Consider the following 72089-nt stretch of genomic DNA (forward strand, 5'->3'; position numbering starts at 1 on the left):
TATAAATATTGAGTTATTATTTGACCTGAAATGCACAATGTCCACCAGTTAATCCACACATAAACTGGTCAACCAAATCATTTATAGTCATCTCTCCTCCTTCCAGTCCTTTTCTTCTCTTGACTTTATTTTGCAATTGGCAACTTTCATAAATTATATTGTCTTTCAGTCACTTTCAGTCACCATTTTTGTATTTCAGTCACCTATTTTGTCTTTCAGTCACCCAAGTGGGTATAACCAATGAGGAGATGGCACGTGGGTACCTGCTTCTATAAACCAATGAGGAGATAGGAGAGGCAGGACTTGCAGTGAGATCTGCGTCAGAAATAGAACTGACTTCTATTTTAGCCCTTGGCAACGTAGATGCTCATTGGCGTGCGCGAGCAGTGTGGGTGAAATAATTGATGATATAGATTTCTACATTTATTTTGCAACGCTCGCGCACGCGACGTGAGCGGTGTAGTCAGCCTGTAAGTCATACAATTAATGGCAGCATCCAAAGAGCTTGATGTAAAATGCTTTTGAACTTGTCTCTACTCCTCTCATTGGCTTGTCACCAGGTCTTCCTAATGAGCCCTAGACATGATGATTTGATTAGATTTATATGATTCCAGAAGAGGAATAGATAGGTTTGAGTCGTATCCAAGAGTGTATCAAACGTGTGTGTGTGTGTGTGTGTGTGTGGACGTATTTTACACCAGAGCTTCCACCACATCTTTACAAACAGTTCCTCCATTAGACAGAATAAGTCATGAGCTGTGCTACAGGGCTGTGTGTGTGTTTGTGTGTGTGTGTGTGTGTGAGAGAGAGAGAGATAAAGTGTGTAAATGTCTGTGAGAGAGAGGTACATTGTGTGCGACAACTCAAAGGGAATTCTCTGTTACTTCACACAGGGAGGAAACTTCAGTGAGAACAAATTGAGAACCTCAAGGCCTGGGGCTCAGCCTCCAGTCTTCTCCACAATGTAAAGAGAGAGCTGGAGAGGGAGAGAGAGAGAGAGATAGAGAAGAAGGAGAAATCTCACATGCCACTGTCTCCTGTCTGGGAGTTCAATCTGAGGATTGTGACAACAAACATATTAGTCATGTTGGGAGTCACTAATCCAGAGGACTAGATAGTGTATACAGGACATGAAAGAAACATGAAAGACTTTGAATTTGTCTTTAATGCAGTACTAAACCGAATAGGGTGCAACTTCAGATTAGCCCCAAGCCTTATTGAGATAATGATACAGGCTCATGTGGTAAAGGGATGTGACATCATGAGGTGACATGACATCACAACCATCTCAGGCTCGTCACCTGGAGACAGATCATATTTCTCAAAAGAGCTTGTTCCGACACTTACACTAACACTCATGTTGATGATAATGACATAATGGCATTATTTATAATGAATAATGGCATGTATATCCAATGTCATTCCATTGTGTTAGTCCATTAGGTGCATGCATAGGCGTGAGTGATACCACTGTGATGTTAGCCTGAAGGGTATGTAGTAAAGAGCAGTGGAGTCCAATGTTTATCAGTATTTCCCAAACACCAGCATTACATTGAGACCAACACATGCACACACCATCAGACACACTCACCACCCACCATCTCTGCGTTTAATTGTCCTGACGGAAAGGAGCGACCTTGGGTTTCCCAGTCCTCTGTGATGAGTTCATGATCCAGGGGTGGAGGGGAGAACAAACACACAGTCTGTCTCTATTTCACACTCCAACTAAGGTTCATGAAATGAATGAGCCAACTGGATCAGGAGTCAGACAGGGTCAGGGCATGGGAGGAGGTCTTGTATTCAGACCAGGTCAGGTGTGTCAGTGTACTTTATGGTCTGGTTTGGCATCACAGTAGGCTGTCGAGTGTGTTTGTGTGTGAGTGTGTACGTGTGTGTGTGTGTGTGTGTTTGGCAGGCTGTCAGATGTGTGTGTGGTTGACCAGTAGAGTGTTTCATCTGGGGATCTGGAGAGAGGCATCAATCAATAACCATTACTGCTGTCAAACCTGCCAACACACACACACACACACACACACACACACACACACACACACACACACACACACACACACACACACACACACACACACACACACAGTATATTGGCATATCAGCAGAGAAATCAGATTGAGGTATGTCTGTCTTTTCACTGTTCACTCAAAGGGTGGGTTTGATGCCCTGAGCGGAGATCACCGAGGTAGGGAACTTATTTTAAACAATAACTCACTGGAGCTGAATAGATAGCTTAGAGAGAAAAGGGAAGACCATGGGGCATCAAATTGTTAGTCTCGCTTACCGCGTTGCGCTACTCAGAGCTATTGAAACAGCCAGTCAGTACTCTTTATACTAGCTGTGTACAGATAAAGCTCTCACGACACTGATTATATAGTGCATTCGGAAAGTATTCAGACCCATTGAGTTTTTTCCACATTTTGTTATGTTATATCCTTATTCTAAAATTGATTAAGTAAAAATGTCCCTCAACAATCTACACACAATACACCATAATGACAAAGCGAAAACAGGTATTCAGACCCTTTGCTATGAGACTCGAAATTGAGCTCAGGTGCATCCTGTTTCCATAGATCATCCTTGAGACGTCTCTACAACTTGATTGGAGTCCACCTGTGTTAAATTAAATCGATTGGACATGATTTGGAAAAGCACACACCTGTCTATATAAGGTCCCACAGTTGACAGTGCATATCAGAGCAAAAACCAAGCCATGAGGTTGAAGGAGTTGTCCGCAGAGCTCTGAGACAGGATTGTGTCGAGGCACAGATCTGGGGAACGGTACCAAAACATTTCTGGAACATTGAAGGTCCCCAAGAACACAGTGGTCACTCTGAAAGAGCTCCAGAGAACCTTCCAGTAGGACAAGCATCTCTGCAGTACTTTACCAATCAGGCCTTTATGGTAGAGTGGCCTGACGGAAGCCACTCCTCAGTAAGAGGCACATGACAGCCCGCTTGAAGTTAGCCAAAAGGCAACTAAAGGACTTTCCGACCATGAGAAACAAGATTCTCTGGTCTGATGAAACCAAGATTAAACTCTTTGGCCTGAATCCCAAGAGTCACATCTGGAGCAAGCATGGTGGTGGCAGCACCATGCTGTGGGGGTGTTTTTCAGCGACAGGAACTGAGAGTCTTGTCAGGATCGAGGAAAAGATGAACGGAGAAAATTACAGAGAGATCTTTGATGAAAACCTGCTCCAGAGCGCTCAGGACCTCAGACTGGGGCGAAGTTTCACCTTCCAACAGGACAACACCCTAACAACAGCCAAGATAACGCAGGAGTGGCTTTGGGACAAGTCTCTGAATACCCCCGAGTGGCCCAGCCAGAGCCTGGACTTGAACCCGATCGAACATCTCTGGAGAGACCTGAAAATAGCTATTCAGCGACGCTCCCCATCCAACTTGACAGAGCTTGAGAGGATCAGCAGAGAAGAATGGGAGAAACTTCCCAAATACAGGTGTGCCAAGCTTGTAGCGTCACACCCAAAAAGACTTGAGGCTGTAATCACTGCCAACGGTGCTTCAACAAATTACTGAATATAGGGTCTGAATACTTATGTAAATGTAATATTTATGTTTTGTTTTTGCTTTGTCATTATAGGGTATTGTGTAGATTGAAAATAAATATTTGATCCATTTTAGAATAACGCTGTAATGTAACAAAATGTGGAAAAAGACAAGGGGTCTGAATACTTTCCAAATGCACTGTATGTAATATATAACACGAATGAAAGACAAATGATCAATATGCTAAATAATATAATTTATTTACCTCACATATTCATCACCATTTTTATGGACACTGCATAAGTAATAAATTAATTCTTAGCGTTTATTTCTCCTCACCAAAATGATGAATCATTTCTAACGTTGCATTAAAAAGTATGATCCATTTGTTCATATGCTGACTTTGTTGATATATACATGTATCACACAAAAATATACATTTCCATTTACAACATCGAAGCACATTTAGTATAGCCAGCCGAGCAACTGACATGATTATGTTTCTTATTCTTTAGTTTAAACAATGATATATTTTCCAGTGATAGAAGATAAAACAGCACAGAGTCCGTCTCCTTGGTGAAGGAAAGGAGACTTTACATTCACATTTTGTACAGATTGTCTGGACACACAATTCCACTCTGACACTTAGAACATAGCATCAGACCAGCATCAGACCAGCTCCCAATACTCCCAATACCCCAATACTCCCAATACTACCCATATTAAGGGCATAATTCAACAGATTCAAACAGATTCAAACTATAACTTAAGACTGTAAACACCAGCAGACCTTACCAGCAAATACAGTAGGAGGAGTCAACCAGAGAACAGAGGTACCCAACAACATCAAATAACAACTGCAATTTCCATCACAATCTCAAATCTGTTCTCTGACCAATGTGTTGGTCAACAGACCTTCCTCAGTGTTCACCCATCAAACTGTAATAACTGTGATAACAGATAGGTAGCTAATTCACTCAGCATAGGACCAGCTCTGCTTCCAATCACTACAACCACTGACACCAAAACAACCAATGCTGTTATTTTCCTGTCTCAGCTCATAACCAGCTAAAAAAAATACTAATCAAATGTCCTCAGGGCAGATGGACAGAGTGGATAGAGCAGAATTGAATTGATCGTGCCAACGGGTTATTGATACGGTCCCTGGAGGGGAAATCACAACTCAGCCTCCTCAAGCCCCCCTGTCACTCTGCTGCCACTCTGCAGTCAATGACAGTTTAGAGGGGAATAAGCCATCATGGGGCCACTCTCAAATGGCACCTTATTCCCTATATACACTACACTACCCAACCTTATGTGGCTCTGGCCAAAAGTAGTGCACTACATAGGTAATAGGGTGTAATTTTGGGAAGCAGATGGACTACCTAAAGCCACAGCTAGATCCAATTTCAACCAGTACACCCATTAATAAAGCATTAAAGGCTTGTTCACCTATATTACTAACACATACTGAGTAAAACCTGGCCCTTATAATCTGATATAGGACTGTGAAATAAAGCAAGCGTTCCTCTCCAACACAACAGCACAGTATTGTACTTCTACACCTGCAGAGAGGAGGATTTTGGCACATGCACAACATGGAACAGCATTTGGGTTTGGCTTTTCAACCCTTTTCAAATCCAGTTACTATGAAAATAATGTTAGTACTGAATATTTTAACCTGTACCTGGTGATTGTGTGTAAATTGGATTAAGTGCGCACAATTTAAAAAGAGCTTGAAATCTATTTGTTCTCAATAATTAAAAAACAATCAATGGTTTTGAATGACTGGTAATCATATCTAGATCTATGTACAGCATGGACTCTAAAATCATTATTGCTCTATTAGTAAATTAATTACAAATACATTTTTACGAACACACAAACGCACAAACACACAAACACACACACACACATAAATATTGCACTATTCTCATCACCCTCTGGGCTGGTGTCCCTCTCAGACCTCCCTAGTGAGACAGACAGACAGACAGTTATCTGTAAACTCTTGTGGACAGATATCTGCTCGTAAACCATATCATATTTTGCGAAGGGATTGGATGCATTGGACAACAAGCAGCAGTAGTTCCAGTGTTTGGGTTTTCGTCACTGGTTATTTAAATGTATCAGGATTGGGAAAAGGCGGTGCTTAAACTGCTTCGCTTCTACTGCTGCGCATGTGTGCTTTGGCTTTGCAAACCGAAAGCTTTCCATTTCTAACACATATAGACCCCTTAACCACGCAGCTGAAATTAGGTAAGATTTCAATTCTGCGTTAACCAAGATCAGTTATACTTACCTTACCTTTACATTAACTCAATTTACTGTAGCAGCACTGAAAACAGATAACTAAAATGGCGGTGGTGTTCGCTTTACAGAGAGTCAGACAGTGGTTGATACGATGCAAACACGAGAGGGTTGGATGGCTAGATAAACCCTTTCTCTCTCTCACTCTGGACCTCAACAAACAGCTGTCGATTAACGATGACTTTGATGAAGAATCTTCAGATCAACCTAATTAGTTAGTCTTCCTTCAGATGTAATATTCACAGAAGTCACAGCTCCTAATGAATTCTTCTCTGTGCTGTATGACAGGAGCAGTCTGGTGTTGTTTATATCCCACTGTATCCTGCCTGTTGGTTTATACATCTGAGCTGAGTTACATTGTGGGAACAAACTAATAGAGAATGATGTGTTTTTGTATCATACTTTCCTTTAGTAAATAATGTGTGCATTCATTAACTCAATGAGGAAGTGTGTGTGTGTGTGTGTGTGTGTGTGTGTGTGTGTGTGTGTGTGTGTGTGTGTGTGTGTGTGTGTGTGTGTGTGTGTGTGTGTGTGTGTGTGTGTGTGTGTGTGTGTGTGTGTGTGTGTGTGTGTGTGTGTGTGTGTGTGTGTGCCTGCGTGTTCATGTGTGTGAATCTGTGGAGGCTCCTATAGCTCCTATGAGGACGGAGGGGACAGCCATGACCAGGCGCTGAAAACAGAAAACTGAAATGGCGGTGGTGTTTGATTTAGAGAGTCAGTCAGTGGTTGATATGATGAGAACACAAGGGGGTTGGATGCTAGACAGACCTTCTCTAGGTCTCAGTTAAAGGCTCCATATCAGGGCTGGCTAACCCTTCTGTTGGAGAGCTATTGGGTATGCAGGCTTTTTCTCCAGCCCTACCATAGCACACCTGGTTAAGCTGTTCAAGATCTTGTTGAGTAGCTGATTAATAGCATCAGGTATGTTAGAGCAGGAGCAAAGATCTGCAGGATGGTATCTCTCCAGGAGGGCTGGTCACCCCTGACCTTGGCTCTACTTGGTTCTGGGTCCAGGTCTGGCTCTGGGTCCTGGTCCTGGTCTCTACTCATGGTGGTTGTTTAAGGACTCAGGGCTGGACTCGTCATCGTCACTGAGAGCCTCTGTGTTCGTAAATGTCCCCGCCAGTGAGTTGCTGAGGTGTGTTTTGACCGGCGCCATCTCCGACAGGATGATGTTGTCACTACTAACCAGCGTGGTCTTGTCCATGATCTCCTTACTGTGTTTGGACACCACAGCATCCATGAAGTCATACTTATGAGACAGAGTCCCAGACTCAAACAGGTACTTGAGCAGGTAGGAGAAGGCCACGTTACCCAGGAAGGAGGCCAGCATGGAGACCGTTTTAAAGGGGAAGCGTTGCTGGATGAAGTACTCCACATCTCCAGTCAGGTGGTGGATCTTCTCCTGTTGCACCCAGCCGGGGTAGTAGATAAAGGGGGGAAGTTTGAGGTAGGGTTCCCCTCCCCCGATACGCAGCAGCAGACCAAAGACATAGCCGGCCACCGAGCCGTATGTGTTGGTTCCCTTGATGAAGAGCACGCTGAGCAGCTGGGGGAAGATGATAACATACACCAGGTCGGAGCTCAGGTACCACAGGCCATACACGGTCCCCGTTAGCAACGCCATGGCAGTGGCAAGAGCGCCGAACACAAAGATGGTGATACGCATCACCCACACAATCTCACGGTCTGTCGCCTATTGGGGAGGAAGGAGAAGGAGAGGAGAAGGAGGGAAAAGCCTGTTTCAGTTTTTATATTTTATGAACATTTCTATTTTCGTTAATCCCTCTTCTGTTTAATGTACAAATATCCTACATTAACATTTTTCATAAAACAGTGTAATTTCTGTTAGATATTAGTTTGTGACACAAACCTGCATATTGAATAATTAGGTTTGAATATCTGGCCGTGACTTATTCACAAAAGGCCCCAGCACTGGACAAAAACTTCCTGGAATCTTAATGACTGAATTATTTACTGAAAAAGCATTATATTCAGAAACAGAAACAACACTTTAGTGTTGATTTTTTTTGCATCTGTGTGTGGTGTGTGAACTCACAGACTGTCTGAAGGCCAGCTGGTAGATGTTTCTGGCGAACATGGAACTGGCCGATAGAATGGAGGAGTCAGCTGATGACATCACAGCGGCAGACACCGCTCCCAGACCAAAGAAGGAGATCCAGGGTGGGCACAAGTGCTGCAGCACGATGGGCAGGATCATATCTGATTGGTCTTTCTCTTTGGGAGGAATTGCCCCATATGTAGTCTGGTTCCAGTCTAGGGAAGACAACAGTCACAGCTAGTAGTTTACATACTTTTAGACCAAAATGTATATAGGCAGGCTTTCTAAAAGGTATATGTCCAGGGGTACTTAAATCCGTACAGCATATGTGTTTGAATCTGACTGTTAGGTAATATCTCTAGTTTAGAAGCCATATTAAGACACTATTGTAAACATTTAATCAGCGATGACAGGGACTGTGTGTCTCTCCACAGAGGAATAAATCATCAGTCCATGAGCACATAACTGAGTACCTTATCTCCCCCTCCATTCTTCCACTCTCCCCTTCCCCGTCTCCTCACTCGTCCGTGACACCTACTCTCAGTCATACCCTCAGTCCGCCTCTCACTCGCTCTCTATCTCTTTCACGCTCTCTCTTTCTCTCTCTCACTCTCTCCCCCTCCCCCTCCCCCTCTCTCACTCTCTCCCCCTTTCCCTCTCTCACTCTCTCCCCCCCCCTCTCTCACTCTCTCCCCCTCCCCCTCTCTCACTCTCTCCCCCTTTCTCACTCTCTCCCCCTCCCCCTTCTCACTCTCCTCCTCCCCCTCCCCCTCTCCCCCTCCCCCTTTCTCACTCTCTCCTCCTCCTCCCCTCCCCTCTCTCACTCTCTACCCCTCCCCCTTTCCCTCACTCTCTCCCCTCCACCTCTCTCACTCTCTCCCCTCCCCCCCCTTTCCCTCTCACTCTCTACCCCTCCCCCTCTCCCTCACTCTCTCCCCCTCCCCCTCTCCTCTCTCCCCTCCCCCTTTCCCTCTCTCCCCTCCCCCTCCTCTCTTCCCCTCCCCCTTTCCCTCTCACTCTCTCCCCCTCCCCCTTTCCCTCTCACACTCTCTCCCCCCCCCCTTTCCCTCTCACACTCTCTCCCCCTCCCCCTCTCTCACTCTCTCCCCCCCCCACTCTCTCCCCTCCCCCTCCCCTCTCTCCTCCCCCCCTCCCCTCTCTCCCCTCCCCCTCTCCCTCACTCTCCCCTCTCCCCCCCCCTCTCTCTCTCTCTCCCCCTCCCCTTTCCCTCTCTCCCCCCCCCTCCTCCCCCTCCCCCCCCTTTCCCTCTCACTCTCTCCCCCTCCCCTCTCACTCTCTCCCCCCTCCTTTCCCTCTCCCCTCTCTCTCCCCTCCCCCTTTCCCTCTCTCCCTCTCTTCCCCTCCCCCTTTCCCTCTCACTCTCTCCCCCTCCCCCTTTCCCTCTCACTCTCTCCCCCTCCCCCTCTCTCACTCTCTCCCCCCCCCCTCTCTCCTCTCTCTCCCCTCCCCCCCTTTCCCTCTCACTCTCTCCCCCTCTCTCACTCTCTCCCCTCTCTCTCCCCCCCCCCTCTCTCCCTCTCTCCCCTCCCCCTCTCTCTCTCTCACCCCCCCCTCTCACTCTCTCTCTCTCTCCCTCTCCCCCTCCCCCTCTCCCTCTCTCTCCCCTCCCCCTTTCCCTCTCACTCTCCCCCTCCCCCTCTCTCACTCTCCCCCCTCCCCCTTTCCCTCTCACTCTCTCCCTCCCCCTTTCCCTCTCACTCTCTCCCCCTCCCCCTTTCCCTCTCTCACTCTCTCCCCCTCCCCCTTTCCCTCTCTCACTCTCTCCCCCTCCCCCTTTCCCTCTCTCCTCTGGACCTCAACAAACAGCTGTCGATTAACGATGACTTTGATGAAGAATCTTCAGATCAATCTAATTAATTAGTCTTCCTTCTGATGTAATATTCACAGAAGTCACAGCTCCTAATGAATTCTTCTCTGTGCTGTATGACAGGAGCAGTCTGGTGTTGTTTATATCCCACTGTATCCTGCCTGTTGGTTTATACATCTGAGCTGAGTTACATTGTGGGAACAAACTAATAGAGAACGATGTGTTTTTGTATCATACTTTCCTTTCGTAAATAATGTGTGCATTCATTAACTCAATGAGGAAGTGTTTGTGTGTATTTGTGTGTGCATGACTGTGTGTGCATGACTGTGTGTGTGTGTGTACCTGTGGAGGCTCCTATAGCTCCAATGAGAACGGAGGGGACAGCCATGACCAGGCAGCCTGCGGCAGCGATAAAGGACAGTACCTGGGCGTAGGTAGCTGAAGAGGCAGAGAGAACCCGTTGAAAATACACCTGCCACGGAATCCCCCCCAACATCTAGGGACAGAAACACCACAGTCAATACACACAATACAAAGCAAACCAACACACAGCTTTAAAATGAATACATACTCCAAACCTAACCATAATTACATTATTGTCAATACAATTTGCTGATAATTATAATGACTGATGACATACCAGAAGACAGAAGTTGTCGATCCACATCCAGGTGTCTGCTGGGTCTATCTTACCCAGCCAGGGTGTCTGGTACACAGCCTCCTTAGCTGTCACACTGATGCTTGACACGGCTGGGTTGGACAGAGCAAACGGCACACTGACCCACTGAGAGAGAGAGACAGACAGACAGCAAGAGAAAGACAGAGATTAAATAAAAGTGAATTAATTGCCTTTCTTCCGGTTTGTGGAGCTTGGCAAATCAGGTACATTTTTCCAGGCAAATTCCAGTGCTGTTGGACTCACCAGTCCCAGGAAGATACAGAAGAGTTGGACCACGTCAGTGTAGGCTACAGAATACAGCCCTCCCACCAGGGTGTAGAAGATAGCTATTAGGGCTGAGATCACCACTGACATGTTGATGTCAATGTCCACGATCACACTCAGAGTAGCCCCTAGACAAAACACATGGACATACACACATGCACAGTCAGCTGCCATTTTCCATGAACATTTTTCATCTTAATTGATGATGTTGAAATTGAATTGTGCACAACCCTGACTCTCAGACTGTGGCCTACCCAGCGCTGACAAGATGGCAGCGGACCAGAAAATCTCCCCCATAAGCGCCGGAATGAAGAGCAGCCCCCCCATACGCTTCCCGTATATCTGCTGGAATGGGTCCAGCATGGTGACGTATCCCCGGGAGCGCATGGGCTTGGCGAAGAACAGGCCACCTGGAGCACGAGAGAGACACATCATTAAGGACCTTCGGTCACTAAAGTAGAAGACATAAAGTGTTGAACATTCATTTATCATGTTCTTACCTACTACCAGACTGAGGGCGTATCCGAAGGGAGCCTGTGCCCAGGCCAGGCCGAAGTCAGGCAGGTAGACATACTCCGCGGTCCCGTTGATGTAGCCGCCGCCCACCCATGTAGCTGAAGGAGAGGTTCATCACAGTTCAAGATACAAATATGCAACACACATTATTTAGCCTTGCACACACAAACTAAACATATGACATTGTTGAATTGTCTTTATAATGTTATGTTTTCCATAGACTTCATTTTAGAGCCACGACGTACGAACAATCAATGTCTTACAATCAAATATATTGATAACATTTGGTATATTGGTAACGTTTTATATTTAGTCAATGCATCACAGAGCGATAATAATCAACATGTTATGTCTTGATAATAGATCGAATTAATATAAAATGCTGAGTTAATATAAAAAAGTTCACGTAGATCAATTACAATTATTTTCATGAGCATTTCTCTAACTCGCGGAAAATAAATAATTGATTACTTTTCGCTCCTAAAAAAGCCCGTAACTGCAGGGTCTGTTATTAAAATAGCATCAAAGACATTAGAAAACGCTCTGGGTCTTTAATGAACTCTTCCGTCAATTAATGTTGCTCTCATCAAAAACAGGGCTTTAATTCTGCCAATGATGCTAGGGGGATTTAAAATAGCCTGTCAATATATTGTGTTCTCCAATTAGATAGAAACAGCTGCCGTCGTTGACGTGTAGGTATTTGATTTGTGCCAGTGCCTATTGTAACAATTGGTGGGAGCGTGGGTAAAACCAGTCCGGTGCTGATCTGACTGAGCCCTGGAAAAAAAGTCAGCGGCATCTGTCTTTATACGTCAGTTGTCATTCCGTCATGTGAGGAACATGACTGATTTAAATCCCCCCATCTAAAGTTTACAACGGAAATATTTGAGCAAACAAGGTACTATATGCCTCTCCAACAACAGGGCTGGGGTAAATTCAGTTTTTATTTCAGTCAACTTAGCAAGAAGAGTATTTTATACATGATTTCAAAACAACCTTATAGACAACAATGGGATATTTTCAATTCAAAGCTGAATTAGCCCAATGCCTCAACCCAGCCTCTCCAGGCAGTTGAACCAGGTCACAACTCACCGGTCATAGTGAATCCACCGACAAACAACCCAATGTCCCTCCCGCCCACCATGATGGTTTCACTGCGGTCCTGGCCCTCCGACACCCCTGAGTTCTTGTTCTTCCACGCGGCCCATATCCCCACGCCCAGAATCAGCAAGTAGAAGATCACTATAGCCACGATCCCCTCGGCGTGGACGGCCATCCTCTTCCACTGCCGTGATCAGTCTCTGTGCGAGTAACGGCTTTTCATTGAGACCTGTGCCAGGGATGGAGAGGAGAAGAACAGAAGACACCTAGCCACTCCCTGTGAAGAAGCCTAGTCATCAGACCCACAATCAATCGTGTATCTTAAAACAAACAGCTTTAAATGTGTTATTGCTTCATTGGCTGATTAATAATAATTTTAAATTGTATAGGCTTCCAATAATATTTGACATGTGGGCTCTCTCTCTTTTTATACTCCCTTGTTGAAGATTTTGTGAACTGTTTGATTTACAACAAGTTGACCATGTACATAATACACCCAATAATGATTATGGGTTAAACAATAAGGTTTGATATGTGCGTAAAATACGGATAACGCATCCCGGAGCGCGCGCCCAGACAGAATAATATAGTGCAGAGATCCCAGACATTCTAACTCTCTCTCTGTCACATCAACAAAATCAAACAAGCACTTTCAGGTATAATTCCTGCTGAATGCAGGGTTTTCCGGAGCTGCTAAAGCAGTAACATCGACTTCCTTTCAAAGATCCGCCACTCTTTCACATACACCTGCACTTCAGCTCATGGCTATTCTACTGTAACTTAATGAAATCTGAGTCGACATAGTTCGGCTACAGTTAATTAACAAACCATCTGAAACTAAATGCATGTAAAGACAACTGTTTGGAGAACGAGGTAGTGCCCCATCCAGGGCACAGAGGGGTTTTCTCCTACCTTTAGAGATGTCTCTTCAATGTACGTCGCCAGTGGTTCTAAAAGCGCATCCAACTGGCTTTCCAGAGAAGGAAAAATGTTACAACTCAACGTAATCCACGCCACCGTGCGTAATTCCCCGGTGTGGTTTATACACAGTTTGGGGGCTGAGAGAAAGAGGGGTGGGGGGGGTCCGAGTTTGTGAAATACTTGAAAGGGAAAGGGGGTGGGGGGGTTGTTTATCAATAAGGTTGACAGGTTGTGTAGACGAGGATAGGCAGCCAGTGAAGGTCTCTCAGGAAAGGACAGAAATAGCATATAATTGGGAATGGCATGACGCACACCCAGCGGATAGATGTCTTATAAAACACCCGGTTGGAATGGGCCCAGTTAACTCACCAGGTTTCATTTAGCGGTGATTGACGTTCACACAGGTGCCAATCGAGGCGAAATAGAAGCACTATACTTTTTACGCGTGAGAATATTGAGCCAGTGGGCGGTTAGAATGTCCGATAGACGGCCTCTGTCTTGCTACATCCAGTGTTGGCGTATAACAATTATATGATTTATTTATCTGGCGAAACATGGTCCATCCTATGCAGGATAACGTCTGACATTATAGCCATGGGCCCAACGGGAACGATAATCAGTCAGATTGTAACATGTTAAAAATGCATAAATTAGGAAATACACCTACACCAACATTGGGGTAATTTCGTGTGCAGTAAGTAGCACTGTGTGCGGTTCGTTATTGCTACAGTGAGCATACGGGATAGGCAGTAAAGGATTTGGACGAGAATGTTGCGATTGCTGTTGCTATCCATGGTGCTGGAATTTGGAAACAGGTGCGGGCGTTTGAGGGCGTTTCCATCCAATCTATCAGTTTTCTGTCTGTTCAAGCAGCTTACTTAATGCAAGTACAATAATACTATTAAAGTCCATATTTCATAAAGGCATTGTCTAATTTCAAAGAGCAATAGACCTCTTTATGCATCGATGATTGGAAAGGTATTTTCATTTCTATATTAAGACTGAACATGTTGACCAATTTAATAAATAGGCTAGCTGACTTCTCTGTTTTGCCGATAGCTCCGACTCATTGGCCGTGCTTTATGTTGACAGACTGCTAGAGAGAGAAACCATAGCTTCAGAATACATTAACAACTCATAAACATGTCCACGTGCCTGGCGCGGCTAATAGCGCAGGTAGAATAAATCACAATGATAGAACGAAACGCCGTGTGAACATTATGAAAGCCAGCCTTTACTGAAATCCAGAGTCAAAATTTAAAAAAATTAAATTTAAAGGGACTTTGACTTGGACTTATTGAGATGGGGATTGGACACACTTGTTGGAAATTCTAGGAACCTTTTCATTTATAGTCAATGTATAAATAAAACTACTTTCTAAGCTCACAGCTTTGACTACTTGTCTGTTTCATTCAGCACAAGTTTGGTATGAGCCAGACAATGAGAAGCCGAAGTCTTTCTTTCTTGAAGAGTCAACGCCACTCACTTTCTAGATAGGCTGCTGGCGCCACCATGTGGTCATCATATTCCTTGCACAGATCACATTTCCGATGCGTTTTTGTGCTTTGGCCAAGTAGGCGACTATACACTACCGGTCAAAAGTTTTAGAACAACACCTACTCATTCAAGGGTTTTTCTTTACTAGCAAAGACATCGAAACTATGAAATAACACATATGGAATCATGTGGTAACCAAAAAAGTGTTACATCAAAATATATTTAAATATGTGAGATTCTTCAAATAGCCACCCTTTGCCTTGATGACAGCTTTGCACACTCTTGGCATTCTCTCAACCAGCTTCATGAGGTAGTCACCTGGAATGCATTTCAATTAACAGGTGTGCCTTGTTAAAAGTTAATTTGTGGAATTTCTTTCCTTCTTAATGCATTTGAGCCAATCAGTTGTGTTGTGACAGGTTAGAAAATAGCCTATTTGGCAAAAGACCAAGTCCATATTTTTGCAAGAGCAGCTCAAATAAGCAAAGAGAAACGACAGTCCATCATTACTTTAAGACATTAAGGTCAGTCAATACGGAATAGAAGACCCAGAGTTTCCTTTGCTGCAGAGGATAAGTTCATTAGAGTTACCAGCCTCAGAAATTGTACCCCAAATAAATGCTTCACAGAGCTCAAGTAACAGACACATCTCAACATCAGCTGTTCAGATGAGACTGTGTGAATTAGGCCTTCATGGTCGAATTGCTGCAAAGAAACCACAACTAAAGGACACCAATGAGAAGAGACTTGCTTGGGCCAAGAAACACAAGCAATGGACATTAGGCCGGTGGAAATATGTAATTTGGTCTGGAGTCCAAATGGGAGATTTTTGGTTCCTACCGCTGTGATCTACGGCCCGGCCCTACTTTTTTAAAGGTATCTGTGACCAACAGATGCACATCTGTATTACCAGTCATGTGAAATCCATAGATTTTTATTTTTTATTTAACTATGCAAGTCAGTTAAGAACAAATTGTTATTTACAATGACAGCCTACCCCGGAAAATCCTAACGACGCTGGGCCAATTGTGTGCCCCCCTATGGGACTCCCAATCACGGCTGGTTGTGATACAGCCTGAAATTGAACCAGGGTCTGTAGTGACGCCTCTAGCACTGAGAGGCAGTGCCTTAGACGTCACTCGGGAGCCCAAGGGCCTAATTCATTTATTGAAAATGACTGATTTCCTTATGAACTGTAAAATCTTTTAAATGGTTTCATTTACATTTTTGTTCAGTTAGTAGTAACCTATCTTACCACCCTCAAGCTCAATTGTAGTCTGTTGCACTATGGTGACTTTGTATTTTAAGATAACAGGAGAAGTATAAAGCTGTTGACATATATTCAATAATAGAGAAGACAGGAAGTGCTTCACAACAATTGGAGCAGTTAGAAATCTATTTGTGTTCATCTAACAGCCATGAAGTTATGAGCTACGAAACTGGAACACATAATAATACACATGGAAGTACCCTATATGGCTTATCATTATGATGTATGCTGTCTTTGTCCTCATTATGGTGTATGCTGTCTTTGTCCTCATTATGGTGTATGCTGTCTTTGTCCTCATTATGGTGTATGCTGTCTTTGTCCTCATTATGGTGTATGCTGTCTTTGTCCTCATTATGGTGTATGCTGTCTTTGTCCTCATTATGGTGTATGCTGTCTTTGTCCTCATTATGGTGTATGCTGTCTTTGTCCTCATTATGGTGTATGCTGTCTTTGTCCTCATTATGGTGTATGCTGTCTTTGTCCTCATTATGGTGTATGCTGTCTTTGTCCTCATTATGGTGTATGCTGTCTTTGTCCTCATTATGGTGTATGCTGTCTTTGTCCTCATTATGGTGTATGCTGTCTTTGTCCTCATTATGGTGTATGCTGTCTTTGTCCTCATTATGGTGTATGCTGTCTTTGTCCTCATTATGGTGTATGCTGTCTTTGTCCTCATTATGGTGTATGCTGTATTTGTCCTCATTATGGTGTATGCTGTCTTTGTCCTCATTATGGTGTATGCTGTCTTTGTCCTCATTATGGTGTATGCTGTCTTTGTCCTCATTATGGTGTATGCTGTCTTTGTCCTCATTATGGTGTATGCTGTCTTTGTCCTCATTATGGTGTATGCTGTCTTTGTCCTCATTATGGTGTATGCTGTCTTTGTCCTCAGTATGGTACACGCTGTCTTTGTCCTCATTATGGTACACGCTGTCTTTGTCCTCATTATGGTATATGCTGTCTTTGTCCTCATTATGGTATATGCTCTCTTTGTCCTCATTATGGTATATGCTGTCTTTGTCCTAAAGGCCTTTTCGAAGGAAGCTCCTTTTGTATTAGGGAATAAGGCTGTAGATGTTCAAAAGTGTGTTTCTGGATTCTTATAGTAAACATACAAAGTCAACAGGATAAAGAGGACAGGATTACCTTGTGGACTTTACCTCAGAGAAGAAGGACACAACCTGAACAACATCAACACACTCATCCTCAGTTACTCTCTGGAGGTTGTCTGGAAAGTCATTGAGTGTGAACCTCCCTTAGACGTAGTCAATCAGTCTGTATTATATTCCACATTCAAACATAATAATTAAGTGTGTCCACTTCCACACTAGGAAGCAATAATTGAGTGTGTACTCCATCCCTCAGACATAGTCGTTGAGTCTGTAGCCACTGCTGGACACTGAGGTGCGTGAGGGAGCGCGGTTGCCATTCAGTGCGGTAGGGGGATAGTAGGGGGGTGCTGGGGTGTTTAAAGTGCTGAAGACAGGGGGAGGAGGAGGGTGGTGACGACGAGGTAGCTGGAGGGGGAGGGCGTTCCCGGGCCGCCCCTCACAGTTCCAACAGAGCACCGCCCCTCCCATCAGACTTAGACAGGCCGAGACATAGCCCAAATACACCGCCATGCCAATCTCATACTTCATACCTGCAACACATAGTAACATTTCTTGTTATTTATCTGAACAGACAATTATAAGCAAAATCTGAGTTCTAATACAATACAAGTAAATAAAGCAGGACTGATAGAATGAATAGTACCTTCAGGTAGGATGGGGTTGTAGAAGTCGAGGATGACATCATTGGTTGTCCAGCAGACAGTGATAAGGCAGAGCATGCCTGCAGACAGGAAGCAGACCCCTCCACTGATGGCCAGGACGTGCTTGGTGGGGGAGCGTCGGGCACAGCGGGTACACTTCATCCCTGTAGAGGACACCAGGACTGCCAGGGTGGAGGTCAGACAGGATAGCACCATCAACGCCCGCGCTGCCTAGAGGGAGGGAGCAGGGTTGAGGGTCGAGGGAGGAGGGAGGAGAAAGGAATTTAGTGAATGAATCAATGAATGAATCAATTAACAAATCAATCAACCAATCATTCCTACTTGTAGGTCAGGTGGCAGAGCCAGCATTGAGCGATGTACTTCACACTGGTAGATGCCCGTGCTGTGCCACACACACTCCATCCAGAGCCCCTTCATGTATGCAGTAGTTGTGATGATGTTAGAGCCCACATATAACGTCCGCCGCCAATGGGGGAGCACCGTAGCAACTACACTAACTACAAGCCCCAACAGACCCAGGAAGAAGCCCAAGAGCTGGACCACCATGCTGGCCATTTCTGCAACATCTGCTGATGGAGAACTACACACACAGAACTTAAAACAAAACTAGCTCACACACTGCACTGCTACACCCAAGACAACACACACAGAACCACACACACAGAGCAACACACACAACCACACAATAATCCCTTTGAGACGTGAGTTTAGTATCCTATTATTCTGGTCTTTAGCTCTGGTTCCCAGCTGTACAGTTGGAACTCCAGTGGGTCTAGAGTCAGTCACAGTGTTGAAGTCATCCCGCAGTGGTGGTCTCTTTGGGGCTCAGGGGTTGTGGATTCACTGGCTTCAGTGTTGTCTCCGAAGCTCTGTGCTGTGACTTCAGTCTCTGGGGCTAGGCTTCAGTTGTTGTCTCTGGCGTTGTTTTAAACAATGGCTGTGGCTTCCACATGCTCTCTAGTGCTCTCTCTGACAAGGCCTTCTACTGACGCTTCTGTCCTTGGTCTTGTTGGCTGAGCCTGCGACCAATAGCTTATTTGTTCAGCTCCACCTGTTGATTGTAGTCCCCTGGGCTCAGCTAGCTAGTCTCTCTTTGACTGTGACTGTCCCCCTGCCCCTGTGGAGAACACACATGATTAAACATTCACAGAAACCAACACTCAGCTGAGTTGAATGTTACATACCACTAACTTCTGAATGAGAATGAGAGACCTTTTTATAACCCCTTGTTTAGAAACACTGAAACGACTTAATGAGAAGCATTTAGCTGGTCCATAATAAATAATGGATTTAATAAAACTCATTTTATTATAGGCTAATCATACTGTTTGGAATTTTATCACTGTGAATATGTAACATGCCGTTGGAATATAGAAGTCTACAAAAGTGGTAACTGTGGTTCATTCACAGACAGATGTGTCATTTAGTCTCAAGCTTCATCAAATAATTTGCATGTAGCTCAGCTGGTAGAGCATGGTGCTTGTAATGCTAGGATAGTGAGTTTGATTCCTGGGACCACCAGGAATATGTCAAATGTATACATGCATGACTCTCAGTTGCATTGGATAAAATAGTTTGCTAAATGGCATATATATATATGTATATGGTACCTCCTAATTGTATTTAACCACAGGACAGAATTATTTTAATATGCTTTTGTATGAATGCTGCACGGCAAGTTTGATTAAATTGAGATTCTTGGAAGGGCCTCTGAGGTGCAGATACTGTAGTTTAGACGTTTAAGTATTGGGAACCCAAGGGTAGTTAAGCATTGACTTTCACTCACTCTGTTTTCCCGTCCTCTCCTTCATCTTATGTAACTTACTTTGGAAAACAAATTTTATTGTGATTTGAAAAATGCAGATAGGAGAGGGCCATGGATCTAGTAAACATTATAGCACACATTGCCACACCCACTATCGTTGTTTACAACAAATGCCAGTAATATTAAATATCACAGCAAAGTTGATTGTGTCATAAAGCATAAAGTAATAAAACATTATTATCTGAAGAAGTGGAGGAGAGAGGGGGTGTTGTCGGTACACTAAAGTTCTTCTACTATCCACATAGTAGAAACCTTTGAATAACTATTTTTGGTTCAAGGTAGAATCTTTTGGTTCCAGAAGCTTTTTGGATTCCAGGTAAAAACCTTTTTGGGTTCCATGTAGAATCCTGTCCTTTCTACATGGAACCCCAAAAGGGTGCTCCTTTGGGGATAGCTGAAGAACCCTTTTGGAACCTTTCTTTCAAAGAGTGTAGATAATGTGTGGAAGCTTTTGCATATGGGATCAGAGTCCTGATATGATTCTACTGCTGCCAGTGGGTCACACACACACACACACACACACACACACACACACACACACACACACACACACACACACACACACACACACACACACACACACACACACACACACACACACACACACACACACACACACACACACACACACACACACACACACACACACACACACACACACACACACACACACACACACACACACACACACACACACACACACACACACACACAAACTCTGGACAGTGACAGACAGGAGGCCTGCAGGCTCCAGACATGGCTGATCCAAAATAGAATTAACACCTCAGAACTAAACCACATGCCGTTGCTATTCTGCTTTATACACATATGCCTATCATTTAGACTACTACAGTTCTCCTTTGCCTCATTCAGAGAGATTAAAGTTGACGTCAATACTATGATGTTTCACTTTCTACTCAACTTTCCAGTTTTCCTTCATCTACCACCAATCTTGAAACAAAACCGTCACCATTATACTAGTTCTATACTCTATCAAAGCGCAACAGTTCCATTCCTCACTGGGACACTGGGAACAGAATGCTCTTTGTGTTTAATGATTGATTCTGTAAGGGAGGAGACACCCACACAATAGAACAACAGATGAACATGTTTTTGGCTACTGCTCACGTGAGTTCAAACTTAATTTTTCCGTGCACGTAGCACAGATAATACAAAGCTACAAAATAAGAACCCCAACAAAGTGATTTACTCAACACCTACACCCTCCTCTTTCCTTCTTACCTGTGACAAGTATATCCAGCCGGGTGCTGTCCAATGCTGCAGGAGGCGGGAAGCGGCTGGCAGTCTATGTTTATGTGTTCTTTGCAGATTCACAGACACATGTTATAAAGCATTTATATGACTCTCTATAGTTAACAGGCTTGTCAATGCTGCACGCCACAACCCAGACCAGACCAGCGCTCTGTCTGCTTGCTCTCTCTTACTCTCTCTTTCCCTCTATTACCAGTGTTGCCTCTGCTTCAGTGTCCAAGTGGGGGCAGTGTATGGGTATGTGTGTGTTCTTATTGTCCTGTTAGGGAGGTGACAACTGTCTGTCAGTAATGTTACGCAGTGTGGCTCGGTCTGGTGTAGCTTACTTCAGCTCTATCAGGGTTAGATCAAAACATAGTTCCTGCCCCAGGGGAAGAGGGAGGGCATGTTCCTCCTCCTCCTCACCAGTCAATATGGGGATCTGTCAACAACAAAAAGTAAGATGTAAACAACAGATCAAAATGAAAAATGTTTGATGACAGTGCAGTATCTAATCTTAGACTATTTAAGAAGACAATAGCAGATAATGACAGTATTATAAATGATCATGCCTTAGCTGGTCATTACTGAGACGTGCTTAAGGAAGAATGTTTGGAATACTGATGTTAACCTTTCTGGGTTTAAGCTTTTTCGGCAAAACATTTCTTCCAAAGGTGGTGGAGTGGCAATCTTTACCAAGGATCACAGTCAGTGCTCGGTTGTCTCCAAATCTGTCCCAAAACAATTTGATTTGCAGGTTTTAAGCATTACATTTTCAAATAGCTCTTCATTGACTGTTACATTTCCTCATCTCCCACCCCTTCTAATGTGACTATCACCGACGCTTCTCCCTCTATTTCCACCTGCCCCGCTACAAAGTTTCTCCCTGCAGGCAGTCACTGAGTCCGAGGTGCTAGGAGCTCCTTAAACTTGACCCCAAAAAAACATCTTGGTCATATTGTTTAGACCCTTTGTTCTTTAAGGTTGCTGCCCCTATCATCACCAAGCCTATCTACAACCTTTTTAACCTGTCTCTCCTTTGTTCTTTAAGGTTGCTGCCCCTATCATCACCAAGCCTATCTCCAACCTTTTTAACCTGTCTCTGCTTTCTTCTTTAAGGTTGCTGCCCCTATCATCACCAAGCCTATCTACAACCTTTTTAACCTGTCTCTCCTTTGTTCTTTAAGGTTGCTGCCCCTATCATCACCAAGCCTATCTCCAACCTTTTTAACCTGTCTCTGCTTTCTTCTTTAAGGTTGCTGCCCCTATCATCACCAAGCCTATCTCCAACCTTTTTAACCTGTCTCTGCTTTGTTCTTTAAGGTTGCTGCCCCTATCATCACCAAGCCTATCTCCAACCTTTTTAACCTGTCTCTGCTTTCTTCTTTAAGGTTGCTGCCCCTATCATCACCAAGCCTATCTACAACCTTTTTAACCTGTCTCTGCTTTGTTCTTTAAGGTTGCTGCCCCTATCATCACCAAGCCTATCTCCAACCTTTTTAACCTGTCTCTCCTTTGTTCTTTAAGGTTGCTGCCCCTATCATCACCAAGCCTATCTCTGACCTTTTTAACCTGTCTCTCCTTTGTTCTTTAAGGTTGCTGCCCCTATCATCACCAAGCCTATCTCCAACCTTTTTAACCTGTCTCTGCTTTGTTCTTTAAGGTTGCTGCCCCTATCATCACCAAGCCTATCTACAACCTTTTTAACCTGTCTCTGCTTTCTTCTTTAAGGTTGCTGCCCCTATCATCGCCAAGCCTATCTCCAACCTTTTTAACCTGTCTCTGCTTTCTTCTTTAAGGTTGCTGCCCCTATCATCACCAAGCCTATCTCCGACCTTTTTAACCTGTCTCTCCTTTGTTCTTTAAGGTTGCTGCCCCTATCATCACCAAGCCTATCTCCAACCTTTTTAACCTCAATGATGTCATCATTGCCCTTGATTCTAAGCAATATAGCCTTTGTGCACATTCCATGATCTAACGTTCTAAACAGTTTTTTACTAGGTGTCTTCAGGCCTCAAATGAATATTAATGATGTTCATCAAATTGTTAAATCCGCTTCAGAGACTCCAGCTAGCAAGAATGAAAAGTGGTTCAAGATGTATATAGGAAGCTACATAGACAACTATGAAGGTAAATACCAAGTCAGTGACAGATATAACGTTAGCTAGTTACTTCGTAAAATGATGTAACGTTGACATAATCTACCCGAGAACGTGTGTATTTTCGTTAGATTGGTTAAGTTACGCTTGCTAGCTATATTTGCTAGCTAAAAATAATTGTTATTCATGTCTTCTACACAGTATCTAACAAAGATACATTGACAGGGGAGATCACCGTGAGGGCTGCCTGCCACAGGTCCATGAGGAAGAGTGAAAAGCTGCACAGCATGAGAATAGGGAAAGGTTATAGATAGCTACTAGGGACCTTGTTAAACATCTCCTGTGAGACACTGTCATCATGGTCAAAATGTGTTGGAGACAGTGTCAGTGTTTAATCTTATCAGTAGATAGACATTAATGATGGGTCCCAATCCCAATTTAGAATTGCCCACTTTACCAAATAACCTGTTAAGATCTGTTGATGCAGTGTTTGGTAATTGTGTTATTGAGACACAATCTATTCCGGTATAGTTAAATGAGTCCCTAGTTAACAAGACTAGACACTACTATGTTTATTGTTATTTATGGGCCTCATCATTCTTGTTTCTCACTTCAGTCACTTCACTTATCTTCACAGATGGTGTTAAAGCACTCCGTACCAGTGAGAGTGGTCCAAAGCCACTGCTCCTGTGTTGCAGGAAGTGCGGGGTGCAATCATCTGGTAGCCCTTCTTTACCAGACAGCGCACTACTCTCAATGAAACATTCCTGCTGCACCACCAGTTCACAGCTGCACAGACACAGAACAGCGTTGGCACAAGCCAAGAACACTTGTGAGTCTGTCAATATCCATTAAAAAATAATTCTGTAAAGTATTCAGCCTATGTAACAGTAAATCCTTGTTAATTAGGGTGTGAAGCCAGGTCCGGTTGGTGGGATATAGTTCCGTAAACCAACTAACTCGTGTGCTGATGGAATAAGGTAAGTTGGAGGTTCCTAGAATGGAAACATTTTAGAAAACATTTTCTTGTATCCAGATGATAATGACAAATATTTGGGACAAAGACTGGGGGCAAATACATACATGTAATCTATAAATCTGTATATTTTAATTCATTTAAAAAAAACTTTCGGGCTTGTGCTGTTTCTGGAAAAGTCTTTGTCATAGTAATCTCTCCAACCTGATGGTAAGGTTTTAAAATGTTTTGCAGATGTTCTCTCTACAAAGCACTCAATGGATACATGCCTGACATGGACCTTCTCCGCGTCTCAGAAATGTATGCCAACTTTTCTCCACTTACTGCCCCTCTTGTGACAACAATGGAAATGTCAGCTGACGTGCTCCTGGTTGAGTCCGCCTTTGGGCCAGTGTAAGCCGGCAGTGTTCTGTCCTATCAGCTTCCACAGCCAAAGACCCGTGAAATTGTGAAGATTACCGATGGCCCTTCTCCACCAATACTTCCCTTAGATGGCTACAGGCTTCAGGCTTCCCAGTGTGCTTACGTCCTTAGCCATCAGGAGCAGTTCCACCTCAAGGCATTAGAGACAACCTACGAGATGTCACACAAAGTCAAAGTTGCTACAAGGGAGCAGAGCAGCAGCCCGGAATGGCATCAGCTCAGGAAAATGAGAACAACATAATCTCACTTCCAAGAGGTTTGCCATGTCCAGGGAGAGACCTCAGCTGACCACCTAGCTGAGCAGATGTTCAAGGGATCTGGTATGCAGAGCATGGAGATGAAGAGGGGGCTAGCCATGGAGCCAGTGGCTGTACAGGGATCTGGTATGCAGACCATGGAGATGAAGAGGGGGCTAGCCATGGAGCCAGTGGATATACAGGGATCTGGTATGCAGACCATGGAGATGAAGAGGGGGCTAGCCATGGAGCCAGTGGATATACAGGGATCTGGTATGCAGACCATGGAGATGAAGAGGGGGCTAGCCTTGGAGCCAGTGGCTGTACAGGGATCTGGTATGCAGACCATGGATATGAGGAGGGGGCTAGCCATGGAGCCAGTGGCTGTACAGGGATCTGGTATGCAGACCATGGAGATGAAGAGGGGGCTAGCCATGGAGCCAGTGGTTGTACAGGGATCTGGTATGCAGACCATGGAGATGAAGAGGGGGCTAGCCATGGAGCCAGTGGCTGTACAGGGATCTGGTATGCAGACCATGGATATGAAGAGGGGGCTAGCCATGGAGCCAGTGGCTGTACAGGGATCTGGTATGCAGACCATGGAGATGAAGAGGGGCTAGCCATGGAGCCAGTGGCTGTACAGGGATCTGGTATGCAGACCATGGAGATGAAGAGGGGGCTAGCCATGGAGCCAGTGGCTGTACAGGGATCTGGTATGCAGACCATGGAGATGAAGAGGGGGCTAGCCATGGAGCCAGTGGCTGTACAGGGATCTGGTATGCAGACCATGGAGATGAAGAGGGGGCTAGCCATGGAGCCAGTGGCTGTACAGGGATCTGGTATGCAGACCATGGAGATGAAGAGGGGGCTAGCCATGGAGCCAGTGGCTGTACAGGGATCTGGTATGCAGACCGTGGAGATGAAGAGGGGGCTAGCCATGGAGCCAGTGGCTGTACAGGGATCTGGTATGCAGACCGTGGAGATGAAGAGGGGGCTAGCCATGGAGCAAGTGGATATACAGGGATCTGGTATGCAGACCATGGAGATGAAGTTGGGGCTAGCCATGGAGCCAGTGGCTGTACAGGGATCTGGTATGCAGACCATGGAGATGAAGAGGGGGCTAGCCATGGAGCCAGTGGATATACAGGGATCTGGTATGCAGACCATGGATATGAAGAGGGGGCTAGCCATGGAGCCAGTGGCTGTACAGGGATCTGGTATGCAGACCATGGAGATGAAGAGGGGGCTAGCCATGGAGCCAGTGGATATACAGGGATCTGGTATGCAGACCATGGAGATGAAGAGGGGCTAGCCATGGAGCCAGTGGCTATACAGGGATCTGGTATGCAGACCATGGAGATGAAGAGGGGACTAGCCATGGAGCCAGTGGATATACAGGGATCTGGTATGCAGACCATGGAGATGAAGAGGGGGCTAGCCATGGAGCCAGTGGCTGTACAGCGATCTGGTATGCAGACCATGGAGATGAAGAGGGGGCTAGCCATGGAGTCAGTGGCTGCACAGGGATCTGGTATGCAGATCATGGAGATGAAGAGGGGGCTAGCCATGGAGCCAGTGGATATACAGGGATCTGGTATGCAGACCATGGAGATGAAGAGGGGGCTAGCCTTGGAGCCAGTGGCTGTACAGGGATCTGGTATGCAGACCATGGAGATGAAGAGGGGGCTAGCCATGGAGTCAGTGGCTGCACAGGGATCTGGTATGCAGACCATGGAGATGAAGAGGGGGCTAGCCATGGAGCCAGTGGCTGTACAGGGATCTGGTATGCAGACCATGGAGATGAAGAGGGGGCTAGCCATGGAGCCAGTGGATATACAGGGATCTGGTATGCAGACCATGGAGATGAAGAGGGGGCTAGCCATGGAGCCAGTAGCTGTAAAGGAGTACTGCACACTGAAGAATGTTAACTTCTTTCCGTGTGGCTTTGTAGTGCACCCAGATGCTCCGTGGTTAGGATCCTCTCCAGATGGAATCATATTTGATCCCAGTGTGAGACCACACTTTGGATTCTTAGAGGTCAAGTGCCCAAATGTACCAAGTTATGTTGACTGCCCTTATCTGAAGATACAGAATGGAGAGCTGAAGTTGAAGAGATCTCATGCTTACGCCTGCTCATGCAGGTGCAAGGTCAAATCCTTCTCACAGGTTGTAGCTGGTGTGACTTTGTCATCTGTACACAGGAGGACATCCTAGTTGACATCCTAGTTGACATCCTAGTTAAATGAAAGGATATATAAAGATCTACAGGTTTCAAAAACTATAAGAGAGAAGGTTGACCCCTTCTATTTTTACCACTACTTGCAGAAGTCTCTCGCACCTGAATGGATCCCCTGCATGGGTGCCCAGTTTAGTGGTTTTATGAAAAATAAGTATTGATGTTCTTGTGAAGAAATCTACAGTAGAATAGATTTGTTTCAAAAAAATGTATTTCAGCAAATGTTCAACAGTTCAGTTAATCAATTACACATCTCTAACATTGTATTCAGTCTTGCATTCTGGTTACTCATTGCCTAATTAAAGCCAATACAAGCTCCACACAAACTGATATTAACTACAACACAAATGATTGATACATGTCGTAGATAAACAAATTATTATTTTGCTGCTAGCAAATTAACACATGTACATTTACACTGGCTTGGTCCATGCTCTGGACCGGATTAGAGACGGCACAGTCCATAGGCAGCGCACCTTGTTCTTCATCCCCCTCAGTCGGAGCAGGAGGTTTCAGTCATCTTCCCCAAACACCAGGTCTCTTTTGAATGTGCCAGTTCCACACGAAGACAGTAGGAACAACACCTCTTTTTAGGTATTGTCGCCCCCCAATTTTCCCCCCAACAATGTCAATTTCGACTAAATGTGTACTACACACCTTTGTGTGTTTGGTGACAGCAAAGTTGTCATGACGTACTGCCACCAACCACCTTTTTCTGAGCTCTTCATCGACCGGGAAACGATGGAAGCTCACAATACCATTACATTTGGAAGAAACTAAACACAGAGGCACTGAACAATGTTCATTAGCACCTCCTTCGTGGGGCTGTAATTTAAACATATTCATTGCAAACTATTTCAGTCAGAAATGCATTGACGATAGCTAGTAAGCTAATGATAAAAACAATAGCAGAACTCGCTCCGGAAGTCATCAACCCAATCGGAAGTAAATTAGAACGTTGGAGGCTGTATAATGGATAGAGCCTATTGTGCTGCTATTTTTATTGACTTGGCCAAAGCTTTTGTTACGGTAGACCATTCCATTCTCGTGAGCCGGCTTAGGAGTATTGGTGTCATTGAGGGGTCTTTGGCCTGGTTTGCTAACTACCTCTCTCAAAGAGTGCAGTGTGTAAAGTCAGAAAATCTGCTGTCTCAGCCACTGCCTGTCACCAAGGAAGTACCCCAAGGCTCAATCCTAGGCTCCACGCTCTCTCAATTTACATCAACAACATAGCTCAGGCAGTAGGAAGCTCTCTCGCCCATTTATATGCCGATGATAAAGTCTTATACTCAGCTGGCTCCTCCCCGGATGTTGTGTTAAATACTCTACAACAAAGTTTTCTTAGTGTCCAACAAGCTTTCTCTGCCCTTAACCTTGTTCTGAACACAACAAAGGTCATGTGGTTTGGTAAGAAGAATGCCCCTCTTCCCACAGGTGTTGTTACTACCTCTGAGGGTTAAGAGCTTGAGGTAGTCACCTCATACAAGTACTTGGGAGTATGGCTAGACGGTACACTGTCCTTCTCTCAGCACATATCAAAGCTGCAGGCTAAGGTTAAATCTATACTTGGTTTCCTCTATCGTACTCGCTCCTCTTTCACCCCAGCTGTCAAACTAACCCTGATTCAGATTACCATCCTACCCATGCTGGATTACGGAGACATAAATGTATCGATTGGCAGGAAAGGGTGCTCTCAAGCAGATGTTTTTGATCCTTTCGTCCATCAGATTCGTCACCAATGCTCCTGACAGGACACATCACTGCACTCTATACTCCTCTGTAAACGGGTCATCTCTGTATACCCATCGCAAGACCCACTGGTTGATGCTTATTTATAAAACCCTCTTAGGCCTCACACCCCCCTATCTGAGATATCTACTGCAGCCCTCATTCTCCACATACAACACCCGTTCTGCCAGTCACATTCTGTTAAAGGTCCCCAAAGCACACATTTCAGTTCATCGCTCCTTATTTCAGTTCATTGCAGCTAACGACTGGAACGAGCTGCAACAAACACTCAAACTGGACATTTTCATCTCAATCGCTTCATTCAAAGACTCAATCATGGACACTCTTACTTACAGTTGTGGCTGCTTTGTGTGATGTATTGTTGTCTCTACCTTCTTGACCTTTGTGCTGTTGACTTTGCCCAATAATGTTTTGTACCATGTTTTTTTGCTGCCATGTTGTGTTGCTACCATGTTGTTGTCATGTTGTGTATCTACCATGCTGTGTCACATGTTGCTGCTTTGTTATGTTGTTGTCTTAGGTCTCTCTTTATGTAGTGTTGTGTCTCTCTTGTTGTGATGTGTGTTTTGTCCTATATTTATATTGTATTCATTTAAAAAAAAAATAATAATCCCAGGCCCTGTCCCCGTAGGAGGCCTTTTGCCTTTTCATTGTAAATAAGAATTTGTTCTTAAATAACTTGCCTAGTTAAATACATTTTAAATAAATAAACATAAAGCTCTTATCATGGGACAACAGAGTGACACATAAGTACAGTACCTGATATACAGGAGATCCCATGTGGTGTGAGCTCATCCAAATCTGCTGGTTGCTCTTGATCTGGTCAGTGATACACACTGCCACTCTATTCTTCGTCCCATTCACTAAATCTGTGTCTAAGGACGCTATAGAAGACAGGCACACAAGGCTATATTCCCAATCTGGCTGTCATTCCTCCATACAGTAGCCTAGCAGTGGCTTTTCTAGCAGCCTAGTGCAGCCCATCCTGCCCTGTGTCAGTCTCTTTTATAGGATTATGTGTCCTGTGTATCTCCTCCAGAGGGAGATGCCATATGAGTACCGAGGAGTTAATAGCCTTAGGGGAAGCACAGTAATCCTCCATGCATTAAGGAGCTGTGCTGGGCCCATTAGCTGTGCTGGGCCACAACTCAAGGAAAGGCTATAAACTATTGGGCCTCTGTCTGTAATAAGGTGTTTATTCTCTGCTTCTAGGACAGCAAATATGACATTTATATTTGATTGATCATTGTAAGCACCTGTTGAATTCAGATAAGGCCTAAACATTTCACATTCTAATCGCTTTATTCATAGGCTACTGTTACAGTAGATCTAGAAGCTCATGTCATGTCAGACTAATCATTAGACTAGCCTACATGAGAGGGATGGGGATTATAGGCAAATGTACATCGCACGTTTACATGACATTACAAAAGTAAAGTCAGCACAAAAACATTCAGAAAATGTTGATGGAAGGGAAGGTTATTTTTTTTCGCGCGAGATGAGTATTTCGCGGCAGAGCTGTTTCACTCGCGAGGGGTCGCCAAAAACAAGTCTGTCTGTAGTCCTACCTCAGCCTCAGGGAACGTTTCTTCTCAGCAGCTAGCTAGCCAAAATATTCACTTTATAGTCTATGATAAAAAAATAACAGTATAAGTCTGAAGACAGCTCACCTGTTTACTCAGTGTATGCTATTGTTGGATTCGTTTTCGCATCCAAAAGCTAAAGGTAAAGCCAGGCAAATGACAGCTAACGTTAGCTAGTTACAGTAGTTCACTCTTAAAGTTGACAGCTGTCTTTGATGTTGTTCTCTTTGGAAATGAATAAATTATTCTTGCCAAATGACCTTCAACCTTCAATTCCTAGTTTATCCTCGGGTCAATAGCGACCGGACAGTTTTGTGGCGATGGCGGCAGTCACCAGGAAATTCACCATGACCCAGAAGTTCCACCGCCGACGGTCCCGTCGCCAGCCCTATCCGGTGAGAACCATCACGACCCGGAGTCAGGGCATGGCCAGTGGCTGCTTCTTCGAGAGGCTGCCTGCAGAGGTGTTTGACATGGTCCTGGACAGACTCTCTGGTAGGTCTAACTAGCTAACTGGTTTAAATACAATGAATGGAGGAAGGGAGAGATAGAAGGAAAGGAAGGCTGGTAGGCCTGTCAATGTGTATGTTGATTGTCATTGACCTAATGACGGTCTTTCCAGTCATGTATTCTACTAGGCTAGCCAGCTGTGTGTGTGTGTGTGTGTGTGTGTGTGTGTGTGTGTGTGTGTGTGTGTGTGTGTGTGTGTGTGTGTGTGTGTGTGTGTGTGTGTGTGTGTGTGTGTGTGATATGACCCACATGCCTCTGTGTGTTGCAGTGCTTGAGATCAGTGTATTCAGCATGGTGTCCAAGGCCATCAGTCGCTACATTGTGAATCACATCTCTACTCAGACCTGGAGGAACAGAATGATCCTACAAAAGCTCCGGCACTGCTCCTCTCCCTCCTCTCCTCCCAAAGAGGACCCCGCCACCCTGGGACACTACAAAGCGCTGGGTAGGTAGTAGGTACAGCCTATAGGCGGGAATATGAAGTCAATCACAGCACTTTTCATAATACACTCTAGGCTACCTCAAAATAACTGTGTCTAGAAGTGCTTTTTAGTCATGTATGTGTTATGTCAATCTTTATTCATTCAGGGTTGACAAACAGATGTAGTCATGGTGTCACCTTGTTGTTTGTTTCTGCTTGTTGTCTCAGGGTTGTTGTTCAAGAGGTGTACCCTGTTGCTACCTACAAAGGACAGGTTGAAATTTATATATAGCAAGTTCTCCCAGGTAAGACAGAGAAAGGTGAGGGAGATAGATAAGGTTATGGAAATGAATGATAAGAATATTTAGCAATGTTGTTAAACTACTGTCGTAAAGCATGAGTTGTTACACATAAAAAATTTAAAAAGAACCAGTTAATCATTATAACACAGGTTGTGAAATCAAATATTTTACCTAGTTACAGTTCACATGAGGAAATCTATTAAATAAAATAAATGAAAATCAAATCAAATGTTATTTGTCACATGCGCCGAATACAACAGGTGTAGACCTTACAATGAAATGCTTACTTACAAACCCTTAACCAACAAGGCAGTTTTAAGAAAATACCCCCCAAAAAGTAAGAGATAAGAATAATAAACAATTAAAGAGCAGCAGTAAATAACAATAGCGGGGCTATATACAGGGGGCACCGGTGTTGAGGTAATTCAGGTAGTATGTACATGTAGGTAGAATTATTAAAGTGACTATGCATAGATAATAACAGAGAGTAGCAGCAGCGTAGAGGGGGGGGGGGGCAATGCAAATAGTCTGGGTAGCTATTTGATTAGCTGTTCAGGAGTCTTATGGCTTGGGGTAGAAGCTGTTTAGAAGCCTCTTTGACCTAGACTTGGTCCTCCAGTACTGCTTGCCATGTGATAGCAGAGAGAACAGTATATGAATAGGGTGGCTGGAGTCTTAGGGCCTTCCTCTGACACCGCCTGGTATATAGGTCCTGGATGGCAGGAAGTTTGACCATACACACTACCGTCTGTAGTGCCTTGTGGTCGGAGGCCGAGCAGTTGCAACCCGTCAGGGGGGAAAAGGTTATGTCGTGCCCTCTTCACGACTGTCTTGGTGCGCTTGGACAATGTTAGTTTGTTGGTGATGTGGACGCCAAGGAACTTGAAGCTCTTAACCTGCTCCGCTATAGCTCCGTCGATGAGAATGGGGGCGTGCTCGGTCCTTCTTTTCCTGTATTCCACAGTCATCTCTTTTGTCTTGTTCACGTTGAGGGAGAGGTTGTTCTCCTTGAACCACACGGTCAGTTCTCTGACCTCCCTATAGGCTGTCTCATCGTTGTCGGTGATCAGGCCTACCACTGTTTTGTCATGTGCAAACTTAATGATGGTGTTGGAGTTGTGCCTGGCCATGCAGTCATGAGTGAACATGGAGTACAGGAGGGAACTGAGCACGCATCCCTGAGGGGCCCCCCGTGTCGAGGATCACCGTGGCTGATGGGTTGTTACCTACACTTCCACCTGGGGGTGGCCCGTCAGAAAGTCCAGGAATAGGCCCTAATCTATGGAGTTCACATGATTGGGCAGTGGTGCAGCCATGGAGGGCATAGGCCCACTCACTTGGCAGGCAGGTCCACCCACTGGTGACCCAGGCCCAGCCAATTAGAATTAGTTTTCCCCCACAAAATGGCTTTATACAGAAATACTCCTCACATTATAAAGTAGCCTTTTATTGTCCCCAGCACAAGGCCTTTGAAACATTTCTGGGATTTTTTATTTCAGCTCATGAAACATGGCACCAACACTTTACATGTTGCGTTTATATTTTTGTTCAGTGTTGTAAGGCCTACATACTGTAGATTAGTGCTTCAACCCTGTTGCTGGAGAGCTATCCTCCTGTAGTAGGTTTTCAATCCAACCACAGGTGTAACTAACCTGATTCAGCTAATCATCCAGCTAGTTATTATAATCAGGTTTTCTAGATTATGGTTGGAACAAAAACCTACAGGACGGCAGCTCTCCAGGAACAGGGTTGGAGAGACCGGTTGTAGATGTCCATAGACTTACATAGACCGCTTGTCTCTCCCTGCCTCAGGTCCCGTGCTTCATGATGGAGCAGTGCACTGCCTCAACAGGCTGCCCTTTCTTCTCCAGCTACGGAGTTTTCTTGCAGGTGAGACCCTAAAGTTGTTTCAAAAGAAAAATACCTATGAAACACACAAGACAAATCTTTTCAGTCTCCTGAAAAAAAGATATGTAACAGATCATTGCTGTTTGACTGACAGACGTTGATTGCGGGCTGGGATGAGCTGGAGTGTCACCGGGTCTTCAACTTCCTGTGCGACTTCACAAACCTTCCCCGGAAGATCGAGTTGGTCGTCACTGGAAAGCCAGGTGGGTGTCTGTCCCTAATTCAGAGAGAGAGGGTGTGAGGAGGAAAGAGAGACAGTAATGTTTCTCCTCTGTGTCTAGGAGCATGTCAGCGGTTGGAGCTGCAGATCCGTGGGTTCTGTCGTCAGGTTCTGTTGGAGCCGTGGAGCAGCCGAAGAGACACTCTGTTCTGGCTCACCAGGATCCTCCAGTCCTGGCCCATGGTCTCACAGGCCAGGCTGCTGTTCATACTCTATGGACCACGGCTGCCTGACGGTTAGTATGCAGTGAGTTTGTGCATGGGTGTACATCCTCCAACCCTGGCCCTGGCCCATGGTAGAGTGTGTGTGTGTGTGTGTGTGTGTGTGTGTGTGTGTGTGTGTGTGTGTGTGTGTGTGTGTGTGTGTGTGTGTGTGTGTGTGTGTGTGTGTGTGTGTGTGTGTGTGTGTGTGTGTGTGTGTGTGTGTGTGTGTGTGTGTGTGTGTGTGTGTTAACAGTCTGTATTTTTTCCAGGTTCTCTGGGCTGGCAGGAGCAGCTGAGTGCAGGAGTAGCCCAGTGTTCTCTGTGGGACTTGGCCAAGGCTGTGATCCTGCTCCACAGTGACCTAGAGGCTAGAGACTGGACCACTGACACCGTACTGGCCATACTGGAGGAACTCACAGGTACACACACTTTAACCTTTTACTGTAGTGGGCTAAATCACGGTCACACGGAGTGATTCTTGCTAGCCTTTGAAACAAAGTATTTACCTCACACACATGGGCTTACAAAAAAGAAGACACCTGTACCATGTCAGATATAGAGCTGAGTTTGCATCCAAATATTACACTTTATATACATCACAGTAGACTGAAATATAACAAAACTGTTTGACATAGAAACACTGGACTTTCATTGTTTAAAAAAATAATCTTTATTAATTATGAAATAAATAATCTTTATTAATTATGAAATTATGAAAAATATTAATAACATTCCACCCGTGAGGCGAAAGAGGGCACTTTTCGTCGTTGACTGCACGAAAGGGCTACCATATCTTAACACACGCACACACACACCTTTATTCAGGTGCACACAGCGTCTTCGTTGTGCTCATCACATCTCTCTGGTCTCCCCAGTGCTCCCCCAGGCGTGGCATGTAGAGAGCGTGGCCAGGCTGTTGATCCTGTGTGGGAACAGTCTGTGTTACAGTATTCTGGCTAGCAAGGCTCTCAACGGTCGCCTCTTTGAGATCTCACGACTCCTCGTCTACCTCATACTGGTCAGTACACATCTGTGTGTGTGAGAAGGATGGCTATTCAAATCAAATCAAATATACACATATTTACCAGATGTTGGTGTAGCGAAATGCTTGTGTGTGTTATAGGTATGTTTCATATGTGTGTATTGTAGGTGTGTGAGAAGGACGGCTACTGTATGAACTGGTCGGTGAGGATGGTGCAGCAGGTGTGCCAGGTGTTCTTGTCGCCGTCAGACAGGTGGTCATTCATCCAGAGCGTTGAGAACATGTTCTCAGAGGTTACCATGGAGATGTACGAGGTTGTCATGGCAGGTGAGGACATGGCAGGGCAGGTGGTTCACTATGTTTGGTCCCAGATAGCCATATGGCCTTTGTCTGTACTGTCAGTAATCTCCCTCTCTTTCAGGTAACCGTCATGAGGATATGGAGACCTTCCAGAGCCTCCTGAATGCCAGCGCTCACTTCCACACTGAGATAGTCTACATGTTCCTCAAGAAGGGTTGAGGACAGAGAAAGGAAAGTGAGGGGCTGAAGAGATAAAGGGGTGAGGGGATAAGAGATAGAAGAAAAGGAGAGAGTAGGGACACTGTCAGGGAAATGATGATCTGAAGGTTTGTGTTTGAGCAGATAGAGGGATATAAAAGGAGTGAAGGTAGCCCAAGACGATAGGGAAAATTAAGGGTTTCTTCTCCCTTTGTCAACAGTATTCACATCATTACACTTTTATACTTTTGTTATACAGCTTATTTATACTTTTGTAAATCAACTGCTTTAAAATATTGGTATCCTGTAAAGGGAGTATTTAATTATATTTATAGATTTATTAACACAAGTTTGCAACTATTTATTGGCATTTCATAAAGGTGTTCAACTTGTACAGTATAATGGTTATGATGCATTGATTGTACTTGATGCTTCTGTGTTGATGGAAGCTGAAACTCGATCTGTTTTTGCATAAATTATTAAAATGGACTTTGGGGTCTACAGTGTTCGATTCACTATTATCTCCTCTCACTATGTGAGATCAATGAACATAAAGATCCAGCAAATAGAAAGATAAATTGTCACCCCCTTTGATGAAAAGGAAGAGACTACAAATCAAGAAAATACCAAGCCGTTTGTTTTCATTAAAACATCCCAATATATTGGTATATATTTAGCACTGACTGGTGTAATAAACTCAGCAACAACATTCGTAAAAATCCAAATAACTTCACAGATCTTCATTGTAAAGGGTCATTGTAAACACTGTTTTCCGTGCTTGTTCAATGACACATGAACAATTAATGAACATGCACCTGTGGAAAGGTCGTTAAAACTAACAGCTTACAGACGGAAGGTAATTAAGGTCACAGTTATGAAAACTTAGGACACTAAAGAGGCCTTTCTACTGACTCTGAAAAACACCAAAAGAAAGATGCCCAGGGTCCCTGCTCATCTGCGTGAACGTGTCTTTAGGCATGCTGCAAGGAGGCATGAGGTCTGCAGATGTGGCCAGGGCAATAAATTGCAATGTCTGTACTGTGAGACGCCTAAGACAGCGCTGCAGGGAGGCAGGACGGACAGCTGATTATCCTCGCAGTGACAGACCACGTGTTACAACACCTGCACAGGATCTGTACACCCGAACATCACAGCTGCAGGACAGGTACAGGATGGCAACAACTGCCTGAGTTACACCAGGAACGCACATTCCCTCCATCAGTGCTCAGACTGTCCGCAACAGGCTGAGAGGCTGGACTAAGGAAGGTCCTCACCAGACATCACCGGCAACAACGTCACCTATGGGCACAAACCCACCGTCGCTGGACCAGACAGGACTGGCAAAAAGTGCTCTTCACTGACGAGTCACGGTTCTGTCTCACCAGGGGTGATGGTCGGATTCACGTTTATCGTCGGAAGTAATGAGCGTTACACTGGCGCCTGTACTCTCCAGTGGGATTGATTTGGAGGTGGAGGGTCCGTCATGGTCTGGGGCGGTGTGTCACAGCATCATCGGACTGAGCTTGTTGTCATTGCAGGCAATCTCAATACTGCGTTACAGGGAAGACATTCTCCTCCCTCATGTGGTATCCTTCCTGCAGGCTCATCCTGACATGACCGTCCAGCATGAGAATGCTGATTGTCTGCAAGACAGGAATGTCAGTGTTCTGCCATGGCCAGCGAAGAGCCCGGATCTCAATCCCATTGAGCGTGTCTGGGACCTGTTGGATCGGAGGGTGAGGGCTAATGCCATTCCCCCCAGAAATGTCCGGGAACTTGCAGGTGCCTTGGTGGAAGAGTGGGGTAACATCTCACAGCAATAACTGCCAAATGTGGTGCAGTCCATGAGGAGGAGATGCACTGCACTATTTAATGCATCTGGTGGCTACACCAGATACTGACTGTTACTTTTGATTTTGACCCCCTTTGTTCAGGGACACATTATTCCATTTCTGTTAGTCACATGTCTGTGGAACCTGTTCAGTTTATGTCTCAGTTGTTGAATATTATGTATTTACACATGTTAAGTTTGCTGAAAATAAACGCAGTTGACAGTGAGAGGACATTTATTTTTTTGCTGAGTTTATGTCTGAAAAACAGTCACAGCACATTAAATGGCATAAAAAAACAAGCATTAAGTACAGCTCAGAAATGTAAGGGGTAAAAATGTTACAACAGAATACATTAATCATATCTTTCCACATTCAGACAGCACATTTACACACCACGTGCTGTAACACTGAATAACACAAACAATCTCGGAGGGTAGTTTCTACACTGCAAAAAGCTGTTCAGCAACACTTCACATCAACACGTTACAACAGTATCATACAGCAGGCATCATGACAGAGTAACAAATAGAAAGAGGAAACAAGTGATTCCCTTGCACCGTATAAATAGTGACATCAGATAACCAAAGACACACCCAGTTGGAGGAGCCATGTTGTAGTCACAGAGGCCTCTCTCTTCTCCCCATCACGATCCTTCGTCATAAGCATTTCATCCATTTTATTTCATCAAGTCTTCATTGTTTTGATATGATCTGTTTATAAAGATATGGACATTTCATGAGATTAAAGTTAAAACGAACAGCCTGAACAATAAGACCTGAAGTTCCACAAAACACCTAGAACAGTACGGCACTAGAGAGTTAAGAATAGGGGAGTTTAATTATCATTACCCATATGTCAACATTATAGCATAATTGCAGTGTTTAAGACTAAATACAGTCTCCCCTGTTCCTAACTCATCAACATCCATCTGCACTTCACCAAGTCCACCACAGTGACATAAACTAATGTGAGTTCACATGATACTTACTGTGCAATTTGCTCTATGGGTAAGGTGGAACAAAACAGAATAATTCACTATTGGTGTCAAAATTACATTACAAAAAAGTAATTTACACACACACACACACACACACACACACACACACACACACACACACACACACACACACACACACACACACACACACACACACACACACACACACACACACACACACACACACACACACACAGAGAGAGAGTACTGTACCTTGTAACCAGTCCACCCCCTCCAGTAGACCCTCTCCTTTTACAGCATTACTGGCACTAAAAAAGATGGACAGAAGCTAGTAACCTATCCCAATATCACTGTATGTGTCTGTACCTTATTTTGTGTGTGTGTGTGTGTGTGTGTGTGTGTGTGTGTGTGTGTGTGTGTGTGTGTGTGTGTGTGTGTGTGTGTGTGTGTGTGTGTGTGTGTGTGTGTGTGTGTGTGTGTGTGTGTGTGTGTGTGTGTAAGTTACTTTTTTGTAATGTAATTTTGACACCAATGTGTGTGAGACTAGGAAAGAGTTGTGTCTTACCATATATGCCAGGGTTTGTCCTTGATGTTTTCCAGACAGAGCAGCTGAGAGACTTTGACTAAAGACATGGCTTCTCTCAGGTCACTCTTATTAGCAAAGAACAGCACAGGCAACCTTCTGCTGCGGATGTCTGGAGGGAGCAGGAATGCAGGAGAACAGGTGAAAAAACAGTTGGCTCTCTGTCTGTCTGCCCCCCCCCTTCCTTTCTTTCCCTATCTCTCTCTCTTGCTCTCAATCTCTGACCTTGGTGATTGAGAAGAGTATCCAGCTCCTCTTTGGCAACGACAATTCGTAATTGATCTCCACTATCGATGACAAATATGATGGCGTGACTCTCTCTGTGGACACAAGAAACAGGATAAACAACACTGAATCTGATCTCTACATCACTAATAACTACTACTTGGAGACGGGGGTAGGGTTGTGTAACCATTAAAATTGCTCTACAGACAATACTTGATTACTCTAAGATCAGAGGTAAGGCACCACAGGCTCAACATGTCTTATCACATAATGCAGTTCTAGATAAACATTGCCGGTGTAAAGTCTTACTTGTAGTAATGTTCCCACAGGTTTCTATATCTGCTCTGACCAGACATGTCAAACACTGTGAAGGACAAACTTTGTAGAGACACAACATACATGTTACCGATCAACATACACAATAGAATAAGTATCAAATAATATAATTCTTATGACTATCATCTGGTTCACTAAGTTAAACAACGTTTACATAAGAAGTAAATTACTACCTTGAACTCTTGAATTTTTCTATGTTGAAGCCAATAGTTGGGACAATGTCTTGTGTCTGGGTCTGTAATACACACAGAGACAGAGACACAGACACACGCAGGCACGCGCGCACACACACACAATAACAAACACAGACAAAAAAACAGTAACTTAACTTTGTCAAAATATATGGTAAAATAGGGTGAAATAGGCTGTACTGACCTTTACCTGACTAACATGTTTCCAGTCGTCTGAGAGTGGGCCAAATAAGCTTTGCTGAAAACAAGCAATCGGTGGATGATTGCAGTGCAATCGATGCGATGACTCTCACAGCTCTTATACATTAGCAACATCTCTGTCTCAGCTAACTCTCAATATATTAAACTCCGTCTCTTTCCACTGACAGCTTTCCACTGACAGGCCCGCGCGCGGCTACAGTAGGACATCACATCAACAAGTTACAATTTACAGCGAAATCAAATACATCAGTCAATGGCCTATATTATAGTTGGGCCATGTCAGTGGACTTACATTACTGGGTTTGAGTTGATTGATGATGGTCGTTTTCCCGCTGTTGTCCAGTCCCAAACACAACACGTTCACTTCTTTCTTCTTCAGCCCCAGCCATCCCGACAGTTTATCTAACAGGCCCATGTGTCCCACTTAAAACATTTGATCCTAAGGTTAACTGTATTTGGTACAGGATACCTACTCCCTCGAGATATCGTCGAACGTTTCTACCATTTCTCGCCGCAATTTAATTTAACATATTAAAATAGAATGTTGCCGTGGATATAAGGACAAGGTAACAGCAGCAGGTTGGCTGTCCTGGCTTGGAATAAGCCTATTAGAGTGAATTAATGCTCTTGAACCTCCTCGTGACCTGCTTCGCAATACTCTGAGATGGACATGCGATAATGTTAATTTCATGCTCATTACATACATACCTACGGAAGCCAAATTACAGTCATGCGTTATTCTTTACAGTGCACTGTAAAAGCCATACTTCTTGGTGCTTTTGGAATTTTAATTTTGTCCAAACAATATAGTATTAGCCTATACACAAAAACACGAGTTGATTAATATGAATGAAATTAACAAACATCATGACAATAGCAGAACAGGACTTTTCCCCTTTGCTTCATCCATAGTTGATAAATTACTCACAGGTAGGTAGTAAATAACATGTTGAAATCCTTCACCTCTGCACTAATAATGCACGGTCCAGCAGCGCCATCGTGTGGCCAGTATTAACAAGTTCACCTGAAATATATCCTCCAAACACTTATGGACACCGTTGGTATTCTTTTAATACAGTTGGTAAATAATAGCAACTGCTCTCTGGTTGATAATTGTAATTTATAGCAGAGTCTTTAAGATTGACATCAAAAGGAAAAGATGCTGAAGAAGATACTTTTTTACCCACTTGGAAATCCACAAGGTTCCCATAGGTTTCTATAACATGATTTGATTTTGGAGAAATCTTTATAAATCAATTCTTAATAAAGTAATGATTGTTATACAAAAATGTAAACAAACTTCCCATGTTTTTGTTTGGATAAAGGCTACTAATTAGACACTAGCACCTATTCGAGGCACCTATTTATCATTATCAATTCTCGGGCCGACTCTTTTCTCTGTATATATCAATGATGTTGCTCTTGCTGCGGGCGATTCCCTGATCCACCTCTACGCAGACGACACTATTCTATATACTTTCGGCCCGTCATTGGACACTGTGCTATCTAACCTCCAAACGAGCTTCAATGCCATACAACACTCCTTCCGTGGCCTGCTCTTAAACACTAGTAAAACCAAATGCATGCTTTTCAACCGATCGCTGCCTGCACCCGCATGCCCGACTAGCATCACCACACTGGATGGTTCCGACCTTGAATATGTGGACACCTATAAGTACCTAGGTGTCTGGCTAGACTGCAAACTCTCCTTCCAGACCCATATCAAACATCTCCAATCGAAAATCAAATCAAGAGTCGGCTTTCTATTCCGCAACAAAGCCTCCTTCACTCACGCTGCCAAGCTTACCCTAGTAAAACTGACTCTCCTACCGATCCTCGACTTCGGCGATGTCATCTACAAAATTGCTTCCAACACTCTACTCAGCAAACTGGATGCAGTTTATCACAGTGCCATCCGTTTTGTCACTAAAGCACCTTATACTACCCACCACTGCGACTTGTATGCTCTAGTCGGCTGGCCCTCGCTACATATTCGTCACCAGACCCACTGGCTCCAGGTCATCTACAAGACCATGCTAGGTAAAGCTCCGCCTTATCTCAGTTCACTGGTCACGATGGCAACACCCATCCGTAGCACGCGCTCCAGCAGGTGTATCTCACTGATCATCCCTAAAGCCAACACCTCATTCGGCCGCCTCTCGTTCCAGCACTCTGCTGCCTGTGACTGGAACGAATTGCAAAAATCGATGAAGTTGGAGACTTTTATCTCCCTCACCAACTTCAAACATCAGCTATCTGAGCAGCTAACCGATCGCTGCAGCTGTACATAATCATTTTCACCTACCTCATTCCCACAATTTTTATTTATTTAATTTTCTGCTCTTTTGCACACCAATATCTCTACCTGTACATGATCATGTGATCATTTATCACTCCAGTGTTAATCTGCAATATTGTAATTATTCGCCTACCTCCTCATGCCTTTTGCACACATTGTATATAGAACTCCCCTTTTTTTTCTACTGTGTTATTGACTTGTTAATTGTTTACTCCATGTGTAACTCTGTGTTGTCTGTTCACACTGCTATGCTTTATTTTGGCCAGGTCGCAGTTGCAAATGAGAACTTGTTCTCAACTAGCCTACCTGGTTAAATAAAGGTGAAATAAAATAAAATAAATATAAAAAATGATCAGCCTGGACGGAGGCTTTACTATTGGGAGGCATCTAGGTTCCCTTACCAGCCTGGGGGGAGCCTTTATTATACACCAGCCTGGGAGGCAACTAGTTATCCTTATCAGCCTGCAAGGCACCTATTTATCCTTAACCAGCCTGGAAGGAACCTTTATTATACACCAGCCTGGGAGGAGCCTTTATTATACACCAGCCTGAGAGGAACCTTTATTATACACCTGTAACGACATTCGTCTGTTGAATGAAGAGAGTCAGACCGAAATGCAGCGTGTAGGTTACTCATGACTTTAATGAAAGTATCGCGGTACATGAAATAACTGAACTAGATACAAAAACAACAGAACGGAACGTGAAACTAATTACAGCCTATCTGGTGACTACAACACAGAGACAGGAACAAACACCCACAAAATACAACGCGAACTCAGGCTACCTAAATACGGTTCCCAATCCGAGACAACGAGAATCACCTGACTCCAATTGAGAATCGCCTCAGGCAGCCAAGCATAACTAGACAAACCCCTAATCATACACAATCCCAATTAATACAAACCCCAATACGAAACACAACATATAAACCCATGTCACACCCTGGCCTACCCAAACATATACCAAAAACACAAAATACAATGACCAAGGCGTGACAACACCAGCCGGGAACGAACCTTTATTACACACCAGTCTGGGAGGAACCTATTCATCCATACCAGCCTGGGAGGAACTTTTATTTTTCACCAGCCTGAGAGGAACCTTTATTGTACACCAGCCTGAGAGGAACCTAATTATCCTTACCAGCCTGGGAGGAACCTTAATCATACACCAGCCAGGGAGGAACTTTTATTATACACCAGCCTGGGTGGAAACTTTATTATACACCAGCCTGGGAGGAACCTTTATTATACACCAGCCAGAGACGAACCTTTATTATACACCAGCCTGAGAGGAACCTATTCATCCATACCAGCCTGGGAGGAACTTTTATTTTTCACCAGCCTGAGAGGAACCTTTATTATACACCAGCCTGAGAGGAACCTTTATTATACACCAGCCTGAGAGGAACCTTTATTATGCACCAGCCTGGGAGGAACCGTTATTATACACCAGCCTGAGAGGAACCTATTTATCCTTGCCAGCCTGGGAGGAACCTTTATCATACACTAGCCTGGGAGGAACCTTTATCATACACCAGCCTGAGAGGAACCTTTATTATACACCGGCCTGAGAGGAAACTTTATTATACACCATTCTGGGAGGAACCTTTATCATACACTAGCCTGGGAGGAACCTTTATCATACACCAGCCTGAGAGGAACCTTTATTATACACCGGCCTGAGAGGAAACTTTATTATACACCATTCTGGGAGGAACTTTTATTATACACCAGCCTGAGAGGAACCTTTATTATACACCAGCCCGAGAGGAACCTATTTATCCTTACCAGCCTGGGAGGAACCTTTATCATACACCAGCCTGGGAGGAACCTTTATTATACACCAGCCTGGGAGGAACCTTTATTATACACCAGCCTGGGAGGAAGTTTTATTATACACCACCCTAGGAGGAGCCTTTTTTGTACACCAGCCTGGGAGGAACCTTTACTATACACCAGCCTGAGAGGAACCTTTATTATACACCATTCTGGGAGGAACTTTTATCATACACCAGCCTGGGAGGAACTTTTATTATACACCAGCCTAGGAGGAGCCTTTATTATACACCAACCTGAGAGGAACCTTTATTATACACCAGCCCGAGAGGAACCTATTTATCCTTACCAGCCTGGGAGGAACCTTTATCATACACCAGCCTGGGAGGAACTTTTATTATACACCAGCCTAGGAGGAGCCTTTATTATACACCAACCTGAGAGGAACCTTTATTATACACCAGCCTGAGAGGAACCTTCATTATACATAATCTGAGAGGAACCTTTATTATACACCAACCTGAGAGGAACCTTTATCATACACCAGCCTGAGAGGAACCTTTATTATACACCAGCCTGGGAGGAACCTTTATTATACACCAACCTGAGAGGAACCTTTATCATACACCAGCCTGAGAGGAACCGTTATTATACACCATTCTGGGAGGAACTTTTATTATACACCAGCCTGAGAGGAAACTTTATTATACACCAGCCTGAGAGGAACCTTTATTATACACCATTCTGGGAGGAACTTTTATTATACACCAGCCTGAGAGGAACCTTTATTATACACCAGCCCGAGAGGAACCTATTTATCCTTACCAGCCTAGGAGGAACCTTTATCATACACCAGCCTGGGAGGAACCTTTATTATACACCAGCCTGGGAGGAACATTTATTATACACCAGCCTGGGAGGAAGTTTTATTATACACCACCCTAGGAGGAGCCTTTTTTGTACACCAGCCTGGGAGGAACCTTTATTTTACACCAGCCTGAGAGGAACCTTTATTTTACACCAGCCTGAGAGGAACCTATTCATCCATACCAGCCTGGGAGGAACTTTTATTATACACCAGCCTGAGAGGAACCTTTATTATAGACCAGCCTGAGAGGAACCTTTATCATACACCAGCCTGGGAGGAACCTTTATTATACACCAGCCTGGGAGGAACCTTTATTATACACCAACCTGAGAGGAACCTTTATTATGCACCAGCCTGAGAGGAACCTTTATTATACATCATCTGAGAGGAACCTTTGTTGTACATCAACCTGAGAGGAATCTTTATCATACACCAGCCTGAGAGGAACCTTTATTATACACCAGCCTGGGAGGAACATTTATTATACACCAGCCTGGGAGGAACCTTTATTATACACCATTCTGGGAGGAACTTTTATCATACACCAGCCTGGGAGGAACTTTTATTATACACCAGCCTAGGAGGAGCCTTTATTATACACCAACCTGAGAGGAACCTTTATTATACACCAGCCTGAGAGGAACCTTCATTATACATAATCTGAGAGGAACCTTTATTATACACCAACCTGAGAGGAACCTTTATCATACACCAGCCTGAGAGGAACCTTTATTATACACCAGCCTGGGAGGAACCTTTATTATACACCAACCTGAGAGGAACCTTTATCATACACCAGCCTGAGAGGAACCGTTATTATACACCATTCTGGGAGGAACTTTTATTATACACCAGCCTGAGAGGAAACTTTATTATACACCAGCCTGAGAGGAACCTTTATTATACACCATTCTGGGAGGAACTTTTATTATACACCAGCCTGAGAGGAACCTTTATTATACACCAGCCTGAGAGGAACCTATTTATCCTTACCAGCCTGGGAGGAACCTTTATCATACACCAGCCTGGGAGGAACCTTTATTATACACCAGCCTGGGAGGAACCTTTATTATACACCAGCCTGGGAGGAAGTTTTATTATACACCACCCTAGGAGGAGCCTTTTTATACACCAGCCTGGGAGGAACCTTTATTTTACACCAGCCTGAGAGGAACCTTTATTTTACACCAGCCTGAGAGGAACCTATTCATCCATACCAGCCTGGGAGGAACTTTTATTATACACCAGCCTGAGAGGAACCTTTATTATAGACCAGCCTGAGAGGAACCTTTATCATACACCAGCCTGGGAGGAACCTTTATTATACACCAGCCTGGGAGGAACCTTTATTATACACCAACCTGAGAGGAACCTTTATTATGCACCAGCCTGAGAGGAACCTTTATTATACATCATCTGAGAGGAACCTTTGTTGTACATCAACCTGAGAGGAATCTTTATCATACACCAGCCTGAGAGGAACCTTTATTATACACCAGCCTGGGAGGAACATTTATTATACACCAGCCTGGGAGGAACCTTTATTATACACCATTCTGGGAGGAACTTTTATCATACACCAGCCTGGGAGGAACTTTTATTATACACCAGCCTAGGAGGAGCCTTTATTATACACCAACCTGAGAGGAACCTTTATTATACACCAGCCTGAGAGGAACCTTCATTATACATAATCTGAGAGGAACCTTTATTATACACCAACCTGAGAGGAACCTTTATCATACACCAGCCTGAGAGGAACCTTTATTATACACCAGCCTGGGAGGAACCTTTATTATACACCAACCTGAGAGGAACCTTTATCATACACCAGCCTGAGAGGAACCGTTATTATACACCATTCTGGGAGGAACTTTTATTATACACCAGCCTGAGAGGAAACTTTATTATACACCAGCCTGAGAGGAACCTTTATTATACACCATTCTGGGAGGAACTTTTATTATACACCAGCCTGAGAGGAACCTTTATTATACACCAGCCCGAGAGGAACCTATTTATCCTTACCAGCCTGGGAGGAACCTTTATCATACACCAGCCTGGGAGGAACCTTTATTATACACCAGCCTGGGAGGAACCTTTATTATACACCAGCCTGGGAGGAAGTTTTATTATACACCACCCTAGGAGGAGCCTTTTTTGTACACCAGCCTGGGAGGAACCTTTATTTTACACCAGCCTGAGAGGAACCTTTATTTTACACCAGCCTGAGAGGAACCTATTCATCCATACCAGCCTGGGAGGAACTTTTATTATACACCAGCCTGAGAGGAACCTTTATTATAGACCAGCCTGAGAGGAACCTTTATTATACACCAGCCTGAGAGGAACCTTTATTATACACCAGCCTGAGAGGAACCTTTATTATACACCAGCCTGGGAGGAACCGTTATTATACACCAGCCTGAGAGGAACCTATTTATCCTTGCCAGCCTGGGAGGAACCTTTATCATACACTAGCCTGGGAGGAACCTTTATCATACACCAGCCTGAGAGGAACCTTTATTATACGTGTTATTTCTTACATTAGTACCCCAGGTCATCTTAGGTTTCATTACATACAGTCGAGAAGAACTACTGAATATAAGATCAGCGTCAACTCACCATCAGTACGACCAAGAATATGTTTTCCGCGAACGCGGATCCTGTGTTCTGCCTTACAAACAGGACAACGGAATGGATCGCATGCAGCGACCCAAGGAAACGACTCCGAAAAAGAGGGAAACGCGGCGGTGTTCTGGTCAGACTCCGAAAAAGGGCACATCGCGCACCACTTCCCAGTATTCTTCTTGCCAATGTCCAGTCTCTCGACAACAAGGTTGATGAAATCCGAGCAAGGGTGGCATTCCAGAGGGACATCAGAGACTGCAACGTTCTTTGCTTTACGGAGACATGGCTTACTGGGAAAACGCTATCCAGGGCGGTGCAGCCAACGGGTTTCTCCACGCATCGCGCCGACAGAAACAAACATCTCTCTGGTAAGAAGAGTGGCGGGGGCGTATGCCTCATGACTAACGGGACATGGTGTGATGAAGGAAACATACAGGAACTCAAATCCTTCTGTTCACCTGATTTAGAATTCCTCACAATCAAATGTAGACCGTATTATCTTCCAAGAGAATTCTCTTCGATTATAATCACAGCCGTATATATCCCCCCCAAGCAGACACATCGATGGCTCTGAACGAACTTTATTTAACTCTTTGCAAACTGGAAAACATTTATCCGGAGGCTGCATTCATTGTAGCTGGGGATTTTAACAAAGCCAATCTGAAAACAAGACTCCCTAAATTTTATCAGCATATCGATTGCGCAACCAGGGGTGGTAAAACCTTGGATCATTGTTACTCTAACTTCCGCGACGCATATAAGGCCCTGCCCCGCCCCCTTTCGGAAAAGCTGACCACGACTCCATTTTGCTGATCCCTGCCTACAGGCAGAAATTAAAACAAGAGGCTCCCACGCTGAGGTCTGTCCAACGCTGGTCAGACCAAGCTGACTCCACACTCCAAGACTGCTTCCATCACGTGGACTGGGACATGTTTCGTATTGCGTCAGATGGGAATATTGACGAATACGCTGATTCGGTGTGCGAGTTCATTAGAACGTGCGTCGAAGATGTCGTTCCCATAGCAACGATAAAAACATTCCCTAACCAGAAACCGTGGATTGATGGCAGCATTCGCGTGAAACTGAAAGCGCGAACCACTGCTTTTAATCAGGGCAAGGTGTCTGGCAACATGACTGAATACAAACAGTGCAGCTATTGCCTCCGTAAGGCTATTAAACAAGCTAAGCGTCAGTACAGAGACAAAGTGGAATCTCAATTCAATGGCTCAGACACAAGAGGCATGTGGCAGGGTCTACAGTCAATCACGGACTACAAGATGAAATCCAGCCCAGTCACGGACCAGGATGTCTTGCTCCCAGGCAGACTAAATAACTTTTTTGCCCGCTTTGAGGACAATACAGTGCCACTGACACGGCCTGCAACGGAAACATGCGGTCTCTCCTTCACTGCAGCCGAGGTGAGTAAGACATTTAAACGTGTTAACCCTCGCAAGGCTGCAGGCCCAGACGGCATCCCCAGCCGCGCCCTCAGAGCATGCGCAGACCAGCTGGCCGGTGTGTTTACGGACATATTCAATCAATCCCTATACCAGTCTGCTGTTCCCACATGCTTCAAGAGGGCCACCATTGTTCCTGTTCCCAAGAAAGCTAAGGTAACTGAGCTAAACGACTACCGCCCCGTAGCACTCACTTCCGTCATCATGAAGTGCTTTGAGAGACTAGTCAAGGACCATATCACCTCCACCCTACCTGACACCCTAGACCCACTCCAATTTGCTTACCGCCCAAATAGGTCCACAGACGATGCAATCTCAACCACACTGCACACTGCCCTAACCCACCTGGACAAGAGGAATACCTATGTGAGAATGCTGTTCATCGACTACAGCTCGGCATTCAACACCATAGTACCCTCCAAGCTCGTCATCAAGCTCGAGACCCTGGGTCTCGACCCCGCCCTGTGCAACTGGGTACTGGACTTCCTGACGGGCCGCCCCCAGGTGGTGAGGGTAGGCAACAACATCTCCTCCCCGCTGATCCTCAACACGGGGGCCCCACAAGGGTGCGTTCTGAGCCCTCTCCTGTACTCCCTGTTCACCCACGACTGCGTGGCCACGCACGCCTCCAACTCAATCATCAAGTTTGCGGACGACACAACAGTGGTAGGCTTGATTACCAACAACGACGAGACGGCCTACAGGGAGGAGGTGAGGGCCCTCGGAGTGTGGTGTCAGGAAAATAACCTCACACTCAACGTCAACAAAACTAAGGAGATGATTGTGGACTTCAGGAAACAGCAGAGGGAACACCCCCTATCCACATCGATGGAACAGTAGTGGAGAGGGTAGCTAGTTTTAAGTTCCTCGGCATACACATCACAGACAAACTGAATTGGTCCACTCACACTGACAGCGTCGTGAAGAAGGCGCAGCAGCGCCTATTCAACCTCAGGAGGCTGAAGAAATTCGGCTTGTCACCAAAAGCACTCACAAACTTCTACAGATGCACAATCGAGAGCATCCTGGCGGGCTGTATCACCGCCTGGTACGGCAACTGCTCCGCCCTCAACCGTAAGGCTCTCCAGAGGGTAGTGAGGACTGCACAACGCATCACCGGGGGCAAACTACCTGCCCTCCAGGACACCTACACCACCCGTTGTTACAGGAAGGCCATAAAGATCATCAAGGACATCAACCACCCGAACCACTGCCTGTTCACCCCGCTATCATCCAGAAGGCGAGGTCAGTACAGGTGCATCAAAGCTGGGACCGAGAGACTGAAAAACAGCTTCTATCTCAAGGCCATCAGACTGTTAAACAGCCACCACTAACACTGAGTGGCTGCTGCCAACACACCGTCATTGACACTGACCCAACTCCAGCCATTTTAATAATGGGAATTGATGGGAAATGATGTAAATATATCACTAACCACTTTAAACAATGCTACCTTATATAATGTTACTTACCCTACATTATTCATCTCATATGCATATGTATATACTGTACTCTACATCATCGACTGCATCCTTATGTAACACATGTATCACTAGCCACTTTAACTATGCCACTTTGTTTACTTTGTCTACACACTCATCTCATATGTATATACTGTACTCGATACCATCTACTGTATGCTGCTCTGTACCATCACTCATTCATATATCCTTATGTACATGTTCCTTATCCCCTTAGACTGTGTATAAGACAGTAGTTTTGGAATTGTTAGTTAGATTACTTGTTGGTTATCACTGCATTGTCGGAACTAGAAGCACAAGCATTTCGCTACACTCGCATTAACATCTGCTAACCATGTGTATGTGACAAATAAAATTTGATTTGATTTGATTTGATACACCAGCCTGAGAGGAACCTTTATTATACACCATTCTGGGAGGAACTTTTATTATACACCAGCCTGAGAGGAACCTTTATTATACACCAGCCCGAGAGGAACCTATTTATCCTTACCAGCCTGGGAGGAACCTTTATCATACACCAGCCTGGGAGGAACCTTTATTATACACCAGCCTGGGAGGAACCTTCATTATACACCAACCTGAGAGGAACCTTTATTATGCACCAGCCTGAGAGGAACCTTTATTATACATAATCTGAGAGGAACCTTTATTATACATCAACCTGAGAGGAACCTTTATCATACACCAGCCTGAAAGGAACCTTTATTATACACCAGCCTGAGACGAACCTTTATTATACACCAGCCCGAGAGGAACCTATTTATCCTTACCAGCCTGGGAAGAACCTTTATCATACACCAGCCTGGGAGGAGCCTTTATTATACACCAGCCTGGGAGGAACCTTTATTATACACCAACCTGAGAGGAATCTTTATCATACACCAGCCTGAGAGGAACCTTTATTATACACCAGCCAGGGAGGAACTTTTGTTATACACCAGCCTGAGATTAACCTTTATTATACACCAGCCTGAGAGGAACCTATTTATCCTTGCCAGCCGTGGAGGAACCTTTATCATACACCAGCCTGGGAGGAACCTTTATTATACACCAGCCTGAGAGGAACCTTTATTATACACCAGCCTGAGAGGAACCTTTATTATACACCCGCCTGGGAGGAAACTTTATTATACACGAGCCTGAGAGGAACCTTTATTTTACACCAGCCTGAGAGGAACCTTTATTATACACCAGCCTGGGAGGAACCTTTATCATACACCAGCCTGAGAGGAACCTTTATTATACACCATTCTGGGAGGAACTTTTATTATACACCAGCCCTAGAGGAACCTATTTATCCTTACCAGCCTGGGAAGAACCTTTATCAAACACCAGCCTGGGAGGAAGTTTTATTATACACCAGCCTAGGAGGAGCCTTTGTTATACACCAGCCTGGGAGGAACCTTTATTATGCACCAGCCTGAGAGGAACCTTTATTATGCACCAGCCTGAGAGGAACCTTTATTATACATAATCTGAGAGGAACCTTTATTATACATCAACCTGAGAGGAACCTTTATTATACATAATCTGAGAGGAACCTTTATTATACATCAACCTGAGAGGAACCTTTATCATACACCAGCCTGAGAGGAACCTTTATTATACACCAGCCTGGGAGGAACCTTTATTATACACCAGCCTGGGAGGAACCTTTATTATACACCAGCCTGAGAGGAACCTTTACTATACACCAGCCTGAGAGGAACCTTTATTATACACCATTCTGGGAGGAACTTTTATTATACACCAGCCTGAGAGGAACCTTTATTATACACGAGCCCGAGAGGAACCTATTTATCCTTACAAGCCTGGGAGGAACCTTTATTATACACCAGCGTGGGAGGAACCTTTATTATACACCAGCCTGAGAGGAACCTTTATTATACACCAGCCTGAGAGGAACATTTATTATACACCAGCCTGAGAGGAACCTTCATTATACATAATCTGAGTGGAACCTTTATTATACACCAACCTGAGAGGAACCTTTATCATACACCAGCCTGAGAGGAACCTTTATTATACACCAGCCTGGGAGGAACCTTTATTATACACCAGCCTGGGAGGAACCTTTATTATACACCAGCCTGGGAGGAACCTTTATTATACACCAGCCTGGGAGGAACCTTTACTATACACCAGCCTGAGAGGAACCTTTATTATACACCATTCTGGGAGGAACTTTTATTATACACGAGCCCGAGAGGAACCTATTTATCCTTACAAGCCTGGGAGGAACCTTTATCATACACCAGCCTGGGAGGAACTTTTATTATACACCAGCCTGAGAGGAACCTTTATTATACACCATTCTGGGAGGAACTTTTATTATACACCAGCCCTAGAGGAACCTATTTATCCTTACCAGCCTGGGAAGAACCTTTATCAAACACCAGCCTGGGAGGAAGTTTTATTATACACCAGCCTAGGAGGAGCCTTTGTTATACACCAGCCTGGGAGGAACCTTTATTATGCACCAGCCTGAGAGGAACCTTTATTATGCACCAGCCTGAGAGGAACCTTCATTATACATAATCTGAGTGGAACCTTTATTATACACCAACCTGAGAGGAACCTTTATCATACACCAGCCTGAGAGGAACCTTTATTATACACCAGCCTGGGAGGAACCTTTATTATACACCAGCCTGGGAGGAACCTTTATTATACACCAGCCTGGGAGGAACCTTTATTATACACCAGCCTGGGAGGAACCTTTACTATACACCAGCCTGAGAGGAACCTTTATTATACACCATTCTGGGAGGAACTTTTATTATACACGAGCCCGAGAGGAACCTATTTATCCTTACAAGCCTGGGAGGAACCTTTATCATACACCAGCCTGGGAGGAACTTTTATTATACACCAGCCTGAGAGGAACCTTTATTATACACCATTCTGGGAGGAACTTTTATTATACACCAGCCCTAGAGGAACCTATTTATCCTTACCAGCCTGGGAAGAACCTTTATCAAACACCAGCCTGGGAGGAAGTTTTATTATACACCAGCCTAGGAGGAGCCTTTGTTATACACCAGCCTGGGAGGAACCTTTATTATGCACCAGCCTGAGAGGAACCTTTATTATGCACCAGCCTGAGAGGAACCTTTATTATACATAATCTGAGAGGAACCTTTATTATACATCAACCTGAGAGGAACCTTTATCATACACCAGCCTGGGAGGAACCTTTATTATACACCAGCCTGGGAGGAACCTTTATTATACACCAACCTGAGAGGAACCTTTATTATGCACCAGCCTGAGAGGAACCTTTATTATACATAATCTGAGAGGAACCTTTATTATACATCAACCTGAGAGGAACCTTTATCATACACCAGCCTGAGAGGAACCTTTATTATACACCAGCCTGGGAGGAACCTTTATTATACACCAGCCTGGGAGGAACCTTTATTATACACCAGCCCGAGAGGAACCTATTTATCCTTACCAGCCTGGGAGGAACCTTTATCATACACCAGCCTAGGAGGAACTTTTATTATACACCAGCCTAGGAGGAGCCTTTATTATACACCAACCTTGGAGGAACCTTTATTTTACACCAGCCTGGGAGGAACCTTTATTATACACCAGCCTGGGAGGAACCTTTATTATACACCAACCTGAGAGGAACCTTTATTATACACCAGCCTGAGAGGAACCTTCATTATACATAATCTGAGAGGAACCTTTATTATACCCCAACCTGAGAGGAACATTTATCATACACCAGCCTGAGAGGAACCTTTATTATACACCAGCATGGGAGGAACCTTTATTATACACCAACCTGAGAGGAACCTTTATTATACACCAGCCTGAGAGGAACCTTTATTATACACGAGCCCGAGAGGAACCTATTTATCCTTACAAGCCTGGGAGGAACCTTTATCATACACCAGCCTGGGAGGAACTTTTATTATACACCAGCCTGAGAGGAACCTTTATTATACACCAGCCCGAGAGGAACCTTTATTTTACACCAGCCTGGGAGGAACCTTTATTATACACCAGCCTGGGAGGAACCTTTATTATACACCAACCTGAGGGGAACCTTTATTATACACCAGCCTGAGAGGAACCTTCATTATACATAATCTGAGAGGAACCTTTATTATACACCAACCTGAGAGGAACATTTATCATACACCAGCCTGAGAGGAACCTTTATTATACACCAGCGTGGGAGGAACCTTTATTATACACCAACCTGAGAGGAACCTTTATTATACACCAGCCTGAGAGGAACCTTTATTATACACCAGCCTGAGAGGAACATTTATTATACACCAGCCTGAGAGGAACCTTCATTATACATAATCTGAGTGGAACCTTTATTATACACCAACCTGAGAGGAACCTTTATCATACACCAGCCTGAGAGGAACCTTTATTATACACCAGCCTGGGAGGAACCTTTATTATACACCAGCCTGGGAGGAACCTTTATTATACACCAGCCTGGGAGGAACCTTTACTATACACCAGCCTGAGAGGAACCTTTATTATACACCATTCTGGGAGGAACTTTTATTATACACGAGCCCGAGAGGAACCTATTTATCCTTACAAGCCTGGGAGGAACCTTTATCATACACCAGCCTGGGAGGAACTTTTATTATACACCAGCCTGAGAGGAACCTTTATTATACACCATTCTGGGAGGAACTTTTATTATACACCAGCCCTAGAGGAACCTATTTATCCTTACCAGCCTGGGAAGAACCTTTATCAAACACCAGCCTGGGAGGAAATTTTATTATACACCAGCCTAGGAGGAGCCTTTGTTATACACCAGCCTGGGAGGAACCTTTATTATGCACCAGCCTGAGAGGAACCTTTATTATGCACCAGCCTGAGAGGAACCTTTATTATACATAATCTGAGGAACCTTTATTATACATCAACCTGAGAGGAACCTTTATCATACACCAGCCTGGGAGGAACCTTTATTATACACCAGCCTGGGAGGAACCTTTATTATACACCAACCTGAGAGGAACCTTTATTATGCACCAGCCTGAGAGGAACCTTTATTATACATAATCTGAGAGGAACCTTTATTATACATCAACCTGAGAGGAACCTTTATCATACACCAGCCTGAGAGGAACCTTTATTATACACCAGCCTGGGAGGAACCTTTATTATACACCAGCCTGGGAGGAACCTTTATTATACACCAGCCCGAGAGGAACCTATTTATCCTTACCAGCCTGGGAGGAACCTTTATCATACACCAGACTGGGAGGAACTTTTATTATACACCAGCCTAGGAGGAGCCTTTATTATACACCAACCTTGGAGGAACCTTTATTTTACACCAGCCTGGGAGGAACCTTTATTATACACCAGCCTGGGAGGAACCTTTATTATACACCAACCTGAGAGGAACCTTTATTATACACCAGCCTGAGAGGAACCTTCATTATACATAATCTGAGAGGAACCTTTATTATACCCCAACCTGAGAGGAACATTTATCATACACCAGCCTGAGAGGAACCTTTATTATACACCAGCATGGGAGGAACCTTTATTATACACCAACCTGAGAGGAACCTTTATTATACACCAGCCTGAGAGGAACCTTTATTATACACGAGCCCGAGAGGAACCTATTTATCCTTACAAGCCTGGGAGGAACCTTTATCATACACCAGCCTGGGAGGAACTTTTATTATACACCAGCCTGAGAGGAACCTTTATTATACACCAGCCTGGGAGGAACCTTTACTATACACCAGCCTGAGAGGAACCTTTATTATACACCATTCTGGGAGGAACTTTTATTATACACCAGGAACCTATTTATCCTTACAAGCCTGGGAGGAACCTTTATCATACACCAGCCTGGGAGGAACTTTTATTATACACCAGCCTGAGAGGAACCTTTATTATACACCATTCTGGGAGGAACTTTTATTATACACCAGCCCTAGAGGAACCTATTTATCCTTACCAGCCTGGGAAGAACCTTTATCAAACACCAGCCTGGGAGGAAATTTTATTATACACCAGCCTAGGAGGAGCCTTTGTTATACACCAGCCTGGGAGGAACCTTTATTATGCACCAGCCTGAGAGGAACCTTTATTATGCACCAGCCTGAGAGGAACCTTTATTATACATAATCTGAGAGGAACCTTTATTATACATCAACCTGAGAGGAACCTTTATCATACACCAGCCTGGGAGGAACCTTTATTATACACCAGCCTGGGAGGAACCTTTATTATACACCAACCTGAGAGGAACCTTTATTATGCACCAGCCTGAGAGGAACCTTTATTATACATAATCTGAGAGGAACCTTTATTATACATCAACCTGAGAGGAACCTTTATCATACACCAGCCTGAGAGGAACCTTTATTATACACCAGCCTGGGAGGAACCTTTATTATACACCAGCCTGGGAGGAACCTTTATTATACACCAGCCCGAGAGGAACCTATTTATCCTTACCAGCCTGGGAGGAACCTTTATCATACACCAGCCTGGGAGGAACTTTTTATTATACACCAGCCTAGGAGGAGCCTTTATTATACACCAACCTTGGAGGAACCTTTATTTTACACCAGCCTGGGAGGAACCTTTATTATACACCAGCCTGGGAGGAACCTTTATTATACACCAACCTGAGAGGAACCTTTATTATACACCAGCCTGAGAGGAACCTTCATTATACATAATCTGAGAGGAACCTTTATTATACCCCAACCTGAGAGGAACATTTATCATACACCAGCCTGAGAGGAACCTTTATTATACACCAGCATGGGAGGAACCTTTATTATACACCAACCTGAGAGGAACCTTTATTATACACCAGCCTGAGAGGAACCTTTATTATACACGAGCCCGAGAGGAACCTATTTATCCTTACAAGCCTGGGAGGAACCTTTATCATACACCAGCCTGGGAGGAACTTTTATTATACACCAGCCTGAGAGGAACCTTTATTATACACCAGCCCGAGAGGAACCTTTATTTTACACCAGCCTGGGAGGAACCTTTATTATACACCAGCCTGGGAGGAACCTTTATTATACACCAACCTGAGGGAACCTTTATTATACACCAGCCTGAGAGGAACCTTCATTATACATAATCTGAGAGGAACCTTTATTATACACCAACCTGAGAGGAACATTTATCATACACCAGCCTGAGAGGAACCTTTATTATACACCAGCGTGGGAGGAACCTTTATTATACACCAACCTGAGAGGAACCTTTATTATACACCAGCCTGAGAGGAACCTTTATTATACACCAGCCTGAGAGGAACATTTATTATACACCAGCCTGAGAGGAACCTTTTATTATACATAATCTGAGTGGAACCTTTATTATACACCAACCTGAGAGGAACCTTTATCATACACCAGCCTGAGAGGAACCTTTATTATACACCAGCCTGGGAGGAACCTTTATTATACACCAGCCTGGGAGGAACCTTTATTATACACCAGCCTGGGAGGAACCTTTATTATACACCAGCCTGAGAGGAACCTTTATTATACACCATTCTGGGAGGAACTTTTATTATACACGAGCCCGAGAGGAACCTATTTATCCTTACAAGCCTGGGAGGAACCTTTATCATACACCAGCCTGGGAGGAACTTTTATTATACACCAGCCTGGGAGGAACCTTTATTATACACCATTCTGGGAGGAACTTTTATTATACACCAGCCCTAGAGGAACCTATTTATCCTTACCAGCCTGGGAAGAACCTTTATCAAACACCAGCCTGGGAGGAAGTTTTATTATACACCAGCCTAGGAGGAGCCTTTGTTATACACCAGCCTGGGAGGAACCTTTATTATGCACCAGCCTGAGAGGAACCTTTATTATGCACCAGCCTGAGAGGAACCTTTATTATACATAATCTGAGAGGAACCTTTATTATACATCAACCTGAGAGGAACCTTTATCATACACCAGCCTGGGAGGAACCTTTATTATACACCAGCCTGGGAGGAACCTTTATTATACACCAACCTGAGAGGAACCTTTATTATGCACCAGCCTGAGAGGAACCTTTATTATACATAATCTGAGAGGAACCTTTATTATACATCAACCTGAGAGGAACCTTTATCATACACCAGCCTGAGAGGAACCTTTATTATACACCAGCCTGGGAGGAACCTGGGAGGAACCTTTATTATACACCAGCCTGGGAGGAACCTGCCTGAGAGGAACCTTTATTATACACCATTCTGGGAGGAACTTTTATTATACACCAGCCTGAGAGGAACCTTTATTATACACGAGCCCGAGAGGAACCTATTTATCCTTACAAGCCTGGGAGGAAACTTTATCATACACCAGCCTGGGAGGAACTTTTATTATACACCAGCCTAGGAGGAGCCTTTATTATACACCAGCCCGAGAGGAACCTTTATTTTACACCAGCCTGGGAGGAACCTTTATTATACACCAGCCTGGGAGGAACCTTTATTATACACCAACCTGAGGGGAACCTTTATTATACACCAGCCTGAGAGGAACCTTCATTATACATAATCTGAGAGGAACCTTTATTATACACCAACCTGAGAGGAACATTTATCATACACCAGCCTGAGAGGAACCTTTATTATACACCAGCGTGGGAGGAACCTTTATTATACACCAACCTGAGAGGAACCTTTATTATACACCAGCCTGAGAGGAACCTTTATTATACACCAGCCTGAGAGGAACATTTATTATACACCAGCCTGAGAGGAACCTTCATTATACATAATCTGAGTGGAACCTTTATTATACACCAACCTGAGAGGAACCTTTATCATACACCAGCCTGAGAGGAACCTTTATTATACACCAGCCTGGGAGGAACCTTTATTATACACCAGCCTGGGAGGAACCTTTATTATACACCAGCCTGGGAGGAACCTTTACTATACACCAGCCTGAGAGGAACCTTTATTATACACCATTCTGGGAGGAACTTTTATTATACACGAGCCTGAGAGGAACCTATTTATCCTTACAAGCCTGGGAGGAACCTTTATCATACACCAGCCTGGGAGGAACTTTTATTATACACCAGCCTGAGGAACCTTTATTATACACCATTCTGGGAGGAACTTTTATTATACACCAGCCCTAGAGGAACCTATTTATCCTTACCAGCCTGGGAAGAACCTTTATCAAACACCAGCCTGGGAGGAAGTTTTATTATACACCAGCCTAGGAGGAGCCTTTGTTATACACCAGCCTGGGAGGAACCTTTATTATGCACCAGCCTGAGAGGAACCTTTATTATGCACCAGCCTGAGAGGAACCTTTATTATACATAATCTGAGAGGAACCTTTATTATACATCATCAACCTGAGAGGAACCTTTATCATACACCAGCCTGGGAGGAACCTTTATTATACACCAGCCTGGGAGGAACCTTTATTATACACCAACCTGAGAGGAACCTTTATTATGCACCAGCCTGAGAGGAACCTTTATTATACATAATCTGAGAGGAACCTTTATTATACATCAACCTGAGAGGAACCTTTATCATACACCAGCCTGAGAGGAACCTTTATTATACACCAGCCTGGGAGGAACCTTTATTATACACCAGCCTGGGAGGAACCTTTATTATACACCAGCCCGAGAGGAACCTATTTATCCTTACCAGCCTGGGAGGAACCTTTATCATACACCAGCCTGGGAGGAACTTTTATTATACACCAGCCTAGGAGGAGCCTTTATTATACACCAACCTTGGAGGAACCTTTATTTTACACCAGCCTGGGAGGAACCTTTATTATACACCAGCCTGGGAGGAACCTTTATTATACACCAACCTGAGAGGAACCTTTATTATACACCAGCCTGAGAGGAACCTTCATTATACATAATCTGAGAGGAACCTTTATTATACCCCAACCTGAGAGGAACATTTATCATACACCAGCCTGAGAGGAACCTTTATTATACACCAGCATGGGAGGAACCTTTATTATACACCAACCTGAGAGGAACCTTTATTATACACCAGCCTGAGAGGAACCTTTATTATACACCAGCCTGAGAGGAACCTATTTATCCTTACAAGCCTGGGAGGAACCTTTATCATACACCAGCCTGGGAGGAACTTTTATTATACACCAGCCTGAGAGGAACCTTTATTATACACCAGCCCGAGAGGAACCTTTATTTTACACCAGCCTGGGAGGAACCTTTATTATACACCAGCCTGGGAGGAACCTTTATTATACACCAACCTGAGGGGAACCTTTATTATACACCAGCCTGAGAGGAACCTTCATTATACATAATCTGAGAGGAACCTTTATTATACACCAACCTGAGAGGAACATTTATCATACACCAGCCTGAGAGGAACCTTTATTATACACCAGCGTGGGAGGAACCTTTATTATACACCAACCTGAGAGGAACCTTTATTATACACCAGCCTGAGAGGAACCTTTATTATACACCAGCCTGAGAGGAACATTTATTATACACCAGCCTGAGAGGAACCTTCATTATACATAATCTGAGTGGAACCTTTATTATACACCAACCTGAGAGGAACCTTTATCATACACCAGCCTGAGAGGAACCTTTATTATACACCAGCCTGGGAGGAACCTTTATTATACACCAGCCTGGGAGGAACCTTTATTATACACCAGCCTGGGAGGAACCTTTACTATACACCAGCCTGAGAGGAACCTTTATTATACACCATTCTGGGAGGAACTTTTATTATACACGAGCCCGAGAGGAACCTATTTATCCTTACAAGCCTGGGAGGAACCTTTATCATACACCAGCCTGGGAGGAACTTTTATTATACACCAGCCTAAGAGGAACCTTTATTATACACCATTCTGGGAGGAACTTTTATTATACACCAGCCCTAGAGGAACCTATTTATCCTTACCAGCCTGGGAAGAACCTTTATCAAACACCAGCCTGGGAGGAAGTTTTATTATACACCAGCCTAGGAGGAGCCTTTGTTATACACCAGCCTGGGAGGAACCTTTATTATGCACCAGCCTGAGAGGAACCTTTATTATGCACCAGCCTGAGAGGAACCTTTATTATACATAATCTGAGAGGAACCTTTATTATACATCAACCTGAGAGGAACCTTTATCATACACCAGCCTGGGAGGAACCTTTATTATACACCAGCCTGGGAGGAACCTTTATTATACACCAACCTGAGAGGAACCTTTATTATGCACCAGCCTGAGAGGAACCTTTATTATACATAATCTGAGAGGAACCTTTATTATACATCAACCTGAGAGGAACCTTTATCATACACCAGCCTGAGAGGAACCTTTATTATACACCAGCCTGGGAGGAACCTTTATTATACACCAGCCTGGGAGGAACCTTTATTATACACCAGCCTGGGAGGAACCTTTACTATACACCAGCCTGAGAGGAACCTTTATTATACACCATTCTGGGAGGAACTTTTATTATACACCAGCCTGAGAGGAACCTTTATTATACACGAGCCCGAGAGGAACCTATTTATCCTTACAAGCCTGGGAGGAAACTTTATCATACACCAGCCTGGGAGGAACTTTTATTATACACCAGCCTAGGAGGAGCCTTTATTATACACCAGCCTTGGAGGAACCTTTATTTTACACCAGCCTGGGAGGAACCTTTATTATACACCAGCCTGGGAGGAACCTTTATTATACACCAACCTGAGGGGAACCTTTATTATACACCAGCCTGAGAGGAACCTTCATTATACATAATCTGAGAGGAACCTTTATTATACACCAACCTGAGAGGAACATTTATCATACACCAGCCTGAGAGGAACCTTTATTATACACCAGCGTGGGAGGAACCTTTATTATACACCAACCTGAGAGGAACCTTTATTATACACCAGCCTGAGAGGAACCTTTATTATACACCAGCCTGAGAGGAACATTTATTATACACCAGCCTGAGAGGAACCTTCATTATACATAATCTGAGTGGAACCTTTATTATACACCAACCTGAGAGGAACCTTTATCATACACCAGCCTGAGAGGAACCTTTATTATACACCAGCCTGGGAGGAACCTTTATTATACACCAGCCTGGGAGGAACCTTTATTATACACCAGCCTGGGAGGAACCTTTACTATACACCAGCCTGAGAGGAACCTTTATTATACACCATTCTGGGAGGAACTTTTATTATACACGAGCCTGAGAGGAACCTTTTATCCTTACAAGCCTGGGAGGAACCTTTATCATACACCAGCCTGGGAGGAACTTTTATTATACACCAGCCTAAGAGGAACCTTTATTATACACCATTCTGGGAGGAACTTTTATTATACACCAGCCCTAGAGGAACCTATTTATCCTTACCAGCCTGGGAAGAACCTTTATCAAACACCAGCCTGGGAGGAAGTTTTATTATACACCAGCCTAGGAGGAGCCTTTGTTATACACCAGCCTGGGAGGAACCTTTATTATGCACCAGCCTGAGAGGAACCTTTATTATGCACCAGCCTGAGAGGAACCTTTATTATACATAATCTGAGAGGAACCTTTATTATACATCAACCTGAGAGGAACCTTTATCATACACCAGCCTGGGAGGAACCTTTATTATACACCAGCCTGGGAGGAACCTTTATTATACACCAACCTGAGAGGAACCTTTATTATGCACCAGCCTGAGAGGAACCTTTATTATACATAATCTGAGAGGAACCTTTATTATACATCAACCTGAGAGGAACCTTTATCATACACCAGCCTGAGAGGAACCTTTATTATACACCAGCCTGGGAGGAACCTTTATTATACACCAGCCTGGGAGGAACCTTTATTATACACCAGCCTGGGAGGAACCTTTACTATACACCAGCCTGAGAGGAACCTTTATTATACACCATTCTGGGAGGAACTTTTATTATACACCAGCCTGAGAGGAACCTTTATTATACACGAGCCCGAGAGGAACCTATTTATCCTTACAAGCCTGGGAGGAAACTTTATCATACACCAGCCTGGGAGGAACTTTTATTATACACCAGCCTAGGAGGAGCCTTTATTATACACCAGCCTTGGAGGAACCTTTATTTTACACCAGCCTGGGAGGAACCTTTATTATACACCAGCCTGGGAGGAACCTTTATTATACACCAACCTGAGAGGAACCTTTATTATACACCAGCCTGAGAGGAACCTTCATTATACATAATCTGAGAGGACCCTTTATTATACACCAACCTGAGAGGAACCTTTATCATACACCAGCCTGAGAGGAACCTTTATTATACACCAGCCTGAGAGGAACCTTTATTATACACCAGCCTGAGAGGAACCTTTATTATACACCAGCCTGGGAGGAACCTTTATCATACACCAGCCTGAGAGGAACCTTTCTTATACACCATTCTGGGAGGAACTTTTATTATACACCAGCCCGAGAGGAACCTTTATCCTTACCAGCCTGGGAAGAACCTTTATCAAACACCAGCCTGGGAGGAAGTTTTATTATACACCAGCCTAGGAGGAGCCTTTATTATACACCAGCCTGGGAGGAACCTTTATTATGCACCAGCCTGAGAGGAACCTTTATTATGCACCAGCCTGAGAGGAACCTTTATTATACATAATCTGAGAGGAACCTTTATTATACATCAACCTGAGAGGAACCTTTATCATACACCAGCCTGGGAGGAACCTTTATTATACACCAGCCTGGGAGGAACCTTTATTATACACCAACCTGAGAGGAACCTTTATTATGCACCAGCCTGAGAGGAACCTTTATTATACATAATCTGAGAGGAACCTTTCATATACATCAACCTGAGAGGAACCTTTATCATACACCAGCCTGAGAGGAACCTTTATTATACACCAGCCTGGGAGGAACCTTTATTATACACCAGCCTGGGAGGAACCTTTACTATACACCAGCCTGAGAGGAACCTTTATTATACACCATTCTGGGAGGAACTTTTATTATACACCAGCCTGAGAGGAACCTTTATTATACACGAGCCCGAGAGGAACCTATTTATCCTTACAAGCCTGGGAGGAAACTTTATCATACACCAGCCTGGGAGGAACTTTTATTATACACCAGCCTAGGAGGAGCCTTTATTATACACCAGCCTTGGAGGAACCTTTATTTTACACCAGCCTGGGAGGAACCTTTATTATACACCAGCCTGGGAGGAACCTTTATTATACACCAACCTGAGAGGAACCTTTATTATACACCAGCCTGAGAGGAACCTTCATTATACATAATCTGAGAGGAACCTTTATTATACACCAACCTGAGAGGAACCTTTATCATACACCAGCCTGAGAGGAACCTTTATTATACACCAGCCTGGGAGGAACCTTTATTATACACCAGCCTGGGAGGAACCTTTATTATACACCAGCCTGGGAGGAACCTTTATTGTACACCAGCCTGGGAGGAACCATTACTATACACCAGCCTGAGAGGAACCTTTATTACACACCATTCTGGGAGGAACTTTTATTATACACCAGCCTGAGAGGAACCGTTATTATACACGAGCCTGAGAGGAACCTATTTATCCTTACAAGCCTGGGAGGAACCTTTATCATACACCAGCCTGAGAGGAACCTTTATTATACACCAGCCTGGGAGGAACCTTTATTATACACCAGCCTGGGAGGAACCTTTACTATACACCAGCCTGAGAGGAACCTTTATTATACACCATTCTGGGAGGAACTTTTATTATACACCAGTCTGAGAGGAACCTTTATTATACACGAGCCCGAGAGGAACCTATTTATCCTTACAAGCCTGGGAGGAAACTCTATCATACACCAGCCTGGGAGGAACTTTTATTATACACCAGCCTAGGAGGAGCCTTTATTATACACCAGCCTTGGAGGAACCTTTATTTTACACCAGCCTGGGAGGAACCTTTATTATACACCAGCCTGGGAGGAACCTTTATTATACACCAACCTGAGAGGAACCTTTATTATACACCAGCCTGAGAGGAACCTTCATTATACATAATCTGAGAGGAACCTTTATTATACACCAACCTGAGAGGAACCTTTATCATACACCAGCCTGAGAGGAACCTTTATTATACACCAGCCTGGGAGGAACCTTTATTATACACCAGCCTGGGAGGAACCTTTATTATACACCAGTCTGGGAGGAACCTTTATTGTACACCAGCCTGGGAGGAACCATTACTATACACCAGCCTGAGAGGAACCTTTATTACACACCATTCTGGGAGGAACTTTTATTATACACCAGCCTGAGAGGAACCGTTATTATACACGAGCCCGAGAGGAACCTATTTATCCTTACAAGCCTGGGAGGAAACTTTATCATACACCAGCCTGGGAGGAACTTTTATTATACACCAGCCTAGGAGGAACCTTTATTATACACCAGCCTGGGAGGAACCTTTATTATACACCAACCTGAGAGGAACCTTTATTATACACCAGCCTGAGAGGAACCTTCATTATACATAATCTGAGAGGAACCTTTATTATACACCAACCTGAGAGGAACATTTATCATACACCAGCCTGAGAGGAACCTTTATTATACACCAGCGTGGGAGGAACCTTTATTATACACCAACCTGAGAGGAACCTTTATCATACACCAGCCTGAGAGGAACCTTTATTATACACCATTCTGGGAGGAACTTTTATTATACACCAGCCTGAGAGGAACCTTTATTGTACACCAGCCTGGGAGGAACCTTTATTATACACCAGCCTGAGATGAACCTTTATTATACACCAGCCTGAGAGGAACCTATTTACCCTTACCAGCCTGGGAGGAACCTTTATCATACACCAGCCTGGGAGGAACCTTTATTATACACCAGCCTGGGAGGAACCTTTATTATACACCCGCCTGGGAGGAAACTTTATTATAAACGAGCCTGAGAGGAACCTTTATTATACACCAGCCTGAGAGGAACCTTTATTATACACCAGCCTGGGAGGAACCTTTATCATACACCAGCCTGAGAGGAACCTTTATTATACACCATTCTGGGAGGAACTTTTATTATACACCAGCCCGAGAGGAACCTATTTATCCTTACCAGCCTGGGAAGAACCTTTATCAAACACCAGCCTGGGAGGAAGTTTTATTATACACCAGCCTAGGAGGAGCCTTTATTATACACCAGCCTGGGAGGAACCTTTATTATGCACCAGCCTGAGAGGAACCTTTATTATGCACCAGCCTGAGAGGAACCTTTATTATACATAATCTGAGAGGAACCTTTATTATACATCAACCTGAGAGGAACCTTTATCATACACCAGCCTGGGAGGAACCTTTATTATACACCAGCCTGGGAGGAACCTTTATTATACACCAACCTGAGAGGAACCTTTATTATGCACCAGCCTGAGAGGAACCTTTATTATACATAATCTGAGAGGAACCTTTAATATACATCAACCTCAGAGGAACCTTTATCATACACCAGCCTGAGAGGAACCTTTATTATACACCAGCCTGGGAGGAACCTTTATTATACACCAGCCTGGGAGGAACCTTTACTATACACCAGCCTGAGAGGAACCTTTATTATACACCATTCTGGGAGGAACTTTTATTATACACCAGCCTGAGAGGAACCTTTATTATACACGAGCCCGAGAGGAACCTATTTATCCTTACAAGCCTGGGAGGAAACTTTATCATACACCAGCCTGGGAGGAACTTTTATTATACACCAGCCTAGGAGGAGCCTTTATTATACACCAGCCTTGGAGGAACCTTTATTTTACACCAGCCTGGGAGGAACCTTTATTATACACCAGCCTGGGAGGAACCTTTATTATACACCAACCTGAGAGGAACCTTTATTATACACCAGCCTGAGAGGAACCTTCATTATACATAATCTGAGAGGACCCTTTATTATACACCAACCTGAGAGGAACCTTTATCATACACCAGCCTGAGAGGAACCTTTATTATACACCAGCCTGAGAGGAACCTTTATTATACACCAGCCTGAGAGGAACCTTTATTATACACCAGCCTGGGAGGAACCTTTATCATACACCAGCCTGAGAGGAACCTTTCTTATACACCATTCTGGGAGGAACTTTTATTATACACCAGCCCGAGAGGAACCTATTTATCCTTACCAGCCTGGGAAGAACCTTTATCAAACACCAGCCTGGGAGGAAGTTTTATTATACACCAGCCTAGGAGGAGCCTTTATTATACACCAGCCTGGGAGGAACCTTTATTATGCACCAGCCTGAGAGGAACCTTTATTATGCACCAGCCTGAGAGGAACCTTTATTATACATAATCTGAGAGGAACCTTTATTATACATCAACCTGAGAGGAACCTTTATCATACACCAGCCTGGGAGGAACCTTTATTATACACCAGCCTGGGAGGAACCTTTATTATACACCAACCTGAGAGGAACCTTTATTATGCACCAGCCTGAGAGGAACCTTTATTATACATAATCTGAGAGGAACCTTTCATATACATCAACCTGAGAGGAACCTTTATCATACACCAGCCTGAGAGGAACCTTTATTATACACCAGCCTGGGAGGAACCTTTATTATACACCAGCCTGGGAGGAACCTTTACTATACACCAGCCTGAGAGGAACCTTTATTATACACCATTCTGGGAGGAACTTTTATTATACACCAGCCTGAGAGGAACCTTTATTATACACGAGCCCGAGAGGAACCTATTTATCCTTACAAGCCTGGGAGGAAACTTTATCATACACCAGCCTGGGAGGAACTTTTATTATACACCAGCCTAGGAGGAGCCTTTATTATACACCAGCCTTGGAGGAACCTTTATTTTACACCAGCCTGGGAGGAACCTTTATTATACACCAGCCTGGGAGGAACCTTTATTATACACCAACCTGAGAGGAACCTTTATTATACACCAGCCTGAGAGGAACCTTCATTATACATAATCTGAGAGGAACCTTTATTATACACCAACCTGAGAGGAACATTTATCATACACCAGCCTGAGAGGAACCTTTATTATACACCAGCGTGGGAGGAACCTTTATTATACACCAACCTGAGAGGAACCTTTATCATACACCAGCCTGAGAGGAACCTTTATTATACACCATTCTGGGAGGAACTTTTATTATACACCAGCCTGAGAGGAACCTTTATTGTACACCAGCCTGGGAGGAACCTTTATTATACACCAGCCTGAGATGAACCTTTATTATACACCAGCCTGAGAGGAACCTATTTACCCTTACCAGCCTGGGAGGAACCTTTATCATACACCAGCCTGGGAGGAACCTTTATTATACACCAGCCTGGGAGGAACCTTTATTATACACCCGCCTGGGAGCTTTATTATAAACTGAGCCTGAGAGGAACCTTTATTATACACCAGCCTGAGAGGAACCTTTATTATACACCAGCCTGGGAGGAACCTTTATCATACACCAGCCTGAGAGGAACCTTTATTATACACCATTCTGGGAGGAACTTTTATTATACACCAGCCCGAGAGGAACCTATTTATCCTTACCAGCCTGGGAAGAACCTTTATCAAACACCAGCCTGGGAGGAAGTTTTATTATACACCAGCCTAGGAGGAGCCTTTATTATACACCAGCCTGGGAGGAACCTTTATTATGCACCAGCCTGAGAGGAACCTTTATTATGCACCAGCCTGAGAGGAACCTTTATTATACATAATCTGAGAGGAACCTTTATTATACATCAACCTGAGAGGAACCTTTATCATACACCAGCCTGGGAGGAACCTTTATTATACACCAGCCTGGGAGGAACCTTTATTATACACCAACCTGAGAGGAACCTTTATTATGCACCAGCCTGAGAGGAACCTTTATTATACATAATCTGAGAGGAACCTTTAATATACATCAACCTGAGAGGAACCTTTATCATACACCAGCCTGAGAGGAACCTTTATTATACACCAGCCTGGGAGGAACCTTTATTATACACCAGCCTGGGAGGAACCTTTACTATACACCAGCCTGAGAGGAACCTTTATTATACACCATTCTGGGAGGAACTTTTATTATACACCAGCCTGAGAGGAACCTTTATTATACACGAGCCCGAGAGGAACCTATTTATCCTTACAAGCCTGGGAGGAAACTTTATCATACACCAGCCTGGGAGGAACTTTTATTATACACCAGCCTAGGAGGAGCCTTTATTATACACCAGCCTTGGAGGAACCTTTATTTTACACCAGCCTGGGAGGAACCTTTATTATACACCAGCCTGGGAGGAACCTTTATTATACACCAACCTGAGAGGAACCTTTATTATACACCAGCCTGAGAGGAACCTTCATTATACATAATCTGAGAGGAACCTTTATTATACACCAACCTGAGAGGAACCTTTATCATACACCAGCCTGAGAGGAACCTTTATTATACACCAGCCTGGGAGGAACCTTTATTATACACCAGCCTGGGAGGAACCTTTATTATACACCAGCCTGGGAGGAACCTTTATTGTACACCAGCCTGGGAGGAACCATTACTATACACCAGCCTGAGAGGAACCTTTATTACACACCATTCTGGGAGGAACTTTTATTATACACCAGCCTGAGAGGAACCGTTATTATACACGAGCCCGAGAGGAACCTATTTATCCTTACAAGCCTGGGAGGAACCTTTATCATACACCAGCCTGAGAGGAACCTTTATTATACACCAGCCTGGGAGGAACCTTTATTATACACCAGCCTGGGAGGAACCTTTACTATACACCAGCCTGAGAGGAACCTTTATTATACACCATTCTGGGAGGAACTTTTATTATACACCAGCCTGAGAGGAACCTTTATTATACACGAGCCCGAGAGGAACCTATTTATCCTTACAAGCCTGGGAGGAAACTCTATCATACACCAGCCTGGGAGGAACTTTTATTATACACCAGCCTAGGAGGAGCCTTTATTATACACCAGCCTTGGAGGAACCTTTATTTTACACCAGCCTGGGAGGAACCTTTATTATACACCAGCCTGGGAGGAACCTTTATTATACACCAACCTGAGAGGAACCTTTATTATACACCAGCCTGAGAGGAACCTTCATTATACATAATCTGAGAGGAACCTTTATTATACACCAACCTGAGAGGAACCTTTATCATACACCAGCCTGAGAGGAACCTTTATTATACACCAGCCTGGGAGGAACCTTTATTATGCACCAGCCTGAGAGGAACCTTTATTATACATAATCTGAGAGGAACCTTTATTATACATCAACCTGAGAGGAACCTTTATCATACACCAGCCTGGGAGGAACCTTTATTATACACCAGCCTGGGAGGAACCTTTATTATACACCAACCTGAGAGGAACCTTTATTATGCACCAGCCTGAGAGGAACCTTTATTATACATAATCTGAGAGGAACCTTTAATATACATCAACCTGAGAGGAACCTTTATCATACACCAGCCTGAGAGGAACCTTTATTATACACCATTCTGGGAGGAACTTTTATTATACACCAGCCTGAGAGGAACCTTTATTATACACGAGCCCGAGAGGAACCTATTTATCCTTACAAGCCTGGGAGGAAACTTTATCATACACCAGCCTGGGAGGAACTTTTATTATACACCAGCCTAGGAGGAGCCTTTATTATACACCAGCCTTGGAGGAACCTTTATTTTACACCAGCCTGGGAGGAACCTTTATTATACACCAGCCAGGGAGGAACCTTTATTATACACCAACCTGAGAGGAACCTTTATTATACACCAGCCTGAGGAACCTTTTATACATAATCTGAGAGGAACCTTTATTATACACCAACCTGAGAGGAACCTTTATCATACACCAGCCTGAGAGGAACCTTTATTATACACCAGCCTGGGAGGAACCTTTATTATACACCAGCCTGGGAGGAACCTTTATTATACACCAGCCTGGGAGGAACCTTTATTATACACCAGCCTGGGAGGAACCTTTACTATACACCAGCCTGAGAGGAACCTTTATTATACACCATTCTGGGAGGAACTTTTATTATACACCAGCCTGAGAGGAACCTTTATTATACACGAGCCCGAGAGGAACCTATTTATCCTTACAAGCCTGGGAGGAACCTTTATCATACACCAGCCTGGGAGGAACCTTTATTATACACCAGCCTGGGAGGAACCTTTATTATACACCAGCCTGGGAGGAACCTTTATATACACCAGCCTGAGAGGAACCTTTATTATACACCATTCTGCCTGGAGGAACTTTTATTATACACCAGCCTGAGAGGAACCTTTATTATACACCAGGAACCTATTTACATAATCTGAGAGGAACCTAATCCTTACAAGCCTGGGAGGAAACTTTATCATACACCAGCCTGGGAGGAACTTTTATTATACACCAGCCTAGGAGGAACCTTTATTATACACCAGCCTTGGAGGAACCTTTATTATACACCAGCCTGGGAGGAACCTTTATTATACACCAGCCTGGGAGGAACCTTTATTATACACCAACCTGAGAGGAACCTTTATTATACACCAGCCTGAGAGGAACCTTCATTATACATAATCCTGAGAGGAACCTTTATTATACACCAACCTGAGAGGAACCTTTATCATACACCAGCCTGAGAGGAACCTTTATTATACACCAGCCTGGGAGGAACCTTTATTATACACCAGCCTGGGAGGAACCTTTATTATACACCAGTCTGGGAGGAACCTTTATTGTACACCAGCCTGGGAGGAACCATTACTATACACCAGCCTGAGAGGAACCTTTATTACACACCATTCTGGGAGGAACTTTTATTATACACCAGCCTGAGAGGAACCATATTGTACACCAGCCTGAGAGGAACCTATTATACACGAGCCCGAGAGGAACCTATTTATCCTTACAAGCCTGGGAGGAACCTTTATCATACACCAGCCTGGGAGGAACTTTTATTATACACCAGCCTGAGAGGAACCTATTTATCCTTACCAGCCTGGGAGGAACCTTTATCATACACCAGCCTGGGAGGAACTTTTATTATACACCAGCCTAGGAGG

The 72089-nt window shown here is 44.2% G+C and overlaps 4 protein-coding genes across 14 annotated transcripts; 1 reads left to right on the top strand and 3 right to left on the bottom strand.

The window, feature by feature from the left end:
- Positions 1-3792: 3792 nt before the first annotated feature.
- LOC124044073 (high-affinity choline transporter 1-like) lies at positions 3793-13485 on the bottom strand. Of its 4 annotated transcripts, XM_046363469.1 has the most exons (10): positions 13191-13485; positions 12270-12555; positions 11162-11275; positions 10916-11071; positions 10641-10789; positions 10359-10502; positions 10061-10214; positions 7888-8105; positions 6849-7524; positions 3793-6804 (listed from the first exon to the last, which is right to left on the bottom strand). In XM_046363469.1, exons 2-9 carry the CDS (start codon positions 12451-12453, stop codon positions 6871-6873), a joined length of 1773 nt encoding a protein of 590 aa, XP_046219425.1. In that variant the 5' UTR covers positions 12454-12555; positions 13191-13485; the 3' UTR covers positions 3793-6804; positions 6849-6870. The 4 variants fall into 4 exon arrangements, with proteins under 4 accessions (XP_046219425.1, XP_046219423.1, XP_046219422.1 ...); XM_046363467.1 differs by having other exon boundaries at positions 3793-7524; positions 12270-12507; XM_046363466.1 differs by having other exon boundaries at positions 3793-7524.
- Positions 13486-16074: 2589 nt separating this feature from the next.
- LOC124044074 (claudin-14-like) lies at positions 16075-29503 on the bottom strand. Of its 2 annotated transcripts, XM_046363472.1 has the most exons (5): positions 29295-29503; positions 21164-21258; positions 18062-18857; positions 17722-17950; positions 16075-17608 (listed from the first exon to the last, which is right to left on the bottom strand). In XM_046363472.1, the coding sequence occupies exons 3-5, from the start codon at positions 18293-18295 to the stop codon at positions 17328-17330; spliced, it is 744 nt and encodes a 247-aa protein (XP_046219428.1). In that variant the 5' UTR covers positions 18296-18857; positions 21164-21258; positions 29295-29503; the 3' UTR covers positions 16075-17327. The 2 variants fall into 2 exon arrangements, with proteins under 2 accessions (XP_046219428.1, XP_046219427.1); XM_046363471.1 differs by lacking the exons at positions 21164-21258; positions 29295-29503 and adding an exon at positions 20808-21149.
- Positions 29504-30119: 616 nt separating this feature from the next.
- On the top strand, positions 30120-35661 carry LOC124042962 (F-box only protein 47-like). The gene is made up of 11 exons (XM_046361115.1): positions 30120-30260; positions 30399-30613; positions 30897-31073; positions 31278-31354; positions 33164-33241; positions 33354-33462; positions 33541-33714; positions 33952-34101; positions 34558-34700; positions 34832-34991; positions 35086-35661. The coding sequence occupies exons 2-11, from the start codon at positions 30439-30441 to the stop codon at positions 35181-35183; spliced, it is 1341 nt and encodes a 446-aa protein (XP_046217071.1). The 5' UTR covers positions 30120-30260; positions 30399-30438; the 3' UTR covers positions 35184-35661.
- Positions 35662-37210: 1549 nt separating this feature from the next.
- LOC124042963 (ADP-ribosylation factor-like protein 6) lies at positions 37211-40332 on the bottom strand. Of its 7 annotated transcripts, none has more exons than XM_046361117.1 (9): positions 39781-40329; positions 39478-39525; positions 39270-39331; positions 39070-39138; positions 38761-38855; positions 38518-38647; positions 38205-38260; positions 37983-37995; positions 37211-37704 (listed from the first exon to the last, which is right to left on the bottom strand). In XM_046361117.1, the coding sequence occupies exons 1-9, from the start codon at positions 39901-39903 to the stop codon at positions 37671-37673; spliced, it is 630 nt and encodes a 209-aa protein (XP_046217073.1). In that variant the 5' UTR covers positions 39904-40329; the 3' UTR covers positions 37211-37670. The 7 variants fall into 7 exon arrangements, with proteins under 7 accessions (XP_046217073.1, XP_046217072.1, XP_046217075.1 ...); XM_046361116.1 differs by having other exon boundaries at positions 39472-39525; positions 39781-40323; XM_046361119.1 differs by lacking the exon at positions 37983-37995 and having other exon boundaries at positions 39781-40331.
- Positions 40333-72089: the final 31757 nt, after the last annotated feature.

This window comes from Oncorhynchus gorbuscha, linkage group LG09, assembly GCF_021184085.1.
Source record: "Oncorhynchus gorbuscha isolate QuinsamMale2020 ecotype Even-year linkage group LG09, OgorEven_v1.0, whole genome shotgun sequence".
In the NCBI taxonomy this organism is placed as follows: domain Eukaryota; kingdom Metazoa; phylum Chordata; class Actinopteri; order Salmoniformes; family Salmonidae; genus Oncorhynchus; species Oncorhynchus gorbuscha.

Bases quoted from the DNA above. Each gene is read 5' to 3' on its own strand.
- LOC124042963 (XM_046361116.1), bottom strand. From the start codon at position 39,903: ATGGGCCTGTTAGATAAACTGTCGGGATGGCTGGGGCTGAAGAAGAAA. The intron at 39,332-39,471 runs GTCAGTACAGCC...TGTGTATTACAG, and splicing joins AACATGTTAGTCAGGTAAAG to ACCCAGACACAAGACATTGT. The intron at 38,856-39,069 runs GTAAGACTTTAC...TTGTGTCCACAG, and splicing joins CTGTGGGAACATTACTACAA to AGAGAGTCACGCCATCATAT.
- LOC124044073 (XM_046363467.1), bottom strand. From the start codon at position 12,453: ATGGCCGTCCACGCCGAGGGGATCGTGGCTATAGTGATCTTCTACTTG. The intron at 10,503-10,640 runs GTGAGTCCAACA...TCTCTCTCTCAG, and splicing joins TCTGTATCTTCCTGGGACTG to TGGGTCAGTGTGCCGTTTGC. The intron at 10,215-10,358 runs GTATGTCATCAG...TTCTGTCCCTAG, and splicing joins TCGACAACTTCTGTCTTCTG to ATGTTGGGGGGGATTCCGTG.
- LOC124044074 (XM_046363472.1), bottom strand. From the start codon at position 18,295: ATGGCCAGCATGGTGGTCCAGCTCTTGGGCTTCTTCCTGGGTCTGTTG. The intron at 17,951-18,061 runs GTAGGAATGATT...CCCTCCCTCTAG, and splicing joins CTCTGCCACCTGACCTACAA to GCAGCGCGGGCGTTGATGGT. The intron at 17,609-17,721 runs GTACTATTCATT...TATGTGTTGCAG, and splicing joins CAACCCCATCCTACCTGAAG to GTATGAAGTATGAGATTGGC.
- LOC124042962 (XM_046361115.1), top strand. From the start codon at position 30,439: ATGGCGGCAGTCACCAGGAAATTCACCATGACCCAGAAGTTCCACCGC. The intron at 30,614-30,896 runs GTAGGTCTAACT...TGTGTGTTGCAG, and splicing joins GGTCCTGGACAGACTCTCTG to TGCTTGAGATCAGTGTATTC. The intron at 34,102-34,557 runs GTACACACACTT...TGGTCTCCCCAG, and splicing joins CATACTGGAGGAACTCACAG to TGCTCCCCCAGGCGTGGCAT.